Source organism: Chelonoidis abingdonii, chromosome 2 (genome assembly GCF_003597395.2).
Source record: "Chelonoidis abingdonii isolate Lonesome George chromosome 2, CheloAbing_2.0, whole genome shotgun sequence".
Taxonomy (NCBI): Eukaryota; Metazoa; Chordata; order Testudines; family Testudinidae; genus Chelonoidis; species Chelonoidis abingdonii.
In genome coordinates this window covers 115,483,564-115,555,652 of record NC_133770.1, presented here as the reverse complement: position 1 = coordinate 115,555,652, position 72,089 = coordinate 115,483,564, and the positions used below count along the sequence as shown (strand labels likewise).

At 41.3% G+C, this 72,089-nt stretch overlaps 1 protein-coding gene across 3 annotated transcripts; it reads right to left on the bottom strand.

Annotated features, from left to right (window-relative positions):
* Nucleotides 1-29,092: 29,092 nt before the first annotated feature.
* On the bottom strand, nt 29,093-68,846 carry INO80C (INO80 complex subunit C). 3 transcript variants are annotated; one of them, XM_032764069.2, is made up of 5 exons: nt 68,587-68,845; nt 43,060-43,170; nt 38,638-38,749; nt 36,687-36,754; nt 29,093-29,991 (listed from the first exon to the last, which is right to left on the bottom strand). In XM_032764069.2, exons 1-5 carry the CDS (start codon nt 68,758-68,760, stop codon nt 29,860-29,862), a joined length of 597 nt encoding a protein of 198 aa, XP_032619960.1. In that variant the 5' UTR covers nt 68,761-68,845; the 3' UTR covers nt 29,093-29,859. The 3 variants fall into 3 exon arrangements, with proteins under 3 accessions (XP_032619960.1, XP_074918730.1, XP_074918729.1); XM_075062629.1 differs by lacking the exon at nt 68,587-68,845 and adding an exon at nt 47,023-47,041; XM_075062628.1 differs by lacking the exon at nt 29,093-29,991 and adding an exon at nt 32,032-34,256 and having other exon boundaries at nt 68,587-68,846.
* Nucleotides 68,847-72,089: the final 3,243 nt, after the last annotated feature.

The window sequence follows — 72,089 nt, the reverse complement described above, 5'->3', positions numbered from 1 at the left end:
AAATGAAGACTCGGCACACCACTTCTGACAGGTTGCTGATCTCCTGCTTTACACTGAGGGGAACAAGCTCTCCCGTTGTTGGCGTAGTTAATCCACCTCCCCCAGAGGCATGCTGCCTCTAGCACTAGGCTGATACCTGAAGCCAGCTGAAGACTTTGCTGATCTGCTTGGTGCAGATATCTATGTAACGCTGAAAAACTTGTGCACTGCTTCTTTAAATATCTAAGAATTCTGCAAGCCTTGCTTTTCCACTGTCTTCCACCCTGTGTATTCAGTTACTCCTTTGCAGAAAGTGAAACATGAGTGTTGAAATCTATTAACTGTGTCTTACACCTGGTTCACACAGGTGTAGTTGGCTACGCAAGTGCAGAATTACAGAAAACTTTGCCTGAGTGCAAAGAACAGCAATTTTGTTCTAACTATTGCTGAAGCTTGTAACAGAAGAGGCGTGTGCACATTGCTTTGCAAGGGTGACTTTATGTTTGTTCTCGATTGTTCTCCAATATTTAAATTAAAGATTAGTCAGATACTTTCAATCTTGTTGTTTTTTTGTTAGTGGGGAAAAAATGCTCTGTTTTTTTGATTTCTTAAAGGTGACCTGGGGAAAAGAGGAAATGGGGATTGCACCCTACTTTGCTTCTTTCTGATGTATATGGGTAAAATATCACAGTCTCCTAGGTAAAGCAGTATCTTTCCTCTAAGGGATGGGTCTTGGTCTCTAGTAGGTTTTGCAATATGTAAGTATTTGTTTAAAACTTATTTTAATAATATCAGTGTGATGCTGATAAATTAGATGTTACATACACCTTGAATGACCCAGTGTTGTAAAAATTAATTGGAACTTACTGCAATTCTCATTCTGTTTCCTTTGTTGGCTTACACAGAATATAAGCAAACATTGTTTTCATGGTTTTGATTCTATATTGGAATTGTATGATTCTATATTTCATATCTACAATAAAATCTGATACTGCAGTGATGGGAACCATATAAACACCTAGATAGATGATAAAAATGTTGTTAGTGAGTCCTTCAGGGGGTGCTTTCTGAGAGAAGGCACTTAATCTAAAGAGCACAGGGTTGTTAACTTTTACTGTATAGCATATGTAATACTCTAGTTTATTATTCTGTTCTCCAGTGCTGGAGCTGAAGTGCTGTTTAAGTATTTTTTTCCCTAAATCCATGGAGTTCAAAACAAAATACCCCGGCCTCTGTCTCAGTTTCCTCTTCTGTAAGATGATATAGTAATACAGATATAACTCACCAAAAGTTTAGTGAGAACTAAGTGGTATGCAAAGTACACGAGGAGATATAAATGGAAAGCAATTATATATAATAAGTTACTTTTAAAATCAATAACTGATTCATTTCCTAGCACAGTTACAATGCTATTGTTGCAGAAACTGAATTTCACTTGCAACCTTACACTATTATTACAGCTGGCAATAACTAAGCACTCTAATTGCATTTATATGCACTGTGGAAATTTTCAGACAATGCATCAGGAAGCATTTTATAACAGAAATGTATCCTTACCAAAGGAATCTGTGTGTAAAATATTTGGGGCAACATCCAACTCTTATTAGTCTCACACTGAATCAAGACCATGAACAGGAAAAAATACACAGGCAAGCCAAATTAAAAAAATGAAATAAAATGAAAGTTGACTCCACAAAGGATAAAGACAATGCCTTTCTGTTTTTACAGCACCCAAAAGCATGCTTAGATGCCTTACATCACATATCAATACACATGGACGCTACCCAGTGGACATGAAAAACAGGCATATCAGACAGTAAGGAAAAGAACTGGGACAGTACAGCAGTGGCTGTAAGTCGACCTAACATAGGTCAGCTTAAGTTTATAGTGTAGACATGCCGTGAATAACTGCAACTTCCTTTCCCAGTTCTTTTCCTTACTGTTTGATATGCCTATTTTTCATGTCCACACTGCCCTTCTTCTGTCAGGGGTCCGCGTCCTCATCAGGGGCACTTCCACCCACGTAAGAGGGGCAGTGTGGGGGGCTGAGAGCGAGGGATCTCAGCTCTGTGTCCTGCTCCCTGCCGGTAGCCCAGCTGTCACCACCCCTTGGCTTTCTGATCCCCACTGGGAATAAGGCATCCACACCGGCTTCTCGGTTCTCCATTCCCCACTGGGAGAAGGGAAGTCAACTGGACTCAGGGCGTGGAGCTCCCCTCTGGGCACAGCCATGCTCCCAGTGGGGAACTGAGAGCCTGGACAGCAGCCAGGTGGTAGCGGGGACCCGGGACCCCAGGGGAGGCAGCAGGGCTACTGTCTGGGTGGGAACCTGGGTGGCAGCTGGCTTGGAGTGAAGAATGAGCAGCAGCCTGGCTGGGGAGCTGGAAGCTGGCTTTTTTGTCAATTTCATGGCTCCAGTGGAGTCATGAAATTGATGAGAATGGCAGCCAATAGATGTAAGTAATGGAGTGTCTACAAGGACACTGCATTGCCCTAACTACCTATGCTCTCATGGAGGTGATGGAGTTGTCTCAGTGTAGTAGGTCACTTACATTGGCAGGAGCAAGGCTGTAGTGTGTACATTGACATAATTAGGTCAACATAAGGCAATTTACATCGACTGAACGCTTTAGTGTAGTCCAGGTCTAAATTAAGATTTCTCAGAGAGGCAAGGTGGGTGAGGTAATACTTTTATTGGACCAACTGCTGTTGGTGAGAGACAAGCTTTCGAGCCACACAGAGTTCTTCTTCAGGTCTGAGGAAAGTACCCAGTGCCACAGCTGAATACATTACTGAACAGATAGTTTAGCCTAAGTAATTAGCACTTATTAAAAGGGACCAATCAAGGTGAAGTGGCTCATTAACACCCCTGTAGTCTCTCTCTAATATTCTGGGACCAAATGGCTACAACACTGTGTACAACATTAAGATTACTCATTCTAGGAGGTTGTATGTATCTAGCTGCCACATTTCATGGTAATTAGTTTAAAATGATGCCAATCAACTTTTTAGTCATCCAAAACACTCTCATATTTGCTTTTGCAATTATAGTCAGTGTTTTTTTAAACTGACTATAAAAGCACAGGTTTACTGCTTTCTGCACCCTGGGAGTGGAGAATGCCATTTCCGATATAGCCACAGCTTGAGGAAAAGCCAGCCCCTCTTTATACAAAAATCTGCAGTGCTGGCAAATTTTAAAGTCTTTGTTGCTCAGTACTTGGCTTCAGTTTTCAGAAATTCTGAAGTGCCAGCTTTTCTCTTAAAGCAGCTTATCCCCGAATTGCAGTAACTTCAAACCTTTTACTTACAGAATCTAGAAAGCCCCAGCTGAAGTTGCTGGAATAGTGATAGCTGCTACCGGTAATGGGAGGATTAATGGCAAAATCCTCCAGTGATGGAGATCATCACATTTACATTCCCTTTTGTTGTAGATCTCTATGCGTTTTTTTTAGGAATGATCTATTCTTATCAAATTATTTCACGTCCTAGAGTAAACCTGTGCAGATGCAGTTGTGACAGTGAGCTTTGCACTCTCCTTGTACATGATCTAGATTTAACTAATAGCTAACCTCCTCTCAGTAGTTGTACTTCCATGTGTTTTGTTATTTTGCACTGCTTTGTGCTGGTTAATTTATCCCTCCACTTGGCTTCAGAATCCTAAAACACCACCGTGCATTTTTTATTTGGTTAACTCAGTAGAAAAGATGCAGTGAACTCCAATTTAAATAGTAAAAGACCAAGCTATGCCATGTAGTGTGAAAGAATAGTGTGCCAATATATGGAAAGGTCAATATCACAGTTTGTTTCTCCTCTAAATTAAGAATATTAAAGTTTGGCTCACTAGCAAGCATAAGCTTGAAACCTCTGAGGCCTGGTCTACATTACACGTTTAAATCGATTTAAAGAGCGTTAAATCGATTTAACGCTGTACCCGTCCACACTACAACGCCCTTTATATCGATATAAAGGGCTCTTTAAATCAATTCTGTACTCCACCCCGACGAGAGGGTAGCCGCTAAATTCGATATTAACATATCGGATTACGGTTAGTGGGACAGAAATCGACGTTATTGCCTCCGGGCGGTATCCCACAGTGCACCACTGACCGCTCTGGACAGCAATTGAACTCGGATGCAGCAGGCAGGTAAACAGGAAAAGCCCGCGAACTTTTGAAATTCATTCCTGTTTGCCAGTGTGAGTCTGATCAGCATGGGTGGTGGTGCAGTCACATCCAAAAAGAGCTCCAGCATGGACGTAGGGTATACTAGATCTGATCGGTATGGGGAGACCAATCTTTTGTATCAGAGCTCGTTACAGAACACAAAATGGCAAAGCGTTTGAAAAAAACCTCCAGGATACACAGCGCGCGTGACAAGTGTAACTGGGAACCAGGACTCAAATGGACGCTCATGGATGGGGGGTACTGAGGACTCCAGCTATCCACAGTCCACAGCAGTCTCTGAAAGTATGTGCATTCTTGGCTTGAGCTCCCAATGTCTGTAGTTCAAACACAGTGTTTGGCGTGGTTCAGGACAGCTCCTCAGTTTCTTCCCCCCCCCCACCAGTGAAAGAAAAGGGAAGAAATCTTTCTTGACTACTTTCAATGTCACCTATGTGTACTGAATGCTGCTGGTAGACGCGATGCTGCAGCAGTGAAGAGCAGTATTCGTCCTCTCCCTCTCCCCCTCCCCGGTGGTAGACGGTGCAATAGGACTAGTAACCGTTCTCATGATATATTACATGTTGACTCGGGCCAACATTGCTGGTTACTCCAGTAGATGGGACAGAACAGCTACTACCAGCTTTCATTCATAGCACTGGGGGCTTCAGCCCCCTCCCTTTTTCCTGTGAAAAGAAAAGATTCTGTACTGCCTAGGACTGTCCATAGCGAGCATGCTGGGCTCCTTCCCCACCCATTTAATGTCCATGCCTGGACTATCATCGCGCGATAGGCTGCCTCCCCTCATTTTATGTCACTAAACACTCGTGTTCTTATTCCTGCATTCTTTATTACTTACATGCACAAAATTGGGCAGGACACTTGCCACGTGTATCCGAAGGTTGGGGGAGGATGGGAAGCAAGGGTGGGGTTGTTGCAGGGGCACCCCCTGTTGAATATGACACGGACGCGCTGTGCTCTGATACACTGCGTTTCTCTATACACTTGCCTTATTCTAGCATCTCTATTTTTAGACAACCATAGGCAAGGATTGACTCTAGTCCCAAGTGAGTCAATCTCATATTTGCTTTTGCATTGGCCCCAGCCGATTTCGCCAGGGGCACTAATGATAGCACCGGACATACAGAGGAGGAGAGATAACCATCATCTCATTACTTCAGTTTTCTCCCGGCAGAGACGGAAGAAAACCAGTTACATCCCTGCTATCTGTGCAAAAAGCAAGTGAAATGCTGCGTGTAGCGCTGGAGATTGCCTCTCTGCCGCGCATCCACGTACACATACGGTGTGCCGGAAAAAAAAAAGCTGCACGGCTCCATGGTTGCCGGCTACTGGCGCTGCCAGGCAATCCAGGGAAAACGGCGCGAAAGGATTAGTCAGCTGATGTTTTCCCAGAGGAAGAATGACTGACGAATTTACCCAGAACCACCCGCGAACAATAATGATTCAACCCAGAATTCAAGGCGGGGGAGACTGCAGAGACTATGGATAGCTACGGAAGCGCTACCCACAATTCAACACTTCAGAAATCAACGTTAGCCTCGGACCATGGACGCACAACGCCGAATTACTGTGCCTAGTGTGGCCGCATGAAATCAAATTTATAATATCAGTTTTATAAAACTGATTTTAGCTAATTCAGTATTATCCCGTAGTGTAGACGTGGCCTGACTAACAGATATGCTCAAACTCAGTTCACTCCTCTCCCCAGCCTTCTCTTACCCAATGCATACCCTGGAGAGCTGGTTATACTCTATATTAGGGGTGCCCAAACCATGGCTCGCAAGCTGCATGTGGCTTTTTTACCAGTAAAGTGTGGCTCACAGAATCCCCCATGACTCCCCAACCAATTCTCCACCTTCCAGATTTGGGCAGGGGAGAGCTCAGGACTTGTGCCTTGCGATGGAGTGGTGGAGTATGGGTTTCTGTCCAGTGGGGAGAGATATCAAAATATCTCATAGCCTGTGGTCAGAGCAGTGACTTTCAAACTTTCTAGACTACTGTATCCCTTTCAAGAGCCTGATTTGTCTTGAGTACCCCAAAGTTTCACCTCACTTAAAAATTACTTGCTTACCAAATCAGACATAAACATACAAGAGTGTCACAGCACACTATTACGGAAAAATTGCTGAGTTTCTCATTTTGACCACATAATTATAAAATAAATATATTGGAATATAAATATTGTACTTACATTTCAGTGTATAGTATATAGAACAGTATAAACAAGTCATTGTATGAAAGTTTAGTTTGTACTGACTTTGCTAAAGCTTTTTTATAAAACTAAGCAAAGACCACCTCTGGCTACATGTACTGCTTCTTGAGAAGCACTGCATTAGAGCACTCCCCTAAGCAGTAAGAGACCCCTCTTTAAAATCCTTTATTCCTCTGAGACAGAAGGGGGACTTGAACCAAGGTCTCCCATATCCCAGCCCTAAGCACACAGCTAGAAGAGTGGCATTGGTGGTGGTGGTAGTGGTACCACCTCCTCCTCATGTGGAAGTTTTGTATGGAGTTAAGCAGGCCCCTAGCTCATTCTCCTAAGCCACCTGACTTCAGGAGAGGGTTTCCAGCTGTGGATTCCAAGCAAAGATAGGCATATCTTTGCAGCCTAGATTTAGGCACCAAACTCGGTGAGGGGGTGGGGCTTAGGACACACTCCTATCAGCATCTCAAATTAGCTGGCTTAGGCAGCTCTACGCTTGTCATACTAGTTTTTGTGAATCACATTCTGAGGCACCTGTCTCTCTCCATGCGTTGCATAGAGAGTCTAGCTACCTAACTCGGTTTTGTGGATCCTATCATAATGCCTAAGTCCCTTTGTGGATCCAGGCCATTGTGCAATGAAATGTCTGTTGCATAGCCAGGGCTCAAAACAATTTAGCATATCCATGCAGCATCATTGTGTTTGATGCAACTATTTTGGCATGCCCATATTGTAAAACTATAACCATACCAGTGCACTGTGGTACTTCTTAAAAACCTAATCGTTAGTGCACAGGATTGGTACTGGGGAAAAGAACTTGTAAGTAGCTTACAGATACAAAGCCCTGTATTGTGGCATGGAGTTATGTTGACTGACAGAACTAGTGCACATTCAAAGATTCATTGCTGGTACATTGCACTGGTTCAGCCAGGTCTGAGCAACACTTGAAAAATGCTTACAATGGCTTGACTGTTGTACATGAACATAGCGCATCAAACAAATGTTGTAAGCTCAAGGCATTTCAGTTAATGCTTTTCTTTTCCCCTTGCTTTAACCTAATGTGGGCAGAGTACTAAATATTCTAAGGTTAAAGAAACAGGGTTTACTTACTAGTAACTGTAACTGAATACATTGTCTCTGTAGATCTCCATATTAGGAGCTATATTTTCCCTCTGAATCATGAAGCATGACATGTGTCACCTAAAGAGGGGATCTGCAGAGGCAATTTCATAAAGATCTTGAATTTCAGACCTTTAAGATTCTATATAGCAGACAAGCGGTGGCTGTTATGGGTATAAAGGAAACTCTAAAGATAGGAATTAAAACACCAAGATGAGATTCTATGCTGAACTTTTAAAAGGCACAGTAGAGAATTCACAGTCACGGAGGAGTGTAGAGTAAGATGGCTTTAAGTCACTTTTACAATCTCGGGCTGTGCTGGGACTTCAGGTGTAACTCTTGGAGCCTGTTTAGGTTACAGCTGCCTCTCTGGCATCACTGTGGGGCTGGCCCTTTAAATTTGGAAGAGAGGAGCAGTTGCAACCCTAAAGCATCCATATTGTAACTGGCTGCTGCTTCCTGGATCTCCTTCTCATCCAGCTGGTGAGTACTCTTAATTCTTGTTGAGTTATTTACTTACTCTTAACTTCCCTTTTGCTATGCTTGAGGAGCTGGTATATTTTGTGAGATGTTGTCTTTGCTATTTTATGCTTTGTTCACCTAAACCAAAGCCAGAGGCCACTGTCAGCCCATGCAATTGACAGAAGTTGAGGAGAGCAGCAGAGAGGAATCTGCTCTTAGAGCCCTTTGTCAGGACTAGGTTATGGGAATCTTTATGCAGCCTTTCAATGTGGGGAGGAGCACGAGGGGATTTGCACAACAGTGGATCCCCACAGCCCTTCCCCTGCCTCATCTTTTTCCTGTCTTACATGTATGAAAGTAGAGGGGGGCCCTTGTATAACTAAGCACTGTACTGCCCAAAGGGTGCACACTGCCTTCCGCTATCCAGTCCCTACCTTTCCACTCTTACGCAGCAGAACAAGGTTTGGGGAATCTCTACCCAGAAGAAGATACTGGATGTTGGTTTTCCTTGCAAATTCACAGTGAGTCTTCTAGTTATTGGGGCAACCGGTGCATGCCAGCTTCTACTGTCGTTTTCCTTCTATCTCAATTCCACTAATCAATGTTTGAGTTGAAGGTGCAGCATAGTGTTCTGAAGATTGATATAAAATACGTGAATGCCACCAGGAACCCCTCCATTTAGGAGAAATAGGTTATTGTGTGTCCTACTTCTTTTACAGTACATTTTTAAATGAATTTTTTAGATGTCTGTGGAATGGGAGGAGAGAAGGGAGGCCAAGAGATGGGGAAATGCTAGGTTCACTAGCCATTAGAAACAATGGCATAACAGGTAATATTAAGTCCATGTGATCATGAATCATTCACACAGTCAGGCTGGCTACCAACTACTGCATTTCAAATCACTAACCTCCAGTCTGTACCAGTGTGGGATGTGCTGTGGTTTGGCTCCAGTTTTTCACAGGGTGAAGGGGAAGTAAGTAAGCTTTAGAAAGTCAGGGAGGTGGTAACACAAGGGAGTCAGACAGTGGGCTTTGGAAAGTCTGCGCTTCAAATCCCAAGACCAGACAGCAGGAAGGGGGATTCCACTGGCCCGCCAGGTGGGCTGGCTTTCAAAGGCCACTCTCCAAGTATCATGGCCTATTTAAAATAGGCCCAGCTCCAACAATAACAGATTTTTTTCACTGTGCTCCAGGAGAGGGGACCCAGAACACAGTCTCTTTGAAGAGAGGAATGTAGCTTACAATCTGTGGGGAAAGAACTATATTTCAGTTAATTCAAACTCAGCAAACTGGATTTATATAGTGCCACATTTTAGTAATTCATCCATGTACACGTTGGTTGATGTTGGGACTGCTTGTAATCACATTCTTACAAACAATAATAAACAGAGGAAGATACAAAACCTTGGTGACCTTGGTTTTGGTTACCAGAACAGTTACCTAATTAAAAACATGTTTTAAACTGTAACTTCATTCCCCAGGGTTATACAATAGTGTAATGAGCTCCAACAGTAGGTAATTCAGAGTTGTCAAGTCTTGCAATTTTTATCATAAGCCTTGTGATTTTTGCAGTGTTTTACCACCTTGTCTGGCAGCTTTCTGGTAAATTTTTCCCTTTTACAAAATGGCTGTCATTTCCCATTCTTTTCAGTGAGACTGAATTACAGGCTGCTCTGAACCAAGACAGACAACTTTTCAATACAGCCTTTGCATGTGGAATTGAGACTGCTCCTGGTAAAGATAATCAGTATCTCCCATTGTTTTTAAGTGGGCTGAAGCCAGGTTTCTTTTAGGGAACATGACTGCCTGCTGGGGCATCTGGATGGGAAAATGGAGGAAGCCCAGCTAGAGCTCGTCAGAAAATGGTATTTTCTGAGAAAATTTTCAAAAGAAATTAAAAAAAAATGTTTTGATGTTTTCAGTTTTTGATTGTGACTGGAGAATTCCAAAAAGAGACAGAAATTCACTCAAACCTTTTTAAAGTTTATTTTCATTAAACATTTTTATTGACAAAAAAATGTTGACCAGTTCTAAAGACAGGAGCATGTGGGAAGCAGAAGGGAAAGCTACTACAATGCAGAGGAATATGGGGAGGCAGAAGTCAAACAATGTGTGTAGAATGGGGCAGACTGAGGGTGACAGAGAAACTTGGGGTGCAGGAAGCAAGATTTCAGGGGTTGTAGGAGTAATACAGGGTAGAAAGGTGGGAGACTGTAGAGGGTGCTGAGGAGAATATGAGAGGTACATGATAGTGATAGAAAACATGGGGGAAAGATAAACATAAGGGGACAGGAAACGGAGAGTCAATTCATTATTTCTTCCAATATCTCATGATTTTTTAATTCAATTGTGATTTATACTCCAACTCATGATTTTTGAATGCTTGGTGTTGACAGTAACGTTAATCTGCACCTTGCCACTCTAGCTTCAGGGTTAGTTCCACATTTTTACAGCTCTGGGCAGCAGTTCTCTGAGTTGGCTCTTGATCTGATTGTCAGTGCAGGGCTGTGGTATTGGCACTGATGGTGTCGGATGTGTTTTGGAGTAATTGTCAAGTCCTAGAAGCATAATGTTAATTGGAGTAGTTTGTTTGCTCAATGGAAAGTTAAACTGGGAGGCCCAGTTCCCAACTGGACCATGTGAGGAGCAGTTCATTGTGGTGTCCCTGGGCAGCCCAGTAGTATATGAGTATGAACGGAGAGTATAAAGTGAGTTGAAGGCAGGAATCCTGACATGGGAAATTAAAAAGAAAATGGAATGAATTGCAGGGGCGAATGCAAGTTTGAGGAGACAGCTAGGTCTGTCAACATGACTGAGAGGGAGACATTCCCTTTACTGGGTCAGAGAAGCCCAATCCAAAGAAGGTTCAAGGTAAATCAAGGTTAGGAATAGTTCCATACAGAAAGCATGTGCGCAAAGAAGTTAAGAAGCCCCAGGAGCTGTTTCAATCTTATTGCATATCTGTTCAGTTTCTCAAGAAAATGTTTCTGTGCCCGTATTTTCCTTCTGATCCTCCCTGCCATTCAGAATGCAACATAAACTTTTAATAGATCGTCATTATCGCCCACTGGAGTGTCTGTCCTCTTCCATCCCATTTCAAAGTCAAAATTTAACTGAAATGAGACAAGGCAGATGTTATAATGAGATTCTATAAATAGGGTGTAAAATGTCATCTTAACAGGCATAAATGTGACCTATTTAAAATACTGCTACAAAGAGAAATTGTAAAATACATAGCCTCATTACACACACACACGTCTCCTCCTAAGTGGTTTTATTCTTTTACAGTTATTTATTTAAGTTGTTTCCAGCATATGATTACATATTTTCTGGTTTGGGGCCAGTAAATGTATTTTGCTAATAGTTTTATTCATTTTACACTTTAAATTGCCATTGAATTTGTTGTACAGATAATGCACTCCATTAATAGTCTCCTTCCTTCAGAAGTTAGTTTTTAAAGAGTTTCATTATATAATCTATGGCCTGATACCCAGAAAAGGCATTCTTTTAACAGTTCCTCATTTGCAGTACAAGAGTTTTCCTGATACAGTATTAGAATGGCTATACCCTTTACCTGCCCTTCTGTCCCTTCAGATGACTACCTAAATCAGTAGCATAGGCAACCAGGGTTAAACTTCAGTTAAACAATCTCTTTTCAAAATATCAAAGGTTCTCAGATTGCTGGTTACCTGAGCAATGGTTTGGTGAGGTTACGTTTTGCAGTACTTGACACACCGCACTGCATATTTTTGCATCTGTTTTTGTCTCATTCTGATTGATTACATCATATTTTTATTATTGATGCACTGTAATGTGGAATACTTCTGAGAAAAAATCCTATCGAAAATATAAAAATGTTTTCATTGACTTTATAAAGATGAAAAAAACACCAATAAAAACATTGAGATTTTTTTAAAATTCCACTTAGGTTAATTTTTTAATTAAATATAGAAGTCAGTGTCAGTGCTGACTTCAGGATGGGAAATTACTACCTGTAATCAGCAAAAAAAAAAAAAAACTAGGAGTCTTTGAGGCACCTTAGAGACTAACAAATTTATTTGGGCATAAGCTTTCTAAATTTGTTAGTTTCTAAGGTGCCACAAGGACTCTTCGGTTTTTTTGCTGATATAGACTAACACGGCTACCACTGGCATCTGTTACCTGTAATGTCGATGATTACATATAGAGCTGTTAAAATACCAGATATATATGGTAGGTACATGCAAGTTCTCCTTAGCAACTAGTATGGTTTAAAGTTTGCTATATTTTTTTTAAATGCTCTTACTCTTCAGTTCTATGCAAATACCAAGCATTAGTGCAGAATTACGGTTAAGAATCCAAGCACTTGTCAAGAAATGTGGATTTAAGTTCTTATCCCTGATAATATGAGTTGAGATTTTTAAAGTTGACTAGAGGATTTAGAAACACCACTTACATTAATGGAAGTTGTGTATTTAAATCTCTCACTCAGCATTGAAAATACCAACATTGTTTCTCTATCGTTATAAATTATTTGTCAATGATTACAGTGTAAAACATAATGCAGTATTTCCCAAGCTGCAATCTGCACACCATGAGCAGTCTGCTCTGAGTTTTCATGACCTGGTAAAAGTGTGTGATCCTGTATGTGGCTTAGCTTCAGTGCAGCTTCACCATCAGTGAAATACAGGCTCTAATTTTACTAATGTAAACACATCCTAGGAGAATGTTTTTAAAATACATCAGCATAAGCAACAGAGAGCAGGAGAGCAGAAGACAAGGGAATAGGAGGTGTGATATCTGAGCAGCAGAGAGAGATCCTTCATCTGAAGACATTTGGCACTTGTTCCATCACCAGAACACAGAACAAATTTTCTTTGGTGGCTAGCTACTGAGGCGGGGGATCAATGTCCCAGAGAATAACCTTTACACACAGTAAAGGGCTACCTGTTTGGTCCTATGTCCAGTTTTGAGATTTACCAGTTGGGACAAAGTCAAAAGCCCTTTGTTGTTTCTGTCCATGATGACAAAAAATGGGAGATAAGTAAATGCAGTTGGTAGGTATGTGAAATATTGCTAGAAGAGACATCTAAGCAGGAAGTTCTCCAAACTCTTGTTGAGCCAGTCTGGCACTGTGACAATCAAATGACATGAACAAAGGGAGGTGACCACTGCCCTTGTGTGTATGACGAATGACTGTAAAAAATGACTAGCAATAATATGATAGAAAATTGAGTGAATTGAGCCATTCAACTGGCAGGTATTTGAATAAAATGTATAATGCTATATAGTAGTTGTGGGAATGGACAGTTTCTTCCTGAGCCTTCTGGTCTGAACCCTGATGCTAAGGCCCAAATCTTACAATGAGGACTAAAGAAACACATGCACTCAAAATAACTTGGTGTGAATGTGGTGAGAGAAAATGTAATGTAATGTCTTCTATACAGTCAAGATATCTGGTTAACATCTTTCTTTTTCCTTCAGGAAGGAACCCAACTGCTTTACAAGCTGGGTTCCGTGTATACACGTTCTTGTGCAAGAGACAAGGAGGGTCAAAAATGTCGTGGATCTGCCTCTCTCTTACCCTAGTGTTTTCCCACCATCTTCCTGAGAGCTCCAGTCAATGCCTTCATGATTTCTTCAGGCACTCCTACGCTTTGTAAAAACGAAAACAATCAGGAAACAGAAACCATACCATGTGACTCAGGTGGCCAATAACATAGCATGAATTTTGAGTTCTGAATGCCAAATATTTAAGGTAATAGAACAGTTCACAAGTAACTCATAATTTTCATAAAAATTATTTGCTGAATAATTACAAATAAAGACTGTAAAAATCACAATGTTTGTGACCAGAAAAAGGACCAAATATGACAAATTTATTCATCATGAATAGCTTGATTAGTTCTATCTACTTATTAGCAAATAGTTGCTTTGACTTCAGACTAGAATTGCAATGTTTGTCAGAAATTCAAATAAGTCATTTAAAGCTCACTCTCCATTGCAAGATTAAGGGTGGCTACTGGGCTTGAATTGAAGTGTGAGTCTCAGATATAATTGACATTCATGTCACCAGGCTAGTGGGAAATTCAGACAGCCCCCAAGTGCGGGAGGCAGTACGGCAGCTGAGGAGATGTTCAGAATGAAAGCTCTCATCGCGTCACAGCTACAGTCTGAGCAGGCTTTGGCTTTTGTATACTGATGACTCTGCAAGAGAAACAGAGGGGAGGAGGACGTGAACATAACATTCACTCCAAACTATGAATCATTTTTATCCTTAACCAAATAGCATTCAAGTTCTTGAGAGGAACAGAAGGGAGGAGACCATTACAGTTCATTACTAAGAACTTTCCTGCCAAAAGCATTAGGACCTTACCGTGCTTTCTTCTCTTGGAGACTTATTCTCATGATTGTATCTGACGCTATTAAGGGGGAGTAGCAGACCCGTGAGCCTCAAGCAAAAATTAAAAGTCATTCTAAATTCTTCCCCCCATTTGGGTACTTTGTGAATATTATACCTGAGGCCAGACAAGCAGAAGTGAGAATTCTGATTTTCTGTAAGTAGGGTGTGCTCTCTTGGGGGAAAGACTATCTTTTAGTAAAAGTTCAGACAGTACCTACAGCAAAGGACCTGATTCTGATTGATGACTCTAGTGCTAATGTAATAGAAATAAATAATTGTATATCTGTAATCAGTGTAACCTGAGAATCCATATAAAGAAGTATAATAAACAAGGGAAAATAATCGTATGTGATCAAGAGCTTCTATGCAGCTTACTCCCTCTAGCACTGGAGTATTTGTGACGTCCATCACATCAGTTATGCCCTTTGCAGACAACAGCTTGAACTGTGATGTTGTAACTACAAAATGTGAACAACAGAAAGCTCAGCTTTAAATGACTTCAAGGGTGTATTCAGTTTAAGTGGGTGCAAGATACATTGCTCAGTTTACATCCACATAGTAGCTTTTCTGTCATCACAGTCACATTTTTGCCTTCGCTTCTTCCTCACATATGTTTTTAGGAGTGTATCCTGGGCTGTTCTGGGCAGGCTGAGTGACAGCCTGGAAGCAGAGCAGACATGGTAAGAGCACGTGGAGCACTCTCCACTAAAAAGAAGTGAATGGCAAATGCAGACGTTTGTGTCCTTTTACACTGCTGAACCATGAGTAGGGCATAGTAGAGTTTGATGCTATATTCTATTTGAATACAACTCTTTACATGAAATTAGAGATGGCACAAGTCATAAACTCGGTTAGATTCTGGTTCTGACCTTTTGAACAGATAAGATCTGCATCTGATTTGCAAAAGTTCAGGGGGATGTTCAGATCCAGGCTTTTGATTTAGCTCACTGAAAAGAGGCAGTTTTTCAAATTTAGATCAGAGTTGGTTTTGGACTTCAACTGCCCCCCAAGTTGGAGGGTATTTAGATTCAGGGTTCTAGCTCAGGCCCATTATAGAGTTAGGTTCCATAGCTGATCTTACGCAAAATCTAAGGAAAGGGAAACTTCTAGATCTCAGGTTCCCGTTTAATATAGTTGATTGTGCTAAAACTTATATAAAAAGTCTATAAAAAGAAAGATCCCTTATAGTTTAGAGAATGATTGAGCCTGGAGGCCCAAGTGAGCAAAATAACATCAGAACAAAAGTTGGAAGGCTCCCCTGGATCAAACAGAATAAAATGTTTGTGTGTGTGTGTGGGGGGGGGGGTAACCATAAATCAACACGAGAGGAAAAAGACACTCAGTGAATGAAAATATAGGTCAAAAACATACAGACAGTGCACCAACTGTATTTGCTGGGAAAAGCAGCTTTAATAGCATTTAACACCACCATTGGTCCTACTGTTCCTCCCTCTTTCTCTGCTACTAAGAAAACTGTTGAAAAAGTCAAAGGACAATGTGTTGTAGATTCTACACTAACTTGCAATAGGTGGAACCACCTGTGCCTGTCTATGTCCAATGAAAATAATGTATTTCCACTCAGGAAGAATGTAACAGTGACTCAGAGCTTGGAGGGGAAATAGGATGGTGCTGAGGAGAGAACATAGTGTGTCTGGCTCTGACTCAAGCACTCAGCTGGTTGTGTGAGCTAATGACAGAAGACTGGTCTTTCCTGTGTGTGAGAACAGTGGGTGAGTTTTTCTCTGGAAATCTGTCTGTCTAGCGAATGTAAAGTCAAGCATCTGAATGTCCTGGGAAGTACAGCTGTGTGCACCACTGCTGAGTCTGTCATTGAATTGGCCTGCTGGTTTGGAAGGAAACCACCATTAACAAGAAAGTCTATTGCAAAATGTAGAAATCTGGTTTTTTAGCTGTTTCCCCTCAGGGGTCTATAGTTTCTTTCATTGACATTAATTAAGGTCTTGCTAGTAGAACATACACTCCAATAGGAAAATATTATAATGACTATAGTAAATAGGTGTGTATTGCAAACCTGAATGAGATTGTGTTTTCCCTACCATGTGCTTTCAGTAGCGCACACATTTCCTACAGGGTGAAATCCAGCTTTCTGCAAGGGGCCAACACAAGTCTGCCTGCATCACTGAAGTCATGTGTTGGGGATCAGCTGGCACAGCAGCCATGCAGGAAGGGGGCTACAAAATACAAATCACTCTGCTGTAGGGGAGATGCTCTGCACTTGAGCCAACATAAGCCCGAGCGGAAGGCAATGATGGGACAGGGCAGGGCGTATATAGTGACCCTGTATGCATCCAGTGACCCTATTTTTCCACCTAGCGTTAAGGTACTATCGTGCCACTCTAGCTTGAGCAGCTTTAATGGACTGTGCTGGCCCTAGGCTAGAGAGACTGGATTTTACAACCCTATCCCTCCCTCTCCTCTCCCAATTCTAGCTTACTGAGGGGTAAGCTCTTTCAGAATATATGAACAGTGTTGCCTCAGCCTCTCTTGCCCCTACAAAGCTCGGCTTGAATATTCCTGGTTTAAGATTGTTTCCCTGGTGGACTCCATAGGTGCAAAAATAATATAATCTGCCCATTCTAGAAGCAGAAAGAGAAATATACAATAAAATGAGATTTCTTTGTTCAAAATACATTAGTTGGAAACAAGTGCAGTAAATTATCTATAGAACACTACAATCGTACAGTCCTCCCTCCGAGACACTTGATATCATGATCCATCTGTTTTCATTTATTAGTTTACCAGCTGAGACTTTAACAAGGTTTTTCCATTGGGTGTACACCGCCCTTGGTGTCATTTTCCTAATGATGGGTGTGTCACTGAGCTCCTTGAGACGTGCAAAACAGCAGGTCATCTAGTGAAAAACTATGGGTCAGTTCTTTTCTGCTGGGAGCCTAAGAAGCCAGCATGAACTTGAAAAAATACACTGTAGATAAGCCAGAGTGTGGCGAGTCTGATCGTACAACTTGGTGTATTTCTATGTCCTTTTAGTAAAAGTGAAATTACTATATTTTATACTAGAGCTTCCCTCTAGATCCTGGTGTCCTGCAAACCTGGTAGTAATAAACAATAGAATAAAGTATATTTTAATTTAGTCAAATACTTCCATCAACACCCTCGTATGTCTATGTACAAATATTAAAAGACCAATTGACCAAATGACAATAATTATAAAAGTCCCGCTCACAGCTGGAAGCAATGGTAGTCAGAATAAAAGGACTGGATGAAAAGCAGGAAGACCACACCTGAGCCACTTAACTTTGTTAAACAATCATGGCCTACAAGTAATAAAATGAAATGCTTCTCTCCTTAGGTGGACTAAAAGTTAACCCAGAATACTCCACTTGGACAGCCCAATACTGCCTTCCCCTCACTAGGCATAAACAAAACAAAGCTCTGCACAAAAACAAAACAAAAAAACCCCCATATTAAATCATTATGGCCTCATGCTGAAATATTCTGATCAGATTTTTGTATGTTACAAAAAGTTCAAGAGCCTTTGGAAACAAAGTTTTGGTTAGGATCAGCATAAAGCTAGGTGATATTTACAAAACTTGGATTTCAAATACCTCCAAAGCTCAGGTGCATTCAGACCTGGGATTTTGATCTAAATCCATCTCTAGTCACAATACTGTGTGTGAATAATAGCTGTCATTTTCTATATGTTGCAATGTATAGGCTTGTGCCTCCCTTTTTGGAATCAATGGCAAAACATGCTTTGACATCTGTAGGTGTGGGATCAGCTCCTAGGATTGGTCCTGAATGATGCTGCCCAGTGAGTCTTATTCATGTAAATAGTCATCAGCATTCAGGAGTGGCCTAAATGAAGTTAAGAACTCAAGTGCGTTTGCAGGATTTAGTCCTAGAGTAGCTTCTATTGTGAGACTGGGTGGGATGTGGTGTACGATGGCATGATGAAATATAATATGGAGCGCAACATTTCCAGACAGAAACTGGAACAATCAGCCTTTGTAAAAATTGTCCCTTTTTCCTTTTTAAATGGCAAACTATAGCTTTTTAAAATGAGCTTCTAGGAGCAGAACCTAGAGTGGGTGGAGTCATTTAATAACACTTAGCACTTTTCATCAAAGGCTCTTCATGGTTTACAAAGCTGGGTAAATATCATTACCCCTGTTATATAGGGGCAAATTGAAACATAGCAGGGGTAAGGGGGAAAACGCCCCTTGATTTGAATGGTGCAGGACCAAACCCCCAGTGAATCACTCCCTAAGAATCAAACCCAAGCTCTCAGAGTAAATAAAACAAGAGAGCTATCAGTGGAACTCAGGTCTTACCAACCCAAAGCCAGTGTTCTATCTACTGCGCCATGTGGCTCACTCTCCACTTAAGCATATCTGGCACAATGCCACAGAGGTATGTATATTTTCTTAATGATGTGTTCCAAGATAGGATTTGATCATTGGTATATATGGGTATTGAGGGTTACTTCAGAGTCGCATTTCATGCAGAAAGTCACATAAATCCTGAGACAAAGCCATGGACACGTTCAGAATTTTCCTCACGGGTGGACAAAATCTGACTTCTCTTTACAACTTTTTGTTTGACTAAAGTCTGGCAAACCTCACTGAGTTAAATGCAAATTTTGCTTGAGTAAGTACTGCAGGCTCAGGCTATATCTCAGTCTGTTGGAGTTACACATGCTCACCTCCACTTGGGATCAGGCCTGTAGTTTGTAGGAGTTATTTAATCTCAGATTAGAGATTTGTTGACAACAGATATTGTCCAAAGCTATTTCAGTGATGCTGTTTTTACTGCTTGATTTTTATCAATTTATTGCAAAAGTGCTGTTTTTATCACTTGGTTTTATCAATAGTATGACACCCACAGCTGCAATATAAATATACCAGACAATGAAAGAAGGTGAAAGCTGTACTTATCTAAATTAGTCAGAGTAGGACACATACAGTAACTCACTTATAGCAAAACCATGAATTATCATGAACTTAACCTCTCATTGAAAGATAAATGTTTTAAAGCACAATCCCATCATTATGTATAAAGGAATTCTTTTTCAGCCATCATAAGACTTATATACTTTCTAAGAGGTGGGTCTAACTTGTGGTTAAATACTGCAGACGATAGTCTTGCTGATCTCAAAGATTAAAATGCAGATGTCTGGATTTTTCAAAACCTCATGAAACTTGTAAAAATATCAGATGTCTCCCCACCCAAATATCCGGATCAGTACATCAATGAAGCATCTACAAGTCACCTGCAGAGTTTTATTTTAATAGCCTGGCCTATAGAATAGCTCCTATCTGTTCATAGCATTGTTAAACTCTATGTTTTGGCAAGTTTAATCATGATTTATCTGCTAGATTTTATCTAACTACTGTACTTTTATTTATAGGGCATTTATAGATAGAGTTGCAGTTGTGCTTTTTTAATATGGTATTGTAAAGGGCTAGGTTCACAAAAGGATGCAGGTGCCTAAAAGCCATTTCGGGCACTTGAATCCCAGAATCAACCCCTACTGGGAAAAACCACTGCTCAGTTGCTGCCGAATCCTGTAGGCGCTTAAACTCACTTGACACCTACGTTTTTGCAGTAAAAGTTCCCTCTGCACTGCAGCTTCATTCTAGGCATCTGCATACCTTAGCATCAGGGTGCTGCACGAATGGGGGGAGGAGGGGAAACAGGTGCTCCTCTGCCTAACTTGCCTGTGGGGCCTGATCCAGTAGGTGAGCTCTGAGGTCATTTATCAGATGAGGCACCTATAGGTGAGCTCACATGAAATGGCTGGGGGAAGGGAGAGGAGGAGAATTTCCCTAATAACTTTAGGCCTGTGGGATAGGGTGTTCACCTGGGATGTGGGAGATCTCTGATTCAAGTTCCCCCTCCACCTGAGGGGGAGAAGGGAGTTGAACAAGGATCTGCCATCTCTCAAATGAGTGCCCTAACTACTGGGCTATGGGCTGTTTGTAGTGCAGCTCCCTCAGTCTCTCTGTTGAAGCTGTTCCACTGTGGATAAATAATTAAAGTCATTAAAGCAGTGGGATTGCACCTGGGTCTCCCACCTCTCAGGTGAGTGCTCTAACCCCCAGGCTTAGAGTCATTGTCATGCACATGCTGTCTCACTGATTCTTTCACTATTTATCCACAGTGGAACAGCGAGTCTGAGAGAGCCCCACATCAGCATATCCCATTCTTGCTAGTACTGCGATCATCTGTGTGCTGGCAAATCTATGTGCAGATCCCAACAGGTGGAGGGGGAGACTTAAACCAGGGACCCCCCCCCCCACAACCTAGCTGAGTACCCCATCCACTGGGCTAAAGGGTCTCCTTGCAAAAATGGCATAGGTGCCTAAGGCAAAAGGCGGCTTTGCAGCAGAGAATTCCACGCAGATGGCGGCGCCTCTCTCCAGCCCAGACTTATAGGCAGTGAAGTCTCTGAGGGAGGCAGGGTTTCGGATGCCTCCCTTGCCTTGGCATCTTCCATTGGCTAGTTTTGGTGGGGAGCTGCCCAGTGTGCTGACATTTGTGAAACCCATTCTTAGGAACCAATTTCTTCCCAGTCATTATATAGGGAACCTAGGTGCCTAAAAATTAGGTGAGGCAATGCTGAGTATCACCATGCTTAAATTCCTTTGTTAATCTAGCGCAAAGGGCCTTAAAGCTTCATTTTAACTGACTCAGCCAAAAAAAAGAATTTCAAAGCTAAACCTGTCACTCTGTGGGTTGGTCTACACTGAAAACGCTGTAGCTGCACCCAAGCTTTTCCCATCGGTGTAGTTAATCCACCTCCCTGAGCAGCAGGCATTCTCCCGGCAACATAGCACTGTCTACACACTGTGGTTAGGGCGGTATAACGACAGTGCTGAGGGGTGTGGATTTGTCACGCTCCTGGGCAACTTAGTTCTACTGATATAGGTCTGAAGCATAGACCTGGCCTAACTGCCACACTTTCATCCACGCCGCTGTTTCTAATTACTGAAGGAGTCTGAGATCAATGTGCGGTGATAGGTACCGTTTGTGCTACTATGTCTAGGTCTGGTCCAGATGATGGAAATTTGCACCGGCGGAATGACATTGGTGTAATTTCACCAGTGCAAACCCCTAATGCCAACTCATTGTGTTGTTAGGGTAAATTGCACCATTCAATGTATTTACATTAATGTTATACTGGGGCAAATTTCCCTAGTCTAGAGAAGCTCTGAGGGAAAAGAGATGGGTAAGACTTGGGGAAGGTGCCAGTGTATCTGATCATGAGAGGTGCTGAGCAAAGCCTGAAAGAGTTTTGTCTTCAGGTATTTTGTTTTTTGGTCAAGTTTCTCAAATAGTGAATATTTAGATTTGGGTAACTGAGGAAACAAAAATGTGTTTCCTTATGTTAAACTATTCAATATATGCATTTAACTGATCATGAACCATTTTGCTTTCTGTTAAAATTATTTTCTTTTAAGGTTCCCTTCAATGGCCCTTCTTACCAACGGACTGCCGTTGTTTATGCTCCTCCCTCCCCCTCCCCCATTGGCTTCACTAAGGTTTGAATTGCCATTTGCTGAAGACTAGCTGTGAGAGAAAAATTACCTCTTGAACCCTGCCAGGTAGCTATGCTATTTTCTTCCTAGCTTTCCTGCTTCCTTTTTTGTTTACTTATGCATGTCTTCTGTGGCTCTGTAATGATTTGCTTAAGTAGCTTGCATGCCTTTCTACATCCTTCAATTTCCTTGTTTGAATTAGGGTCTTTTGACTAGCACTCATTTTTTACTGAAATTCCCCATTTGTTAGGAGTTTAGTGTCACATGGGATGAGGTTGATTCTGATTATATTTTGGTGACTATTACTTAGTGACTCAGTTATAATTACTACTTGAGCTAACCCATATGTGTTTTTTAGGACTGAGTCTAGAATAGCTTCTCCTTTTGTGTGCTCTGAAACTGGCTTCCCCATGCAGACATAATTTTTAAGGTGTCAAGAAACTCCTTCTCTAACCCTTATCCTGAGGTGATATTTGACCAGTTGGTGTGTGGGTCTTTAAGGACACCCATTTTTACTGTTCTTCCTGAGACAAAACCAAAAACACAATTTTGGAGAAATGTATTTTAAACTTGGGAGTTTTAAGCCCTCATCTTTGATGATGACTAGTCCAGTTTATCTCACACTTAAAAATAATAATTTGTGTGACATTTCTAGACTCAGTTTTGGAAAAGTTGACAGGAGAGATGACAAAATTGGGTTGATAATGGCAAACTAAAAACAGATTTAGCTAGGGAGAGATTGTCACCATTCCAAAGACAAAGGTTTATGGCCTTGTCTACACTAGCATTTTGTTTCCCTTAAAAGTTCCCTCTTTTGCTACCACCTGTTCAGCTCCAACACTGGTAACAATAGTGGGAGCCCTAGTGGACACAAAGTGTTTTGTGGACACTGTTGTTTCAAACCTAATATTATGCAGACTTGTTCTAAATAGGGTTGGATGACACGGGCCATGATGATCCAAAACCCCATAAAGTTAATGACAGATTGTCCATAGTCTTCAATGGACCTTAGATAAGGTGCATGGCATTTAAATGGCAGGTGCCAAATGGAGTCTTCTCTAGGCTAATCACTGCTATTCTGGTGGCGCTGCAACAGTAAGGGCTTGTCTACACTGACATGCTAAATCGGTGCTGCTGAGATCGATGCAGTGCCATTGATTTAGTGGGTCTGGTGAAGAGGCGATAAGCTGACAATAGAGCGCTCTCCCATTGACTTCAGTACTCCATCTCCCTTTGAGCATATCCTAGCAACGTAGCATGTTGTAGACACTGCCTTAGGTGGATGTAAGCTACATTGCTCAGGGAGTGATTTTTTTCACACACCCTCCCCAAGCGACATAATTTACATCAACAGGTGTACATTGCTGCTTAAGAAATATCAAAAGCACACTACCAAAGGAATTTAATCTCTTGGAGGTAATCGTCCAAGGTTACAGAGTATATGGCTGCCAGTGTATGTTACCCAATTACTGTAAGAACTTAAAGGAGAGAGCTGGCCATATCCACTGCTTGCATCAGTGTGTGAGAGTTCACTGAAATCAGGGGAGTTGGACACACATATGCTAGACTAATTTGGCCCAACATTTCTACTACGAAACAACATTCTTCACTTTAATGCTGATAATACTTTATCTGTGGTCGCAAATCTGTGCACTAGAGGATTGTTCTCCCTTGTTTAATAAAAAGAAAAGTTTTACATTCAAGTAAAACTTGTTACATGGAAAAAATGGTCTGTCTCACATTCTTTGTGCAATACAGGTAGCCTGCACTGGTGAGAGAGTATTTTTGTTCCTTTCACTTGGTGGCATTTTGTGCAAAGTGAAGGTTAGTGAGTGCCAGGTATAGTACATTGAGGAAGACTTTTGAAATTCCCAGGACCAGCGCCTATTCTGTTAAATTGTCAAGTTTAACGGAGTCAAATAACTGAGTCCCTGCAGTCAAGTAACTGAGAGAAAAATCGACCCCAGAGGCGAGGCGCTGGCAACAGTAAGTTTAAAATATAAAAATCGTATTATCTAGTCCACTAGTATTACACTTTATATATAGTACTTATTGTTTTTCAGGGTAAGAAACAGGGAAAGTGATGTTCTATACTTAAAACCTGTGATCTCATAGTCATAAACTTTATTCAATTACACAAGCAATACTTACCAGTACTTTAAACACAGTTTATTAGTTATTATTAGGTATCTCAAGAGATTACTCCTATTGCATTCTGTAGACTGTGATTTACAATAGTGTAGTCATCTGAAACTACTGGATTTGTTAAGCTCCTCAGATAACAGACAACCAAGTCAAGCAATAAATGGTGATGCCAAGTGGACTTAAACAAAATGTTTTTTCTTACAAGAAAATGTATTACTGTATATTACATTCCACCTGCCTTTCAGCAGGCAAAGAAAAGTGGTTTGTAATCAGAACACACCAGCTAAAATGAAAAAAAAAAGAGGCATTTTTATGAATTCTTCTAGTATTTATGGGATCATCATCTTCTCTAAGTATTCTGTAGTAACTCAGATATTGCTTGGCTGGGTCTCTTTAAAAAGGACCTTACATGTGACCTTTTCAGAATCTAATTATCAAATCTGAACTTTTCTCCTTTCCACTATATCTCAGAAAGGAAAATTACATGCTAGTCTGCACATATGTAAGCCCCCCCCAAAAAAGTTACAGATTCTAAGCCTTGAAACCAGTTCATAAATTCTCAACTGATAAACTGTCTTCACTTTACTAATTCATTTCTCTTTAAGAGAATGGATTTCATGTGGGGTTTGAGCATTTATCTTCACAGAATAATTTATGAAACTTGTTTTAAAGTTGTGGCCTACTTGTTCACTGTTCCTTTAACAGCAAAGAAATGCAAATATTCCCCTTTGCAAACCTGGAGAAAAAGGCAGCTCCCCACCATATTCCTTTGTTTCTTCTAGATTCTGTGAATACCTTTAGGTGGGAGCTCCATGAGGATGCAGATTCCTCAATGGGAGAAAGTGAGGAACTGCTGGGCTCTGAGGGTGACTTCTTTCCATGGTATCCTTCAACATGGCCCTAAGGTGTAAAACTACATGAGTTACTACAAACAAAGATTATAATAAACTGAGCAGGTGAACCTGTCATAAGTAGATAGGTAAGGTAAGGGTTAAGTTTCTTTTACCTGGAAAGGGTAACCAAACACCTGACCAGAGGACCAATCAGAGAACTGGATTGTTTAAAGTCAGGGGCGGGAATTTGTATACTCGGGGTCTTTTTTGTTTTCTCGGCTGTGAGTAAACAAGGTTTCCTCCTAACTCTTCTTATTTCAATATATTATACCAAAAGTCTGTGAGTACAAGAGGAACCCCAAAGCAATTCGACTAATGAGGAGCTTTGGGTTGTACGAATAGATGTGGTGGCTGTGTCTTTTGTTGTTTCTCGGCAGTGAGTTAACAAGCTTTCTCTAACTGCATTTATCTCAAGTGTCTCCTACACATCTGTGAGTACAAAGGAACCCCAGCAATTCGCTATGAGAGCTTTGGGTTGTATTTACACGTATGTGGATTGGTTGGACTGGTTTAATCGGGCTATCTTTAATCAGACTGTTTCTTCATATTTTCTTATAAGCAAGAGCCTGTATTGAGTTTCTTAATGCAAGATTATTGTTTTATAATTTTCTTCTTTTTTATATAAACTTTTCTTTTAAAACGTGGGAGTTTCTTCCTAGGGAGCAAAGGAAGGAAAAGCCAGGCTGTGGGCTATTTTCCTATTGCTTTCAGGGAAAAGAGCAGGCTACGGGAAAGGAGAAAAGAATCACCTCTGTATCAGGTACCTGTCTCCCTCACGGGAAGCAGGCACGGGAAAGCAAAGACCAAGCTGTTGCATTTTGCATCTCATTGTCCTGAGGGTAGAGAACGCTTATCTCTTGGAAGCAGAAAAAACGGTTTCGTGATACCTCACAGGCTAGACCAAGAGGCAGCCTGGGAAGGAGGGGGAGAAGGGTTTCTCCCTGCTTTTAGCATCCAAGGGATTTGAATCCTGGTCCACCCAGGGAGGGTTGGGGACACCAGAGAGAGGAAAGGGGGGATCAGGCCCCATCAATTCCTGATCTGGTGGCAGCGAGACTATCCAAGCTGGTAGTGAGCTTGGGGGAGTTTCAGGTAAGCCCCCAGATTTTGGACGCTAAAGTCCAGGTCTGGGACAGGAGGCTATTACCACAGAACCACATCCCAAAGGTGTTTCCAGGACAACAGTGAGTGGACGCTTGGCAGAATGGGGGGGACTAGGCCATCTGAGATCTTTGAGTTTAGGTACAGAAGTCCTGGTCCTCTTTGGGGTGTTGAATTAAGGGGATCACCCTCCCCCCTCAAAGAAGAAAGCTTTGAAAGCTGAAACCAAATTCCCCCACATAGGGCCCAGTCCTGCAAACTGTTGGACATCCTAAATTCCGTGGGACTTGAGGTGCTAAGCACATCTGTGGATCAGGTCCTTATAGAGGCATAATTATGTAGGGGAAAACGGGGTACTACAATTGGTGGCTAAATCATTCATGACTATAACAGAGCTTATTAATAGAAACACATTTGAGACTAAAACAAATAGTGGTCTTATCAATGGGTGACAATGTATAGACAGTGATGTCTTTACATTTAATAGTTAACCCCTTCCAGATCATGAGCAGACAATGCCGCACATGGGGATGCATTAATAGTCAAAATCCGTTCTCTGAATAAGATGCTTGCTCCGAAAAAAGTTTGCCATTTCAAAATATCTTCCTTTCTATATTCTCATTACCATTGCAAGGAAATTTATAAGGTTATGTTCTTTTCAGTCTTCACCTCTCCTTAAGCTGCCCCAAAATAGATATTTAAAAAAACACTTCTCAATGGCATGTATTAGCTCTTGGTTTGTTTGACTTTCAATCTGTATGTAATTAATCCTGCTCTCACTGAAACCAGTGCCACAGTAGCAGGTCCATACACTATACACACAAAAAGACTGAGTGAGTGACAATCAGATGTTGGAAAAGAGCTATAGTTCAACTTTCTACCAATTCAAGTATATTTTGATTATTCCACATAGCAAACTGATTTTGTTCAGTATAAATGTCCCAAGTGAATTGCTTCCTATCGTGACTACTCCACAGCTTAATGAGTATAAGTGAGCCACCTGGGATGAAAAAAAAGGGAAGCAATAGCTACCAAGGAAGAGGGGAGAAGAAAAAGGGACCCCAACAGTCACTAAGAGATGGGCCAACAAATTTTGTTTTTTTTAAAATGCAGACCTGAACCTTATATGCTTCTAATAATTATGATCTCATTGAGCATGACGCAGACTCAGGTTTTCAAATGTGATATTTAATATATATACAGAAATAAATATATATACTGTACAGTAGAAACTTTTAAACAAATCTGGTTACACAGTGACACTATATGATCCCCTACAGTTTTGCCCCAACAGCGCTCCTGCTAGGGACTTTATTGAGTTCTGGGAAGCTCAATAGCTTGTCCCTTCCACCACCATAAATTGGTCCAATACATTTTATTGCCTCCCCCAGCTGGTCTCATATCCTGAGACCAACATGGCTATAACAAAACTGGGGAAAATGGTGGACTCTAAAAGCATTCCTATGTGGATATGTACCAAAAGAATTTTAGATGTATTTGTGGGAGCCAATGAATTGGGCAGAAATCCAATGTTCTGAGCTGCTGTCTGCTTAGTCAAAATACTGATCTTACAGCAATACCAGTAGTACTACAAGATTTCTTTTCATATCGAAGTTAAGCTTATCTTAAACACCTCTTCAGTACAAAAAGTAAGGAGAAAACATCCCTTTTAAAACACAATGCGAAGTGAATGTGGCCTTGCTGTTTACTGGCATCAAGCGAGATATACGGTCTTATTATTTTGTGTTCTGGGATATAGCTGGGACATTATCCAATATCCAAGGATTTGAGCGACCTGTTGTAAGTACGTCAAAAAGATTTTTTAATTGACTTTGTTTTGTAAGTATTGGATCATTAAAAAATGGGCTTTTAAATCCCAGATACAGCCTATAAATTTGAAATTTCCCATTAATTAACCTTCCTGTTTAGGGCTTGGAAGTAAGCCAATGTCGACAGTACTCTGTGTATACATCCCTGAGTAGAGAAACATCTATAATAATAATTAGCACTTCCATAGGGCTGTGCGTGCAAAACACAGTACAGACGTTCATTAATGGGAGATTAGACGCCCAGGTACCATTAGTCCCGTTTCACAAGTGAGGAAACGGACAGAAATGAAGCCATTTGCTCAAGGTAACATAGTGAGTCAGGGGCAGAGCTCTGCTACCATGAGCCCAAGCTCATTCCACAAGATCACAATAACTCCGTTCCTCCCTAAACAGGCCATTAAAATTCAATAAAAGACTATGGGACTAAGAACCAGTGGTGCGGTGAGACGGAGGAGACAGATCTGACAAGCTTGGGTGTAGGGGGACAACTGGGACTAGCTGAGCAGAGACTGGGAGAGGGAGCCAGAGGCAGGGGAGACCCAGACTAGCCAAGTAGCTTGGGGAGGGAGATTAGGGGAGAGAGAGAAAGAGTGTGTGTGTAACACACACACACACCCACCCACCCCCAAGGGAAGAGTGACTGGCTAGGAGCCAGGAGAGAGATGGAAGGGGGACTCACTGGGCACGTAGACGAGACAAGGAGCTGAGAGTGAGATGGGGGACTGGGGATAACTGAACAAAAGGACTTGTGAGGAGGAGAGAGACTGAGATTGGATGCCTGAAAGGATGAGACGAGGACTTCTGGGGCAAGGAGGCTGGGACAGGGAGCTAGGCATGGGGAAGAGATAGGACAGAGAGAGGTTGGGGAAAAGGCAGAGGGGATCATACTTCAGGCAGAACAGACTGTGCCCACTAGATCACACTCCCCTCTAAAACCTGCACTGGAATCCAAGATTCCCGAGTCTCATCATTCGTCTCCTTTGAACAAATATCTGTGAAATCAGTTGGCAATGCATCTAACACCCCTCTAATGCTGGTCCACAGAGCAGATGTCAACCCACTATTGCTATCAGTTACTCCACTAGTTCCTGCAACAGAAGTCAGTGTGGCGAATCAGACGATTCCAACCCTGTTGATGAACCATGGGGGGTGTTTCTATGATGCTAATGAAGGAATGTCTGTTCTTTCAGTTTTTTTTTAAATAGGAAATTTCATATAAAAAATACATTGAAAAGAACATTACTAGGGTTGCAAAGTCAAGTACTCAAAAGTTAAGAAAATACCAGAATTTATGCAATTTTAATTCACCCCTTTTCCTTATTCATTAGGATTGAGTCTTGTATTATAGTTTGTGTGTATAATTTTAATTCCACTGACAGTCCTCTTGATTACCTGAAATATCCCAAGTTATTCGGTATCTGTTTCCCCACCCAGCCCCCTGCCCCATATTAGGATAATTAAATTTGCAATATAAATATTAGCATATTAGCACTTGAATAGACATTTTCATTTTCAATACGCTTAATGGACATTAACCAACTAATCCCCACAACAGTATTCAGAGAAGTATTTTACCGGAGGGGGCAAACTGAAGCAAAGAGTTTGACTTCTCCATATGCAAGGCAGGTTTAGAACTCAGGAGTTCTTGGTCACTAACCCTGGGCCCAGATCACTCATTCTTCTAAACCAAATATCAGTGCACTTAACAATAGCAAGGATGAAATCCTGGCCTCACTGAAGTAAACGGCAAAACTCAGACTGATTTCTGTAGGGCCAGGACTGCACCCTAAACATTCAGGATCTTTTGTTGACTACAACAGGATTCTTAAGTCAGCAAGCTAACAAATATACAGACGTAGCAAAATTAAAACGAAATATTCTTTCGAATGCACATTTCAATCCAGCCACTTTCAGACATAAATATGAATATTAATTTGTAACACTCCCCCCTCCCCCAAATCATCTCAATGCCACAAGCAGAGTTTTATTTAAAACATTGAATGTTATTCCAATCCGTGGCTGGTCACTCAAAGGCATTTTGCAAGTCTTAGGGAACTATACTTGTTGCTTTTCTTAATGCCAGGTAACCTGTAACAACGTCTGAAGGAAGCATCCGAATGTAAGCAAATTCTTCAATGCTACTGAATCTCAGCTTGCTCTGTGGATCTGTATAATTTGCCTGGAAAAGAAACAATGGCAGAGATACCATCCAGAGAGAAATCTCAGTAAAAATGTCAAAACAAAACATTTGAGTCCATAATAATGTGTGTAACAACTGAGACATTTATAAGATTCATAGATTCATAGACTCTAGGACTGGAAGGGACCTCAAGAGGTCATCGAGTCCAGTCCCTTGCCCTCATGGCAGGACCAAATACTGTCTAGACCATCCCTGATAGACATTTATCTAACCTACTCTTAAATATCTCCAGAGATGGAGATTCCACAACCTCCCTAGGCAATTTATTCCAGTGTTTAACTACCCTGACAGTTAGGAACTTTTTCCTAATGTCCAACCTAAATCTCCCTTGCTGCAGTTTAAGCCCATTGCTTCTTGTTACCATGTAACAAGAAGTAGTTTCCTCTTTCTTCCCTCACATGTTAAAGCTTTTACGAGAACTAAACAGCTCCCTGAAAAAGCTTTTACATCAAAAATGCATTAAACACAATAGGGCTAAAATAGCTTCACATACAAATCTATACAGCAGAAAAAATCCTACCACAGCTCTCTAACATCACCCTAGGAACTGTGTATCTGGTACAGTCCTTTACAAGGTAGTTCTCCAAAGAATGGGGTTGGTGCCAATATATTACCAACAAAGAGGATGAATCATGGGTGGTCTAATAGCTTTGGCTTGATTTCCCTGCTTGTGTTGGATTGTTCGTAGCTTTAGTTTTCTTTAAAATGGCAAAGATTTTTGTAAAGAAAAAGCTTTTGGATCTGTGACTGAACTGATAAGAAATCTGAACTCAGTGTTTTGCATTACTCCAGATTGCTGCTTTCAGCACCATAATGTAGCTGAGTGACGCAAGGAACATTGGTCTAGCTCAGGGGTGGGCAAACTACAGCCCGGGAGCTGCTTTCGGCCTGTCAGACGTTTTTATCCAGCCCTTGAGCTCCCGCCAGGGAGCAGGGTCAGGAGCTTGCTCCGCTCTGTTTGGTGCTCCCCAGCCCCCGATTTACAATTCCCTTGACGAGCACCATCTTCTGGCATGCAGAGCCACACTGCACAGGCGCGGCTTCACCATGCTGTTTCTGAGATTGGAAACACCGCCTTTCCCTGCCTTCCATACACATCGTGACCAATTTCCTCCCGGTCTTCTATGGCCCCACCCTCGAGAGCCTCGAAACCACCCAGGGGCCGCACCTATCCTAGCCAGGGTGCCTCTGCCCATGGCAGTGCCTGGTATGGCCACCTTGGTGTCACTGCCAGCAGGGCCCTTAAGAGTCCCCTGTAGACCCCCCGCTGTGCCACACCCCATGAGTCCCCTCTGCGCCCACCTTGGTAACATCCCTTATAGAGCCCCCCATTCTACACCCCATAGAGTCCCCCTCCCCCACCGGGCATTCATGGCCTGCCATACAATTTCCATACTCAGATGCGGCCCTCAGGCCAAAAAGTCTGCCCAACCCTAGTCTAGCTTGTATCCTCCACTTCTGCTACATTTGGATTAGGGCTTCTTAGGTGAAGTTCCAGCTCCACCCCATCATCCCTCCCTCCCTGTTGCCCTAGAAAGTTTGAGCATATGTTAGCTATCAGGCTCAGCACATTGGGTAGAATGAAGAGAAAAGCTAATCTCCATGGTATTGTTCTCTCTGTCCTAGGCCCATCTGAAATAACTGTTGATTCTGTTCGTATTATCTTATGTTGTACCTGCCAGTAATCTGAGCCCTTCCTTCTTTGCTCTCCCTGACAAGAGATCTGGGATGGTGGAAGGCTCAGGCAGTGGAAGCTTGCTTTCCTTAAGAAGCATTCTACTAAAGAAGCCAGGGGACAGGAAGAACTGCAGAAGAGCACAGGCTCTGTAGGTCCCCCCGGATTCAGGGTGTAGTGTTGAACCCCCTGCCAGGTCCATGGTGGGAGGGAAATGTTCCCCATGGTGAAAAAATCTGGAGGGCACTCAAGTGAAAACTCAGTACTTGGCTATAAGGTAGTCAACTGCCAGGGCTGGTAATAGTTATATAGCAGAGTATATTGAGGACTATTGCCATATAGCATTTTATTTTTTTATTTTTTATTTTTTTACAATGCCACAAAACATTAACTTAACATGGAAAATATTTTAGCTTTCAGAAAATAGCAAATGTAGGACTTAATGAAGGGCCAATATTATCCCTGATGTAGTCAGAGTTATTCTGGGTATATATTTGTAGGTACATCAAAGTTCTATGAGTTTGGCTCAAGGTGTGTAAGAAAATCTAAGCAAACGTTGATTTTTAACGGACAATAGCAATAAGTTTTTTGGCTAAATCATATCTACTTATTTATTGCATTTCATTAAATGTTTGTTAAAAAATTGTGACCCTGAGAGGATCCTCTATCAGTCTTACACTTCACACTGGAGGTCAAGATATTACTATATAGTAGATGTAATTACCATCTAGTGCTTTTCAGATAAATTATGTTAGAAGCAATCTGAGTAAAACTTTTTCAAATATTTCTGCAATAATTAAACCAGATAAAAAGCAGAGCAATCCAATTTTGCATGGAAAAAGCCCTCCACATTTTGTAAACTAAGTCAAAGGCCACAGATACTTTATCATGTTTTGAAGTATGTAATTATCTTAGTCTGTTTCTACAGCACCAAAGCTGATCCATTTTCAGAAAAGGCAGAAGTTCAAGCATTTGAGTAATTTTTTCTGTTAGATTAGATTACTTTGTTCTATATGTTAATATGACCAAAGACCTACCTTCTAAGTTTTAACAGAAGAGCTTATGTGTCTAAAAATGCAAATGCAATCCATAAATAGAATTATTTTTGAACTTTTAGCATTTGCTGAATTAAAATTATAAATTGGCTGCCTTATTAGACCATTAAGGGATATAATTCCTTCGAAAGAGACAAGAATCAACAGAATTCAGTTGTGGTGTTTAACATAACTGCTTATGTACTGATGGGAAAGTTTTAATACACTCCTCATTTTATATAAGACAGACCATTTAATACTTCCTTGCATGAGTAATGCCAAAGAATTTATTGCAAATAGCATTTCTTGGGGAATCCTGCACTCCTCACAGGAAATGTTCTCACACAAATGCTATCAGATTTCTCAGAGACACCAGGGGGACATTTTTTGGACTAGACTTCTAAAATATTCCCTTACGTACTGTATCTTCCCATTAGGAAGTGATTTTAAGAATAAAGGTCGTACTTCTTATGAACCAATTCTGACTCAGCAATTTAAAGGACACATCAGTTGTTAAACAGGATATTTTTATCAGTCAAGAGAAACCTTCCAGCCATAGCAAAATAGGAAACCTGTCCGAAGATGAACTCAGAAGACGAAAAATTGAAAAAGCCAAAAGAGAAACGAAAAAAAGCAGCGCTGAATGCAGTCAGAGAAAGAATATTTGGATCATGCTAGAGTAGTTACATTTACATAGCTCATTGACAGTGGGGGAAAAAAGAAGGGAAGAGCCTGCTGAAGTCTGTAGGAAACCTACAGGCTTCCCCAGGCTAAATTTGGTCTCCTCCGGCTAATTAAAAGCCAAATTCTGACACATCTTTATGCAGCAGTGGGAAATAGTAGTGAGTACATGGATTAGAGAGGCTAACTGACCAATTCTGAAGAGGGTCAAGGCTAGTGTGGAAGGGAATTATAGAGCTGCTTTGGCGGGTGGAAGTGGAAAAGGCTTATGCAATTAAGTTCCCTCAGCAGCCCTACCCTGTGCTAGGCCAAGGTTACTTGGATAACTGCAACCCAAATAACCCCAATTAAGGCTACTGTTAACACCTGCAAAGCAATTGTAAGGGGAGGGGATGGGAAAAAGATAAAGGGGAATGAAGATACTAGTTGCATCCTCTTTTTTCTGCTAAAATCTGTTTGGGAGGGTGAGGTAACAATAATACAAACAACCCCCGATTTGTCTATTTCATCCACCTGTTGCGCCCTGTCTTTCCTATAGAATGAGAGACTTCTGGATTACTTGTTTATGTGGCACTTAGTACAACTGAACCCTGATCATTTCTGGGGGATCCTGGGTACTACCATAATATAGATAATACTCTAGTTGAAAAACAAACTGGCTGGAGGGGAGTGGTTTTATTGGGTGGGCGAGCTATGTCCCAAATGACAGGGGAGAAAGGCATGTGTTTGAATCAGTGGTCCGATCGACCCTCTAGATTTAGGAGTTGCCAGCTGAGATCCAAGTGGCAGGTATCACTCAGATGAAGGATCCCATGTGAGACATATTGTCTCCTCTGATGTCATCCACCAACTGCCTTTATATAAAATCAAAAAAATGATGTTAAAAGAAAATTAACATTGCAAAGTAAAGCTCTCAAAAGTTAGGAAATGCCCAAGTTAATATTGTTCATACAAGCTTAATTCCAGCTCCCTTGTAACTAAAGATTGTATCATAATGCATACACACATGATCACGTTCTATTTTTATCTCAGCATTCCTGCTGCATTCAGTGCCCAGAATAGATGGGGCTCACTTCATGAGCAACTATTCAATGCTTTGTTTTCTCCTCATTGTTCAATGTGTGGCCCTCCATCTTGTTTACCGCACACTACTCTAACCCTGTTCTGAACACAGAATTATTAATTTCCCCATGCACTCACCACTACAGTGTCTGAGTGATTCACAAACAATGAATTTATGTTCACAACATCTTTGTGAGGTAGCGAAGTATTACTAGCCTAGCTTTAGGGATGGAAAACTGAGGCACAGATATTAAGATCAAAAGTGTCCATCAATTTTGGGTTCCCAGTTTGAGATGCCCAGGACCTGATTTTTCAGAGTATTTAGTATTATATGGCACTTTCCATGTTCAAAGCAAAATTTCTGTTGATTTCAGTTGCAGTTTTTCTGCACTCAGCTCAGCAATTCCGAAAATCAGACCCTACATGTTTAAAGTTGGGTACCCAGAAATTGACAAAACACACAGTTAATTTAAAAATATAATTTAAGTGACTTGACTAATATCACATAGGAAATCTGTAGCAGAAGCAAAAGTAAAATCCAGTTCCCCAGGACTGCATGCAACTGCATTAACTATGTTCAGGGCAGATGGAGAATTTAGCTGCCAAATTCTAACAAGTCTCTACTGAACATATGTGAACTGACGTTTTTTAAAGTCTTATAATTTGGCCAAATGAGGGTGTGTTTTTCATAACAGCAGCAAAAGGTATATCCCTGACACAAAGACTACCACACTGCCAAATTTCAAGTTACTACTCCAAATCAGGGGCATTAGAGCTTCTCAATGAAACAGGTGTAAGAATTTTTTTGAAAGTGAGCCAAACAACATATTTTTCCCTAATCTTATTTTCTGCAACTGTTGAATCATTTTTCCAAATAAGACTAAGAATAATGAGCTGGAGACAGACATTGGACATAGAAAGTTTTAATCTGAATAGTGAAGTTTGGAAAAATTATAAGCAACTGAAAACAGGGTCCTTTCCTGTAATGGGAAATGTGAGCTACCAGCTCCACCTATAGTGAGTTTGGGTGGAGGTACCCAGACTCTACCCCTGGGGAAAGGCAGGGTAGGGGGACTTGTGCAGCTATCTCAAGGGGCAGGACCTTTAATCTGCTTTGGCTCTTTACCAGGGAGTCCACCTAGGTTTTGGGAGCTATGTGATACAGAGGCAGTTTAGCTCAAGGTTTGGCTTTAAATCAGAGTTGGGCAAACTACAGCCCGCGGTACCGTCCTGCCGGGCCCCGAAGCTCCTAGCCTGGGATGCTCGGCCCAAGCCTCTCCCCTGTTGTCCCCCATCACCTGCAGCCTCAGCTCGCTCATTCCGCCGCCAGTGCAATGCTCTGGGCGGCAGGGCTGTGAGCTCCTGGGGCAGCGCAGCTGCAGACCCCAGCCTAGTTCGGTGCTCTGAGCTGTGTGGTGGTGGTGGTAGCGTGGCCCGGCTCCACCCAGGTGGCGCTGCTGTAGCACCACCAGCCACTGGTGCTCCAGGCAGCACAGTAAGGGGGCACAGAACAGGGGGGATTGGATAGAGGGCAGGGTAGTTTGGGGTGCTGGTCAGGAGGCAGGAGTGTAGATAGGGGTTGGGGGGAAACAGGGGGTTGAATGGGGGCAGGGGTCACGGGGGGGCAGTTAGAAGGACTGGTTGGATGGGGCAGCAGGGGACAGGGAGAAGGACTGGTTGGATGGGGCAGGGGTCCTGTGGGGGGCCCATCAGGAATGAGAGGAGGGGTTGGATGGGGCAGCCAGGAGACAGAGAGCGGATGTGTGTGGATGGGGCAGGGATCTAAGGGGGCAGATAGGAGATGGAGGCCGGGTCACAACCCCCTCCCCTAACCAGCCCTCCATAGAATTTATGAAACCCAATGCGGCCCTCAGGCCAAAAAGTTTGCCTGCCTCGTCTCTAAATCAATGGGATTGTTTAAGTACGTTGCTGAAGTGGGACCTACCTGAATACACAGGGGGGGATAGCTCAGTGATTTGAGCATTGGCCTGCTAAACCCAGAGTTGTGAGCTCAATCCTTGAGGGAGCATTAGCAATCTGGGGCAAAATCAGTACTTGGTCCTGCTAGTGAAGGCAGGGGGCTGGACTCAATGACCTTTCAAGTTCCCTTTCAGTTCTATGAGATAAGTATATCTCCAATTATTTTATTATTTATTTTTTCTAATTTTGGGTTGTGAGAAATGAGATGCCAATTTAGATAAGTTTTTAAAAAAAATACTTACAGGAAGTCCTGAAATATCAGAGTATTTCTTGGCTGGTTTAAAGGAAGGAGGAGCTTCGATATTAAAGTCTAAAAGTATGTCAAAGAGAGAAAGGAAGATATTAACTTCTTCAGTCTATCTTTTCAGGGTCACATTTGTGTTTTTTTAAAATAAAAATAACAGAGTTGAAAAGATAAACAATTGTTGAAAAACAATTATTTTACTAAACGAAATTTCTATAATTAGCTGAAAACATTTAGCTTGCTTTCTTTATACACTAAGTATCAGAGGGGTAGCCGTGTTAGTCTGGATCTGTAAAAGCAGCAAAGAATCCTGTGGCACCTTATAGACTAACAGACGTATTGGAGCATGAGCTTTCGTGGGCGGATACCCACTTCATCGGATGCATGTAGTGGACTCTTTGCTGCTTTTATCCACTAAGGCCTTCATCCTGTTTGCCTTACTGACAGGGGTAAGGTGAGCAGGATTGACCCCTCAAGGAAGAAAAATGCAAGAGAGCTATTTGTACTGCATTACAAACACCATGGATTCATGTAAGTCTTAATGACTATTTCCTCTACAGTTGGAAATATTATATCTGCAAGAATAGTCACTATGCCTGCTGTACGTTAAGACCACCAAACATTGCTCAAGACTGAAGCTTTGAAATACTGTAATCCAGAAAAGCAAACTAATCTTTTAAATCAGATAAATCTTTAAGCATGTGCCACTTTAAGCCTGGCCAATGACCTAGAAAACTGTCTGAATACTTAAATGAAATGATAGAAATTGCTATTTTTTGGTGTCCCTCAGACAGTAATAGCATTGCTCTTGTATGCAAACATTTATTCAGACACATCTCGGTATGTTTCATTAGTTTAAAAAAACAAAACCGTAACTTGACATGTATAAAAATAACTTGTATGTATAAAAATATCTTGTACATGGCTAGCTTCTTTCCCTCCACACGCATCTGATTCAGATTTTATGGATCATCATGTGCACTATAAGGCAATAATTCAAAAGATATTAATGCCATAGGCAGCTGTTTTAAAATATATAATTACATTTCTTTTTCTTTTTTTTTTAAATGTGGACATTTACTTTTACAAATAGAATGTAGTTGAAAATAGCAACATCAGCAGATTGTCAGTTATAATAGCCAAGAACACACAGTAGTCTGCATTTTTCTATAATAGTAGTCTCAAACTCTTTTAAAAATGGCAAGTTATTTTTGGATAAAACACTACCAAAAAGGTCTCAGAGGCTGGATCAACTAACTTGGGCTTGCGCTACAGATCTAAAAACAGCAGTGTAGACATTCCTTTTCAGGCTGGAGCCCAGGCTTTGAGACCCACCCCTCTTGTGGAGTTTCAAAGTCCAGACTCCAATCTAAGCAGGAATATCTACACTGTTATTTTCAGCCCCATGGCGCAAGCCCGAGTCAGTTGACCAGGCTCTAAGGCTTGTTGCCAAAGAGGTTTCTTTGCAGTGTAGATATACTCTGACAGGCTAACAAATAAAATATTAAAAAATGCAAGCATACTCAATTCCTGTGGTGCTTTTTGATTTCTTACAGCCTGCCCAGATAAAAACGGAGGGGTAAATTCTGCCTCTTATTATTGTTGAGCAATTCTTTACTCCATGAGTAGATTAAGGCAGACATGGGGCTACTCACTGAGTACCACTCAACATGAATAAAGGTGACAGAATCTTGACCTGAGTAAGCAACTCAGGACTTGGTTCTAGTAGATTTATTTTCCTCTCAAACAGGCACAAACTTTCTAACACCACTCCCAATTACACGCTCGTCTCCATTTGGTTGTGGGGTCAAGCTGTTCTTAAATATATCACTGAAATTTGTTCCATCAGAATACTGCATGCATAGATAAAATTTAGGTTCATTTTAAAGAAAATAATTTGTGTGGATTTTATTATTTATAAATACATGTAAAGCATCTAAGTAGCTTACAACTAGGATCATTGAGTTGCCATGGCAGTGCCCTTTCAGAAGCAAGAATTTGTTTTAGGTTCTTCCAAGTTCTGTTCTTCTTGCCAGCTGCTGCTCCACCAATGCCAGAGTGCTAGAATTAAAACAGTGTTTAAGAAAAAATAAAGATGACTATTTCAAAATATGACAGACATTTTTATTTCACAGCCTTTGCGGTATGCCTCATCTTGTCATGAACCATTTATCATGCTCACTTATTTCATCAATAGTCTAACACACTGTACACTTTAATTTCAGTTGCAAGAAAAACAAAGATTTTTTGAACTGTGTCAAAACTACTGTGTTTGGGATTAACAGAAGGAAATTAAAATCTTCTTTTTACATGGAAATAGAAAATCAGTCTGGTTAGGGTTAGTCTGAGATTACAGGATTCAGCACTTGTATGCACTTCCCATCATATTAAAACATTTACAATAGGGTTGTATCTAAATTGTGATTACATGTCTAAATTCTCTTCTGCATGGCATATACAAAATTACAGGTGCAGCTGTGCCTCCAATAAGTGAAAAGTGGTTGTGCAAAAATACAACTGATCCTGTAAAATGTAATCAATGCTATAAGAAGCCTTGTGGAAATCTTATTTTTCTTTCAAATGCAACAAGACAGCAGAATAGAAAAGGAGTAATAGAATGTTGTACTGGAAAGATTATTTTGTGTTTTGAAAGCTATACTAAAGGAAGCCTTGCTATAGTTATTATAACAGTCATCAGAAGCGATTGCTGTGGAGTAATTTATTTATGTCCCTCAAGAGGAAGAAGAGATATACAACATACCGTACTACTTCTAAATGATGAAAGGACTCAGCTTCTCAGTTTTACTTAAAAAAGAACATTTTCTTATAGCCAGAAGTGTTCTCTCTGTTAATAATTACTACCTACCACATCAGCCTTATCAAAACTCTCTCAAAGTTCTGTAAATATATTTTGGCTGTATTTTTATAAATTGGTGTGTAAAGTGCTTAAGAATGGGAGGAGGTGGGAATGGTAAAGTAGATGAATTGGATTCACTGTGAAAAGATTTTTCCATGGAGGTGACTGTAAGATACTGTATTCGGGGAGGATGCGCATGAACTAGTGACGCATCAACTTTTTTTTGGCAATGAATATCCAAAACGGAAAGTAGATGGAACATTTAGCTCTATGAGAAACACCCTGGTAACCTAGATAGCACTGAAAGAGAGACTATTGACAAATACCACAGTCATTTCTATCCCAACACATTTGTAATTCAGATTAATTACATGGATTTTTCCCCTACCTCATCACGTTATTTGGCCTATTGCTGGCACTTATGACGTGATCCAAAGCCAGTGGCAAGACTCAGCCAAACTGGAAATATACTACACTGTTATTAAATATTACACTGTGAAGAATATTTGGTTTTGCTTTAATAAAAGGAAGAAAACTCAGAAATTATAATTTTTTTCATGGTATATTTTGCTTTTAAATCCACTAAAGCAAGATTTAAATATCTGGATTTAAGGCCTGATGTTGCAAGGTGCTCTGCATCTTCTGGCATCTGAACAAATCAAGGGATTGAAAATGGGACTGAGAGCGTTTTCAAATGTTTAAAAATACCAACGGGGATGGGTGGTATAACAATGACACTTGCTGATTATACTTTACTTAAATAGCCAGAAAGTGCTATAAATTGGATTTACATAAGCACGATGAGCACAATTTCAGTGCTATATGCTTGAGGACCTGATCCTGCCTGTGAATCTATACAGATGGATCCTTACTCCTGCATGGGGTGCCTTAGAAATTGACAGGGTTTTCTTCCTATGCCTACCCACAGAGACCCAAACGCAGGATTTGGGCCTAATGTACTTGTGTATTTCTTGTAAAAGGTAATTGGACTGATAGCTTTATTGACAGGAAAGATACAGTAGCGGCAGAGGTAGTACAAGGCTCTCTGTACTGTTCTATGAATGTGCCTCCAATCTGTTCTGGAGGGATCACCTCTAGGAATTTGAAAGAGTGATACAGAAAAGTATTCTCTATCCTGGATCTTCCTGCTGAAACTGCCAATAACTAAACTGATATGAATTTGTGTCTGCTAGGACTTGGAGAGAGTCTCATTTTACATGATAGCAATCATATAGCAACAACTCTCAAGTGCAAATGAACTCAGCTGCATGTGAGCTGGGGACTTACGGGAGAAAGGCTCTAGATCCCATTATCAACCTTTGATCTATTCAGTTGCCAGCAGGTGCACCTTGCAGCATCAGGCCTTAAATCCAGATATTTTGGGATTAACAATTAACAGGCAACTTCTTCCTTCCTGCTTTTTACTTTTAAATTTGCAACCAAAAATTCTCTCTTGTGCAGCGAACTAACACTTTCTCAGTTTTTGGCATACTTTTAAAAGTTAAGTTATTTGACTTTATTTTCTTCGCAATTAGATTGTTAAAATAAAATTATTTTAAAAAAGTCAGCAGAATTGTTAATCGCGGCTCATGGAAATGTGGGTTCAGAATAAGCTCCTAGAATTTCTCTCTGATTAATTTTTGTGTCAAGTGTGAGACAATTTTGTGGTAGTTTTCAGTATAATTTTACAACTAATTCTGCAACAGTGGTACTAGATTCTGTACACACCTCAGATTTCATGCCTGTGTATATCAGCAGTTTCAATTCAGATGCGGTGAAATTCACCTGAGACATGGAGGGCCAGCATAATGCATCTGCACTACCCAAATCCTGTACTCAAACTATATGGAGAGGCTCTGGGCGTGTGAGTGGCTTCTGCATAAACCATGCAATCCAAAGAGGCTGGTGCTTAGAGGAGAGTTCAGAGGAGCAAAGGAAGTAGTGGTCTAAATGCAGAGCCTGAGACTCCGGGGCAAATTTCACACCCCCCGTCGACCCCCTGCTCAGCAAACTACACAAAGCCTGAGCATTCAGGCTTTATTCTGTGGGATGGGTGCATCTGATTCATACAGAATTAAATTACAGGGAATCAAATCTTTCTTTTTGAGCCATGGCTTAGGACTAGCACTCTGAAAAGGTTACTGGTCCAAAGAACATTTGGTAGAGTCTGCCAACAGGGTCTGAGCCCCGGCAAGTAGCAAGATAGCAGATATTAAAACAAAAACGAACAAAAACCCTACCACAATGACATTAGCAATCATCATATTGCTATGCCTCTATCCACAATTTAATTCTGATGTTATTTTAGCAGCCTGTACTTCACAAATTGCTAGAGTTTCTACCACTTGAAAGCTGGAATGCCAAGATTTTAGAAAGCAGTATTTGTTTCTAGCTCCAAGTGAGAGAATGGCCTCTAACATTATGTTGGAAATTAAATTATTGAGGGGGAACATAATGGCAATGACTAATGACATGATTTATTTTTAGTCCCTGTAGGCGGGTGGGACTCACCCCTGCGGTGCCTTCTGCTGGTCTCTTCTGTGAATTAGCTCTGCCAGCCTTGGAGCGCCTGGATCCCGGATGACCCTTTCTTTGGGTGATGCCCCGCCCCACCCCACCTCACCTTACCTCACCTCAGTTGTAGGCTACTGCCAGTCACCAACTAGCCCCCATTCCCTGGAGCAGACTGCAGTATAAGTCATTCATCAATGGCAAAGAGGGTTTGTGCCTGCTGCTATCCTCTGCCCTTGGGCTCCCTCCTGCAATCCCAATACCTATTCAGCCTTATACTAAGCCTGCAATCCGGGGGATTTCCAGACCGGAGCTCCCCAGCTCCTCTGGCCTTCCCCCAGCCCTACTCCACCTCAGGTACGATCCCCTGCAGCCAGGCCTCTGCCTCTCAAAGGCTAGAGAGTCTCCTGAGCTCCTGGTTCACAGCCTTTTTATAGGGCCAGCTGCGGCCTGATTGGGGCATGGCCCAGCTGTGGCTACTTCCCCAAGCAGCCCATGCTTCCCCTACCATAGCCCTGGCTAAGGGCTGTTTTAAGCCCTTCAGGGCAGGAGTGGGTGACCACCCCACTACAGTCCCATTATTTTGCAACCTGACTGGGCTTAGGAACAAATGCCTCATGCACTTGAATGGACTGGATTTCAGATTTTCAATCGTATAAATTGTTCATTTCTAGCCTTGGTGGCTTGCGAGATACCAGACCATAAAACCATTACAGGTACCTTGATCTAGCAGCAGTGCTTTTTTGGACTTGGGTCAGGACTGAATATAAGTGTTGCCTCCGGACTAGTGTCATTTTCATGTTCTGTAATTTAATGCACACTTCAGCCATATCCTGGCATGGATTTTGAAGCTGAATTTCTTTAAAATTGATGGTATGATATGGACCCTTGATATGGATCCTAATCTTACTTTGTTAGTAGGAATATTAGCAATGTAGTAATATAGAAGCTTAGTTATTATTTCATTTAAAGTTTGAGAATTTCTAATTGTTAAAATACTCACAATGAAGTTTGGAGCCTTAAATGGCAACGGTTTGATGGCGGCTTCCATTGGCCCGGTATTGGGATCCACAGTCATAAATTTATTCTCATTCATGGTCTCTGCACCTACACTCTGCAGAACAAACACACTCTCATTGCTTATTTGTTAATCAGAATATATTTAAAAGAAAGTGAACAAGATTGTTTGTTTGTTTTTTAAATCTTGACAGTGCCCTGTTAAGTTTCTATTCACTCTGTATCACAAGTGACTGAAATATAGCAAATAATAAATGCACAAAAATTCCTAGGTGAAATTCTGACCATACTGAAAATCAGTGGGAATTTTGCTACTAGCTTTAATGGTCCCAGCATTTCACTCCCTAACTCTTCTTTCTTGAAGACCAAAAGGACTAGGAAAAAAGCTAACAGCACTTACAGAACAGGCTGATAAGTATTTCCATATCCTGCCCATATGCTGATTGTCCTCAGATTATAAAAACTCTTTCCACAGAAGACGTACATTGCAAGACATTCCATGTTGATACATGTTCTTTTAGATGGTATGCAAGGTTCATTAGTGTTCGTGAATTACACAAACACATCTAGAAAATGAGAATATATCTATCTCAGGCTATGATCCAGCAAATCTTTATGCATGTAATTACTAAGGGCTTATTTGCATGCTTAGACAACCACATGCATTAGCAATTACAAGCTTACGACCTAACTCTGCAAGTGGCACACTTATTTGGGAAAATATCACTGTGTCAGTGATGGATTTTTTTTTTCTTTTCTTTCTCTGCTTCTTATGTGGCATCTCATTTCCTGAAGGTTTGCAACATGGTAGCCCATTCTGTACAACGATCTGCTAATCTCTTTGTGGATGAACAATCCCTTTTATCCACCCAGGATACCACATCATTCGTCCAAGATCTTTTTTTTCGCCTTATGTTTTTCTGCCATCAACTTGCTCTTCCACTGCCCATAAACATGCATTGCCAGCTGAACCTCTTAAAATGTACCATGCAAATCAAATACTACTTTTCTTAAGATTTTGACTACTGTTTTTTGAGCTCCAAGCATGTCCCGTGCTTTTTTGTTGGTTACTCAGTCAATCCATGATATCTTCAGAATTTTTTTTGTAACAGCATATATCAAAGGATTGTAATATCTTTATTACTGATTGTTCGAATGTCTGTATCTTCCACAGCTGTAATATGACACAGACCCAATGTAAGTTTTTAAGAGTTAGGAACCTGCGTCTTTAGTCTATTTAACTACTCAGTCAAACAGATTCATGAAAGAAAAATCTGAGCATGTTGAGTAAAAATGCATTCAACAAGTAACACTGAAATTAAATATTCTGTCAAATATTTAAATGAAATTAAAAATTCAACAGTTATGACATTTTATTTTTCAAAATTACACAACATCTCAGTTGATGAACCTGTACAACTGGATATATTATCATTACAATGTCAATCCTACATCCATTAAAGTCCATGGCCTAAACCCAGTTCTGCCCCCACTAAGGACAGTGCAAGTAGAACCACTAATAGACTAGAACTCTGTCATTGGAGAGGAATTAATCCAGAAACAGAAGAGAAAAGCACAAGCTTTTGTGTGTATTTATGGTGCAGTGAAGAGAATGAGTCTCACTCCTCTCAGTCCTTAATTGGTAATACTAGTGAGTTGCTAGGTCTAAACCTCTCTTTCCTACTTTGACCAAAAACAATGCCATATTCTTACACATATTTATACTCTCAGCACATAATTTTAGAAGCTAGTTTTTCAGGTTTAAGGAGCATGCATTACTCTAGAGTTTTTCTTCAGAAAGCTGGGACTGAAGATACAAAATGATTTTTGATTAATAAATAATATCCTGCAACAGCATCTTTTATCTGTCTTTTTGTATCACTGCAAAGTCTTTAACTGAAGGAGTCAGCACTCTTAACAAACCCGTTTTCTTTCAATTTTGCATGTTTTTGTTAGTGGATTATAGTTAGAGCTGCATAAATAATTGATGTTTCAGTTGCTGCCATATCTGAAAAATCTCAAAAAAATTGTTTTAGGTCAAGTGAATTTGGAGCATTTAACTATGTTTAAAAATAAAATCAAAGGAAACAGAAACAAAGTCATTTTGAAGACTATAATCAAAACATAATAAGCACTGGTCCACTATTTAAAGTCAAAGCAATTAAAAATATCACTGGTCTACAATTTTTGAGAAGTCATCTGCTTCAGAGATAAAATGTGGTATTTATTATGTATTTTGATGTGCTGAATTCAAATATGACAATTAAAACAACTGATTGGCTACTGTTTCTAAGATATTTAAGTTTTTACATTTTATGTCTATGTATATTGTGTAGATAGTAGAGTTTTAATCATAAATTGTAAACCTAGGTCTTTTCATGTGTTTATGGTTGCTTTACATGATAATATTTCACCTGTCCTGTTTATGTAACACTTTAAAAATCAGCAAAAGGGTTATATAAATAAAATTTATTATGAAACAAAAGGCAAAAAACTATTATGTACATAGTTTAGTCCTATTCAGTGTCTACTTGGCGCTTCTTGGCTTGTCTCTTGTATTCATTAAATGGAGCATCTCTTGTCACTGTCCAGCAATAGTCTGCAAGCATTGATGGGCTCCATTTGCCCTGATAGCGTTTCTCCATTGTTGCAATGTCCTGGTGAAATCGCTCGCCGTGCTCGTCGCTCACTGCTCCGCAGTTCGGTGGAAAAAAATCTAGATGAGAGTGCAAAAAATGTATCTTTAGTGACATGTTGCAACCAAGGCTTTTGTATGCCTTGAGGAGGTTTTCCACCAACAACCTGTAGTTGTCTGCCTTGTTGTTTCCGAGAAAATTTATTGCCACTAACAGGAAGGCTTTCCATGCCATCTTTTCCTTGCCACGCAGTGCATGGTCAAATGCATCATCTCGAAGAAGTTCACGAATCTGAGGACCAACAAAGACACCTTCCTTTATCTTAGCTTCACTTAACCTTGGAAATTTTCCACGGAGGTACTTGAAAGCTGCTTGTTTTTTGTCAATGGCCTTGACAAAGTTCTTCATCAGACCCAGCTTGATGTGTAAGGGTGGTAACAAAATCTTCCTTGATTCAACAAGTGGTGGATGCTGAACACTTTTCCTCCCAGGCTCCAATGACTGTCGGAGTGGCCAATCTTTCTTGATGTAGTGGGAATCTCTTGCATGACTATCCCATTCGCAGAGAAAACAGCAGTACTTTGTGTATCCAGTCTGCAGACCAAGCAAGAGAGCAACAACCTTCAAATCGCCACAAAGCTGCCACTGATGTTGGTCATAGTTTATGCACCTCAAAAGTTGTTTCATGTTGTCATAGGTTTCCTTCATATGGACTGCATGACCAACTGGAATTGATGGCAAAACATTGCCATTATGCAGCAAAACAGCTTTAAGACTCGTCTTCGATGAATCAATGAACAGTCTCCACTCATCTGGATTGTGAACGATGTTGAGGGCTGCCATCACACCATCGATGTTGTTGCAGGCTACAAGATCACCTTCCATGAAGAAGAATGGGACATGATCCTTTTGACGGTCACGGAACATGGAAACCCTAACATCACCTGCCAGGAGATTCCACTGCTGTAGTCTGGAGCCCAACAGCTAGACTAGAGCCAATCAACAATTTTAAGCATCATTTTCATTCTCAGTGACCCGGAATTAGTAAAGTTTGACTACATTTATTTCAGAAGCATTTTGGCTGTAGAGCCGTGTATTCAGAGGACATCAGATGGAGGAAAGAGAGTATTATTACAAACATAAGCTCTGATTCTGCAACCAGATCTATGCAGAGTCCCATTGGATTCAGTGGGGCTCTCTACATGGACACGGGGGTTCACCTGCTTGAATTCAATTGCAGAATCAGGGAATTGGGCCCAATATTACAAACACTATCGGGTCTAGTGGTTGACATAAATGGGATTTTCACTCACAGTTGCAAATACAACACCCAGCTTTTGCAAGATCAAACTCTTAAGAAATTACAGGTTCTTAGTATAAGACTAACTAATGCTATAGCAAGCTAGACTGAGAATGATGATCAAAACCTAAAGTCCTGGTAACTGTGAGATAAAAACATGCTTGCAAGACATGACCGTCTCATACAATGAACAGTCATCACTGCTTGTATTAATACTTTAACTTACAGTAGTACTGAGATGGAAGAGGGGTGTTTAATTTAATGTTCTTGTATTTTTGGAAGAATGTAAAAGAGTTTCATTGAAACACTGTTTCGAGAATAGGTTCAGTTCTTAGAAAAATTATCTACACTGCTATCTCCTGAGTTCCTCTAACTAGAAAGCCTTTCAGCTCCCTTTTCAGTATAAATTCTGAATTAAAATCCTCAACATTTTAACTACGAAGTCAAATATTTTCAACAATTCTAAAAATTGTTTCAAAATGTGCTTCAAAATACCAGTGGTTTAAATCACAAACATCACTTATTGTTTCAGACTATTTTTTTAAGTTTCAAGAGGCGAAATAAACATTCAAATTAATTTCAACTAATATGATCCTGTTTTTCTATTATAATACCCATGCAACTTGAAATTGAATAGTATAATGATAAACAAGAACAAACCACTGCTAAGAACCTGAAAGACCTCAAAGGATAATTAGTGCTCAGTAAAGGTATCCTCTCCCATTCTAACATTAGTGAAACAAATCTCCCAGTGGTATAGCTCTGCTTGGATTTAGAGTTTGGGGCAGTAAAGAAATTAATTGCTCACTTTTCTAATGTTAGTAAAACCAGAATTAAGAGTGGACTTGGTTCTCATAAAGCTCCTTTCAGTCTCAGTTTTATTAAATAGTCAGGTTTTCAGCAGCACAATGAGGAAGTATATATCTCAAAGAGAGATATCCTGCTCAATGTGTGCTGCGAACCCTATATCACTCAGTGGCTAAATTCCTGCTAAATTCATACCTCCTCCCCAGTTTACTTCACTATCCAGCATTTGGATTATAATAACCTAAAAATAGCAAGTACTTTGTCATAAATATAATAAAAAATATTGTAATAGGTTGACAGTGTTTGCCTGAAACAACCTATATTAGCAGCAGATGTTAATCCTGCTGGGAAAGGATTAGGTAGGTTTTTCTGATTTGGGGCCCAGTTCAGCAGAACATTTAAGCACATGCTTAAATCCATCCCTATTTGGTGGGACTTAATTATGGTTTGAGTGCTTTGATGAATAGGGATGGACTGCTGCCCAGTCAGGGAGATAAATAACTACCCCTCTTGGATGAGAGGTAAGAGTCTGGAGGAAGAGGGCCTCTGGCTTAGGCAGAGCACTCGCAACAAATGGGCCACAGAAGCAGACGAGTCTGGGGAGCAGATCTGAGCTGAGTTTTGCTACCTTAATGTTGGTTTCTTTGTTAATAAAGCCAAACCCCAGGAATGAGTTTAGTTTGGATTCTAGATAACATCTGGATTGTACTCGTAGAGCAGGCTGGGAAAGCTGCCTACTTGCACATTAGTTTCAGTCCCAGGTTTTGATAGATTTATTCATTTTTCTACATATTTTGTTCCAGATTCCCTGCCTCTGATGTATTTTATTTCACATCTCATCCCCAAAGATTTCTTCATCCATCTGGTTTAATTTTGGGAAAGGACAGCAGAAACTTATAGAACATGGAAGCAGAACTCTTTGTTTTGGCTGTTTTGAGGTGGAATCAGCAATGTGGGTTTTGGGGGGGACTGAGTTCCAAGTCTAATTAGTTTGCTGTGAAACTGCTTGTCTGCATTTTAAGTATTTCTTCAGTGAAACTACATAATTCTCTAGCTTTTAAAAAGGGGATGAAAATTCCATATTGGAATAACTGATTTATGCTGACGATGTCATTTCCCAATCCATTTGGACTACATTTAGTTTGTGTACCGTATTTTATAATATGGTTTCAACTTTATTGTAGTATTTTGTGAAAAAAATATATAAAGGTGTAGGGTTTTTTGTTTTTTACAGCAACAGCTATCAGACCCTACAATGCTGGCACCCTACTGCTGACACAAGGAAATTGGTGATATGGATTGGAAAGAAACTGCATGTATACACTATTGTAGGTAATTTATCTGATCTTATGCCCCCTTCTGCTGGCTGTTCCAAACGGTACTTCAAAAACTACAATTCCAAATGGAAGTACTTGACGATAAAAATTCCAAATCGAAGTTTTGTTTGTGAAACTGTGACTTGATATTAAACTGTAAGAAAAAGAAAGATGGGAACTGTTTATGAAGTAAAAAATAACATTTTTAGCCAATTTTTACCATAGATCTTACGTTGAGTACTTCAGTTATAAAGAATCTTCTATACAGTATTTTTGTTTTCATAATAGTTTTTACTGTGTAATACTTTTAGTATTATGGTTTTGCCTCACGTAGACAACCAGTGTGAACAGTAAAGGAGCTTTCATGCTTGATCAGGCCCTAGAAATCAATAGCAAAATTGCCACCGACTTCAGTGAGCACATGATTGGGCCTGCAGAGGGCAGACTCGTCTCTGACCTCTGTATTATGAAGGGCTGATAATCTGTCTTTGGTTATTACTGTATACGGTATAGCTGTAGTCATGTCAGTCCCAGGATATTAGAGAGACAAGGTGGGTGAGGTAATATCTTTTATTGGACCAACTTCTGTTGGCAAGAGAGAGAAACCACCCTATGGCTTGAAAGCTTGTCTCTCTCATCAACAGAAGTTGGTCCAATAAAAGATATTACCTCACCCACCTTGTCTCTTTGGTTATTACAGTAGTCTTTAGATAGCTGACTCCCAATACTTCTCTTTCAATCAGGAAATTCTGCATTGGAATTCTTGACTCAATATTGTCCACTTCCTGTGAGCCATATGATTATCTATAGCATCTTTGGAGTACAGGTTAAACTTCAAAGCTGTGATACTCAAGAGCAGCTCTAGGTATTTTGCTGCCCCAAGCACAGCAGGCAGGCTGTCTTGGGCGGCTTGCCTGCGGGAGGTCCGCCGAAGCCGTGGGCCCAGCAGACCCTCCGCAGGCATGCTGCTGAAGGCAACCTGCCTGCCGCCCTCGTGGCAAGCGGCAGAGCGTCCCCCATGGCTTGCCAACCCAGGCACGTGCTTGGCGTGCTGGTGCCTGAAGCCGCCTCTGGTGATACTCAACTTGTCACATCTTTACAGGATTGCATGACATCTTGATTAGAGTATAATGATGTAGCAACTGGCCAGGGAGCAACATGGTATTTAAAAACTGAGGAATGGGTTAAATTTGTATTTTCACTGGTAGCAAATTAAGGTAACTGAAAAATGCATATTGAAATACACTAAAGAATGTCACTGGGTGATAGCAACAACAATAGCAGCGGACTTCTCAAAACAGGGAGAAGACTTTGAATGTCAGATATTTCCCCAAATACCAACTAATACTAATCATACTGTAACATTTATTAAGCTGTTTTAATATATTAGCTCTCACTTTATAACGAGCTTGCTACAGGTTTTTTTACTTTCTGAATACTTTTAATTCCTTTAACGCTGAGTGGTGAAGTGTCTGCAGATACTGAAAAGTTGAGCACCAATTCTCCAGAAGAGGAAAATTAGCACTATAGATCACTGGAGATGATGTGGGGGTGAATCTGTCACAATTAGATGGGCTTTATTCTTACATAAAATGATAGCTTTGCAATATTGCTGGTAGGAAAATTTAGAATAGTGGATTCCCCAAAACAAATGCACTGAAGTCTCAGTAACAGCATCAGGATGGGATAACAGCACTCCCTCCTGAGTGTCAAGATTAACACCAGATATTCATTTTTGTGACAGAAAAGGGGATAACTATAAAGATTTATTCAGTAGCATGGGGTCCTGGTCCATTACTAGGGCTCTTAGGTACTATAGTAATACAAATAATAAATAATAAATGCACAGACAGCACAAGTCTTCCCGACCTGGTTGAATGTTACTGGTTCTTGGGTTCAGTAGAAAACATTTCTCCTTCCTTCCTATTGGAAAAGGAAACTTGATGCAATTCCCCCAACCTTTTCTTTTTCAGACTTCTGGCATATATTGTCTTTTTAAGAGCACTCCCCTTTCAAGAGGATCAAAGGCTTCCACGTGCTTATTTTGGATGAGGAAAAGAACCAAGAACCAGAGATCTTGGCTTGAGACTGTTCACATACCAGGAGAAAATATTGCATTTATACAGCAAGTTTTATTCTGAAGGATGGGTACTAAGTACATGGCCGAACAATATTCTTATAAACTACAACCAGCCAGTAGTATGGGCAATATGCTCATGCATACAGTACAAATGAGGAGTAAATCCATTTAAGTTAATGGAGTTTCACTGTTGCCACCTCAGCATAAATAAGATGGAGAATCAGGGCTCACACTGCCTGATCATACTCCCATTGATTGACATTAAAGGCAAAAATTTCACTGGAAATAGAACTGTGCCCCAAAAACTCACAACAAAAAATAATACTCTTGCTTAATTACAAGCTATTTTCTTCAAACACAGCCGTGCACAAGTTAGAAAGGAAAGATGAAGGGGTATAAACAAAGAGACAAACTAGATTAGTTTTCTAAGTGACCTATAACTGAAAAGAAGTTTGGCCAATTTCCTCCATATTTTCTATAAACAATCTCCCTTGCCCTCAGAGAAATATGGCAATATTCAAGCCAAACCATTTTTCCAAGCCAAAGTTACCGGGAGGCTGAAATATTGAAGTGGATGCTTCATTTATGGAGGAAAAAAGCTTAACATATTTTTCATTGATGATGCCTGCATATATTTATAAAACCCTTGAAAAAGAATGGAAAAAAATCTGTCCTTCCCCTTCCACCAAACAGCTGAATGGCTCAGCTAAATATGAAGTGTTATTCTATGCAAATTAACTCAGAAAAAGGTGACTGGAGTTTAGAAGTAATTTAGCTTGCTGTAAAAAGCATTTTCTTGTTTGGACCATGGCATGAAAAATAGTTAAACTGCAATCTAAATAAATAAAGTGAAAAAAAAGTTACCCACTGTGAGAAAATGATCTGTACTGTATTCCTTCAAACTTTTCTGTTTTGAAATGGCTTGAAACATCTCATATTCCATCTGCCTGAGAAAGACTGACTAAAATTTTACTCATCCACTAAAAGACTGAACTGTCACAAAGTGATGGATAGCTTTTCTATGCTCTCTGTAGAGCATCTGAACACCATAGACTCCAAGTGCTCTTGATTAAAGGGCAACATATTCATTTAGTGTCCCATCACTGACTGAGCTTCAAATCACTACCATTCAACTACACTTGAGCTTTCAGTCACAAAATACTTGACCAACATGTATACAAGACTAAATTACTTTAGTCACTTAGATGGAGGTATAAAAGCTCTATTAAACTGCATAAGGGTTTGAATTTAAAATTAAAAATGCAGACAAAGAGACAATAAGATTTTAATTACATTTCTAGTTCTCAGTCTCTCAAAACCTAAAGGCAAAAGAGCCAGCAATTTCATGACACAAGAAATCCTTTTTCACTGATACAGCTTATTTGAAAAAAGAAAAAACTTGAATTTACTTTTTTTTAAATTATTAAACTTTCAAACACAGAAATAGACTGACAAGCTTTAATAAAAGCTTTCGTTTCTTCTCAATAGATTTCAGATGTCAAACGTATTTTTCCATTTAAAAACTTTCAAGCATTATGCTGAACAAAGTTCTTATAACCTACAAATATATTAAGAAAACACCATTTTCTAGAAGGGAAAAGCCTCAATAAAATGTAATTGTGAAGCAACTGTGGATAGCTTCCCACAATGCCAGGAAAGCTTGATTCAATTTGCATTTGTCACAAACCTCCCTTCAGCTTAAATGACTGCAAAAGATCTCTCACTTTTAGATTTCATTTGGTGGGTTGGGACTATTTCTTGTTGATAACATTTGACAGTTTTCTTTATTACGAAAATTGTAACTCAGAGGCAAATGCAGCAGCTGAACAGCATAGTAAAGAAGCTCTGCAGTTAGGAAACTTGGGACTTATAGAATGAAAAAAGTAGTGTATGTCATAACATACATTACCAGGAGTCAGACTGAGCCCAGTAAACAGAGAATAGTTAGGGGTCTTTGAAGAAAACATAATTTCTCCTGAACTGTTACATTTTAAAAATAAAAGCATAAAGGAGTCATCTTAGTAATTAAAAATTATTCAATTAATAAATTAGGACAGAATATATCTGACTGTTTCTGTGAACAAAAGACAACCTTCATTGTTCTAGTCTAATCAAGAACTTAGAGGCTAAATTCCATAATAAAACTGTTTAAATCTATCATTTTACATATTGCAGTTCTTTTAAGGAAACAAGGTACTGGAAGAAACGGAGGATCACAAATTGTTGATGTGCCCTCAACGTCATAATATTTCTCAGAGGGGATATCAAATAATGGATTGCAATCAAGGAAAGAGAAGAGAGAGAACACTAATATAGTCCATCTGCCCACTAAAAAGCTTTATGTAAGATAGCAGTAGAGAGATAAGGAAAGAGAAAGCAGAAGAGCATTGATTGTTAGGACTGGCTAGAAAACAAAACAAAAAAAATCAATGTCATGAAAATCTGAGGTTTTGACATATCTTTAGTTCCAATGCAGAATGAAAATGAGACCTGTGTCGAAATTTTTCATGAAGAGAGCGCGCCACCTCAAAGTAGCCAATAGCCAGGTGACTAGGGCACTTACCTGGAATGCGAGTGTCCCTGCTCCAAATTAGGTAGAGAGCCCTAATCACCTATTTGGATATTCTCAGATGGTGCTTATTCTCTCTCTCTCCCCTCTCCCCGCCCACCAGCTTTCCTCCTGGACCTAAGAAACCTTCCCAACAAATATTTGGTCAAAACAGAGATTCTTTCCCCAAAACATTTGTGTTTCAACTAAATCATATTTTTTAACGGAAAAAGAGTTGTTAATTTTTTCAACTCGTTCTCTTGATTATACCCTTCCTGAAATCAGCAACCAATTAGTCTCCAGTACTAACTGCTCTATATGTCTTAACAAATTCCTATGAGAACACATGGACCCACGGACCTTGAGCTAGTGTCCAAACTTAACCTCTTCCATGATTTTAGCTGAACTAGTAATTCAATTACAAAAGAATAACATGATTCACAGGCCCTTTCCTGCCTTACCTGTTTTTAAGGCTTTCCTGCTGTCCTAGCTGCCTTTTCACTCTAGCAAGATAGATACTCCCACCCCTTTCCTGTCCAGTTGGGAGCTAACTGTACCCCCTGCAGCATGAACCAATGGTAACTGCAGTGAGTTTTAGCATTATATCCTAAGGCAGAGGTGGGCAAACTACAGCCTGTGGGACCCTCCTGCCTGGCCCCATAGCTCCTGCCCCAGGAGGCTCGCCCCAGCCCCTCCCCTGCGGTTCCCCTCCCCTGCAGCCTCAGCTCACTCCACCGCTGGTGCAATGCTCTGGGCAGCGGGGCTGTCAGCTCCTGGGGCAGCGCAGCTGCAGAGCCTGGCCTGACCCAGTGCTCTGTGCTGTGCGGTGGCGTGGCTGGCTCCAGCCAGGTGGTGTGGCTGTAGTGCCGCCAGCCACCGGCGCTCTAGGCAGTGCGGTAAGGGGACAGGGAGCAGGGCAAGGGAGTTCAGGGTGGTAGTTAGGGGTCGGGGCAGTCAGAGGGCAGGGAACAGGGGAGTTGAATGGGGACAGAGGTCCCGGGGGAGCAGTCAGAAATGAGAGGGGGGTTGGATGGGACAGCGGGGGGCAGTCAGGGGAAGTCAGGGAACAGGGGAGTTGGAGGGGGCAGGTGTCCTGGGGGGGCGTCAGGGGGCGAGAAGCAGGAGGGGTCGGATAGGGGCAGGGCCGGGCCATGCTTGGCTGTTTGGGGAGGCACAACCTTTGCTAACCGGCCCGCCATACAATTCTGGAAACCCGATGTGGCCCTCATGCCAAAAAGTTTGCCTGCCCCTGTCCTAGGGTAATTTAGCGTATGTCTACATTGCAAAAAAACCCCACAAACAAACAAACAAAAAAGAACGGCAATGAGTCTCAGAACCTGGATCAACTAACACGGGCTTGTGCTATGGGGCTAAAAATATCAGCGTAGATGTTCCCGCTCAGGCTGGAGTTCAGGTTCTGAAACCCAGTGAGGGGGGTGGCTCTCAGAGCCTGAGCTCTAGCCCAAGCTATTTTTAGCCCTGTAGCATGGGCCTGAGTCACTTGACCTAGCCTCTGAAACTCAATATTGCAGTGAATTCTTTGCCGTTTAAAAGTACCTTAAGCAGTAGATTCCATCATTCTTGTACAGGAACAAACTCTGCAACACCCATAAGATGCCCAAAACATCCTCCAACATCCTCCACCACCCCAAAATCAATTGTGACATATGAAGCATTTCATTCTTAAAGCAATTTACAGAAAAACAAAACAAAACAAAACAAACAAAAACAGTGCTGCCCTTGAGTTCCACATCACATACTAATTCTTCTGACTGACAAGTAACACAAGCTTCAAAAGAGCTTGCTAAAGGTGCACCACATTAGGAATGAATAACCCCACCAGATACCCAAAAGATACTTGTAAGAGGACAATAAAATGAACTACACATCCATTTTTATATTTTCTAATTGTTGGGCTAGAGATTATGTAAAGAAAGCTCATGTTATTGGGAGGAAGAGTCTTTTTGTACATTCACCAAATATTGTAACCTCCCCTCCCTCACCTTGTAAACTCACAAACCCAAAGAGGAAAGTAGGCCTTAAACTGGGAGGCTTCTCTTCTCTGAGTAGCATGGAGACTGTACTCAGCAAACCTGTGGGTGCAATACCTTCAGGAGACCTACATTTTCCAGGATAACGAGTAAGTTGCTAAGAGAACAGAAACAGACACCAGGCAAATTCTAGTTTAGAAGAGAACCGAGCCACACGAGCATCTGTTGTGAACTACTTTGCTCCCTTTATACAATCAAATGCCACTTTGAGGTGTGTTTTCTGGTATCTCCAGGATATGCTGCTTTAATGAGATGTAACGCTTGAGTAGCAATAAAATGCACCTCAATATTTTTGGTTGAGTTTGAAGAATTGCCACATATCCTGAAGACAGCTAGACAGTTCTGTTTTTTTAATATATTTTGCATCCTGATTGCCTCTTTTGCAGGACATAAAATAAAAGATAGCTGTGAAAAGACTGGCTGTTCCATTGCATCAGAATTAATGAAGTAGTTGTACCAGTTTCAAGAGTGCAGGTGAGAAAAAACCAAGGGATTTTGTGAGAGGTTTTATGGGTTCTGGTAAGAAAGCTCCCACAATAAAATATTTAGCATGGCAATTTTTTTTAAAAAAGTGAGGATATGCTCAGATTGTGAATTAGAGCATTTACAGCTATAAAGACTATGGAGCTAGAAAGCCCCCAAACTGGGACCTTTTAAAAAATGTTGTCGTTCGTAGCTGTTGTATACTATATAAAAATATTGGCAACTTCAAAGTCTGTTCTTTTTTATGTAATACAGTACACTACTTTGGGGATTGAGACCAATTTTGAGTTTAAAAAAACAGAATTGGTAAATCCCAAATTGATTTGATGTGGCAGAAATATGAATCAGCCAACTCCTTTTGCGAATACATAGTTATTAAGCTTATGGCATGCAGTGATAAAGGACACTGTACCACCTGACATTGTATAACCTGGATCCACGCAGGCCAGACTTACCTGGAGGAGGGGAGAATTGGGTCATGGCTCACTACCAAGTGCAAATCAATTCACCACTGCCCTCCTTTTTAAAGAGTGGATAGGAGGAGTCTGGGTAAAGGGGACAGAAGGGCAGGCAATCGTGGATGCAGCAAATGAAGTTTGACAGGAGTGTATATCACCTTGTCTTTCAACTTCAACGCAGACTCCCCATCAGGATGTTTAATTTACCTGAGGGTAATTAATTTACAATTGAAAGCTAAACTAACAGCTTATCTTCATTTATTCAGTCCAGAACTATCAACTGAAGACACACCTTGGTAGACTCAGAACATTTCTAACTCTAACTTTAAAAGATGAGCTAAATTTGGGGCCTGAACATTTTGAGTGTCTAGATATCTAATTAAAAGCAGCAGAGAATCCTGTGGCACCTTATAGACTAACAGACGTTTTGGAGCGTGAGCTTTCGTGGGTGAATACCCACTTCGTCAGACGCAGGTAGTGGAAATTTCCAGGGGCAGGTATATCATATGCTAGCAAGCAAGCTAGAGATAACGAGTTAGTTCAGTCAGGGAGGGTCGAGGTCCAGTTTATGCAGTTAGAGTGTGAAACCCAAGGGAGGAAACTTGGTTTTTAATTGGCAACCATTCACAGAGTCTTTGTTGAGGTCCAAGAATGATAGTGTAAATTTGCAAATGAACTGAACTCAGCCGTTTTCTTTGAAGTCTGGTCCTGATTTCTTTTGCTGCCAGGATAGCACCATTAAGGTCTGCATTGTGTGGCCAGGGAGGCTTGAAGTGCTCTCTGCTACAGGTTTTGTATATGCCATTCCTGAGTATCTGATTGTGTCCATTTATCCTTTTTTCCGTAGTGATTGTTCCAGTTGGCGATGTACATAGCAAGGGGATTGCGCATATTGATGGCGTATATTACTTGGGTGGACGTGCAGGTGAATGAAACCAGTGTATTTTGTATGGCTGAATCTGGTTAGGTCCTATGATGGGTGCTGGTGTAGATATGTGGGCAGATGGCATCTGAGGTTTGTTGCATGGATCTGGTTCTAGCTAGAGTTACTATGGAGGTGTGGCGTTCTCTGAGCATAGTTGTCATGGTTGGCAGGTTGTTGTGGCAAGGATATGCCTGCCCACCACGATCCGTGAAAAGTGGGGAATCATATGTCCAGAGGGTGTAGATCCTAATGATGCCGTTGGAGGGATTTTACGCTGGGGCTGTAAGTGATTGGCCAAGTGAGTCCTGTTGGTTTCTCTTCTTGGTTTGTCTGCAGTAGGCGAGGCTTCTGGTTACACGTCTGGCTCTGTTGACTGTTTCCTAATTTCTCGTGCTGGGTATGTATTTGAGAATCTTGGTGGAGATTTTGTAGTGTTTGGTATTCAAACCTCTGGCCACACAATAGCAGACCAAGGTGGCTATCCTCGCAGAAAAACAACTTCAAGGACCAGACTTCAAAAGAACTGCTGAGCTTCAGTTCATTTGCAAATTGACACTATCAGCGGTGGACTCACAAAGACTGTGCATGGCTGCCAATTACAAGAACCAGTTTATCGCTCTTGGTTTTCACAACTCTACTGCTAAGAACAGGACCCTCACCCTCCCTGACGACTAACTCGTTATCTTAGCTTGCTGCTAGCATATATATTACCTCCCCTAGGAATTTCTCACTTACCTGCGTCTGACGACAGTGGGTATGCCACACGAAAGCTCACGCTCCAAAACGTCTGTTAGTCTATAAGGTGCCACAGGATTCTCTGCTGCTTTTACAGATCCAGACTAACACGGCTACCCCTCTGATACTAGATATCTAATTGTTTTCATCCCATCCCAGTTTGTTCATTTTTAGTTTATTGTGCTGTGAGGACACTATCCAACTCACGACAGTTAGAAGCAGTTACGGCAATACATATAGAAGCTGTTACATAATTTTAAAACATGTTGGTTTCTAACAATAAGGATATTACTGTTTGGCCTGAGCAGTTTGATATAAACTGTACGACCACCATGCAGTGTATTAATTACTGTGCTAGTCTCCGCAGGCACTTTCAGAGAGCTGTTTGAGGACCTGGTCCCTCTTCTGTCATTTCTCTCCTTCCAAAACTATGTTAACTTCTTCCCATGGTTTCACTTCCTGAAAGAAAGGGAAACTCTGAATAAGCGGTTTCCCCAACTGTTCAGTAGTGTCAGAGATATGTGATTAGCACCCTGATGGCCCCATAGTTAGTGCCATAAGCAGACAATCATTATCAAGGCAGGAAATCTACAAAATTTATCTAATCTGAAGTTGTCCCACATTTAAAAATTTATCCCTCAGAACTGCAGATATTTTTTAAGTGATGACATTTAAACAAAACAAGATTTTTACATAGTTCATGCATCAGGACGGTGTGCATGTGGGAGCTTGGGGAATTCTATGCATACTATATTCTCTCTGTTTGATGAAAACTGCTGAAATATGATGCACATATAAGAGACCAAACAGACTTCTCCCACCCCAATTAATATGAAGGCATAGATACATAGGATTTGCAATACTGAAAGAAACCAATGATTCAGCTAGTTTGGGATCCTGTCTCTGGCCTATAATGCCTCAGAGGAAGATTTAAAAAGATCCACAAAATGTTTCCCATCCATTGTACAAGACTAAGGCAATGGGGAGAAAATTTCTTCCTGAATGCAGCTGACAGTTTATGCCCTGAAGCATGAGGAGAGAAAGCCTTTATAAAAATGTTCATAGCAATGTAACTACAGATATTTGGTCTTCCTAAAATGATAGACTATGTGGACCTTTCTGCCACTGCTTACTTATCCATTATTCAGAAAAACAATTTATTTTAGCTGTTCTAAATTTCTATTTAACAGAATGTTTCCTTTTTATTATGGGACGACAGAAATGGGAGTGACTAACTGGCCTCCAGTATATTATTAGCTTATAATTTTGTCACCGTTTTTTAAAAACTCTGTCCGTTATACTCAGTTTATTATTAGTTTTTCCTTATAATTGTCCAATAATTCTCTATCTCCAGAGAACAAAAAGAGAGCCACTCCTGCAGATAATTTCGCACCTGTAAATATACATGGATTGTAATCACAAAATGAATAGCCCAATGGACAAGTTAAACTACAAAATTAAATTTTCTATTAAATTCTGTACCCAACATTAACATGTTTATATAATGTCTATCACTTTTCTGAAGCAAAAACTGAAATGCTATCCAGTGCAAGCTTGCAACATGTACTGTAGTGTGTTTAGAAGAGCAGTTCAGATGTATAAAGCTACAGTATCTAGATAAATAGTCATGTTCTTCCTAATTGAGTCTTGTTTACCTTGACCATTTTAAACAGCTAATTTGATTCTAACATGACCATTTTTACAAGCGTCACATCTTAGGTGAGCTATCTTGCTAATGTGTGAAGTGTCTGAATCAAATTTTCTATACTGTATCACTATCATATCTCCTCTTACACTTCTATTTCAAAATCAAATAATCCTAGTACAGTATTATTATCTCCTTCTGACAGAAACATCCAATCATTCTCTGTCCTTTTCTGAGTCTCTTGTATTTTTGTTATACATCATGAAATGAAGTGCAGCAGTTGCTAGATCCTGCATAGATTTTTAAAATATGTTGCATGCCCATTAGCTAAAGTAAATTATTTTAAACCTTATGCTGGGAGAAGGGGAGGAGAAAGAGGGTGAAAAATCTGACACCAATTTACTGAGATCCATAGTAAAATCAATACACATGTGTCATGATGTAGAAAGAAGGGTGGGAGCACATCTGTATTTACTCTGAATCTCAAATCAAATCACACTGGGGGCAGGGGAGTAGCATTTCTCTGGGATTGGCATAGGTTGATTTGGAAATACACATACTTTTGTGATTACAGATACTCTAAATCCTTCAATATGTGACAAACGTCAAGCAAATTCAATTTTTAGACCTCCCAGCCGTAATAGTCTCCCTTTTAAAATTATGAGTTTTAAAAATTATTCTCCTTTTATAAAGCTGAATTAAAACATATATATTATTATCTTGGCCAGATGATATTATAAACATTACTGATAAGTGTTTGTTAATTGTGTGTTATAAACATAATCTTCCTTTCACCAAGGATGTGGAGGGATGCTGGTTCTTTAAGAAACTGGATGGATTATACGTCAACAAATATCTAAGAACAGTCCTGGTTCTCATTTCTGGACCCCTAGGAAATAAAGTTAGTCTTTGAGAGAGCAATAAAAACTTGCTGGTATTTAATACTCATATTTAATATTTAGCTGTTCACTGTCTGCTTTGTTGCAATGCCTAACTTTGCAAGGCGTTCCAGGGCCTTGACTTGACTAGAATTTAAAGGTGTGATGGTAGAGTATGTTAGCTAGCTCAATCTAACTAATATTGTCTAAAACTCTAGCTAAAACAAGGTAATTTGTGTTAAACTAGTTGAGTTAAAGCCCAGTGAAAGTCTGAGCTTTACTTCAAAAAGTCCTTGAGGCTTTTGGTACTAATGAGGTGATGCATCTCCTCCATACTTCCTTCCTTATGGACAGATGTGAATGTGATTCAATTTGAGAGAGGGAAATTGAATTCCTCATCCCAGCAGCCCATAGCAGTAACTAGCTAACCAATATCCCCAATATCGCCACTACATCCAGCAAGACAGATACTTAAATTGACTTAAGTAAATTTGAGTTAACATCCCATGGGAACACTTCATAGCTTCCAAAAGGTATTGCTTCAGGCTGCCTGCAGATTTAGGGCTTGTCTACATTTGAAACAATACAGTGGCACAGCTGCAGCTACGCCATTGTAGCGCTTCAGTGTAGAAATTCCCTGCAATGAGATGGTAGCTAGGTCAGCAGGAGAATTCTTCCATTGACCTAGTGCTATCTACACAGGGACTTAGGTCAGCTTAACTATGTAGTTCAGGGGTGGGGATTTTTCGTATCCTACTGACACAGCGGGGTTGATCTAGCTTATTAGCATAGACCAGGCCTGACACAGACATTGGCTCATCAGTTACATTAAATGCACATTTTTACAGTTATCTTAGCAACCTTCAGGGCAGAAAATGAATGTTTAGGCTTTGGAGCATAATGATATGACAGGTTTTTTTTAAATCAACAACTACATAATTATTTACACACTCACATGATTGTATTATTTCTGGCTCCCTAATCACTATCATGGCAATGGATTGTTCAGAAACATACTTTGTCTTCTGTAAGTTTTGTTGTGGCCAAAATAATAGTTCTCCTCTATAGTTGGAAATTTAAAATAAAAAACAACAATGTTACACTAACTAGAATAAGTTTGGAAACCTTCACTTTTTTTAGTTCATTTAATTTAAATGAGTGATTAATTTTTAGTTGCCTAGTGGGAACTCATTACTATGCAGCATGCTGTAAGGCAGGGATGGACAACCTACCGGCCCATGGGCCACATTCAGACTGCGAGACTGTCCTGCCTAGCCCCCGAACTTCTGGCCTGGGAGGCTTGCCCCTGGCCCCTCTCCCGCTGTTCCCTCTCGCCCGCAGCCTCAGCTCACTCGCTCTGCTGCTGGCGCAATGCTCTGGGCGGCAGGGCTGTGAGCTTCTGGGGCAGTGCTCTGTGCTGCGTGGTGGCGGCAGCATGGCCCGGCTGCCGTGCCACCAGCCACTGGTGCTCTAGGCAGCACAGTAAGGGGGCAGGGAGCAGGGAGGGTTAGATAGAGGGCAGTGGAGTTCGGGGTGGTGGTCAGTGGGGTGAGGGTGTGGATGGTGGTTGGGGGGGAAACAGGGGTCCTAGGGGGAAGTCAGGAAGGAAGGGGGGTTGGAAGGGGTGGCGGAAGTCCGGGGACAGTCAGGGGATAGGGAGCGAGGGTGTGTGGATGGGGCAGGGGCCCAGAGGGGCCGTCAGGGAACGGGGGGTTGGGGCAGGAGTCCTGGGGGGGGAAGGAGGTGAGGGCCAGGCCATGAACCCCTCCCCTAACCAGCCCTCCATACAATTTACGAAACCCGATGCAGCCCTCAGGCCAAAAAGTTTGCCTGCCCCTGCTGTAAGGGGTACTCAACCAGAATACGAAAGCTATGGTGGCACTCACTACTTCTGTAGTTAAGGATAGTTCAACTTTTCCTCTATAATCTTATTTTTCAGGGAATTAAAGTTAGCTTGAACACGAAATTTTTTAAAACAAAATTACATTAAAATTTATTTGATAGTTTCCTATTTACAGTGAGGGCATTTTTATGACTTTGAGAAAATAGCATTTATTTATTATTATATTTGGTAAATGGTTTAGGGTCCAATTCTGTTCCACTGAAGTTAGAGGGAAAGCGGTCACAGTGGAACAGGCTCTTGGTACATAATGGTAATTCATATATATACGTATTTGTAAAGGCTCTGATATTGAGGTTTAGAAAATGACTGTCTATCAGATACCTAACTTCATGATCATCTTTGTTCAGTCATGTTTTAACATGAACAATATTTTGTGTTTATCTTGGGGTTTAATCTCTTTGTTTGATTGTTTGAGTGAGACAACCCTGTAGTAAGGGAATTATATTGTTGTTTTGACTTGTATATGTTTTAATACTATTGTAGGACTCCTAGTGACTTTTGTTACAGGCACTTGACATATTAAATAAAAAAGCGTTTATTACATGACTAATTATACAAAAACAAGGAGGTTCCCATTAACTACATTCACTGTTTGAGACAAACATCATATCAAGTCATTTATGTAACCAATTCTTAAATGCCATTGAAACATTGGAGAACACTGTTTGCAAAATGCAAGATTAAAATAAACTGTAACAAGACTTACAACAACATGAAAAATAGGAAGAGAAACTACATATGCTGATGCAGAGAGAAAAAAGTGCAGGAAAGCTCTGCCATGAAATGTTATGAAGGGTTTTCTATGTATCCAAAGCATAGGACAAACTGTGGTATCATTTTCAAAGCAAAGCATTTATTTAAAACCCACCTTATTGTATGTTACTATGCCTAGAGCAGCCTTGGAACTAATGGTGCACCACAACCCTTCCATCTGATATTTAGTACTTAAATAGCACTTCCCTTCTTCTGTCAATCATGTGCAAATGTCTTCTGACAAACCTACAGATAATGTTTTCCCTATCCCTCAAGTACCTGCACAGTCACATTTTGCCTTTTAGCTTGTTAGCTCTGCAAGGCAGGCATTCTGTTCTTTGTTTTCTGATTAGCAAATACATCCTGCTGTACAACGCAGCGTATACTTTTGTGTACATCAGACTTAGAAGTCTATCCCCCAGACTTAGGGGCCTAAGTCCCATTTTTAGGTGCAACTGTGATCCAAAAAACTCCTATTTGGCAGCCACCCAACCCTGCAGGTGACTAAATTCACTCAGCACCTAAGCTTTTTCAGTAAAAGTTCCCTAGTCACCTATGTTTCTGCTTCTGAGCATGTACACTGCTGCCTCACTCTGGATGTCCAGATGCTTACCTCCCACTTAATCCCCAGCACAACTCCACCTAAATCATGTGCAGGGTCTAATCCACTACGCATACTCAAAGGCTGCCTAACTCCACACAAGATGGCCAAGGAAGGAAGCCCTCCCTTATAACCTTTAGCCCAGTGGTTAGAGAACTCATCGGAGATGTGGGAGACCCCAGTTCAAATCCCCTGCTCTACCTGATAAGCATGGATTTGAACATTGATCTATTGTCTCTCAGGTTAGGGAGACCTCCTCCTATAGGCCGTTTTGTGTGCAGTTAGGCAGGCACCTAAATTGCCTAGCTCCAGGAGAGGGTTCCTGGCTGCAGATTGCAAACAGAGCTAAGCACCTACCTGCACTCCACACTTAGGTGCCAAATTCTGTGAAAGTATGTGGCTTAAGATACACCCCTCTAAGTAGCATCTCCACTTGGTTGGCTTAGGTTGCTCCATGCCTAGCACACTAGCTTTTGTGGATCTCATTCCAAGGTGCTTATTTGTCCCCAGGCATTGTATGAAGCCCAGACACCTAACTCAGGCTTTGTGAATCCCAGTAATTTTCCAGATGCCTAAAACTTAGGTGTTGCAACACGTAAGTATCTTTATGTATCCAGGCCACTGCACTTAAAAAAGACACCAGCTGCTCAGAGCACACTAGGGCTCCCACTGGTTCTGATGGAGCTGAAACAACTGGAGCAACAGTGGAAATCCTTTTAGCAAAAAAAACAAACAACAAAAAAAATCCTTTTGTAGACAATCCCTAAACAAATGGTGCTATATCAATCAATAATAAAAGCAACGGTTTTCTACTGATTTCCATCACTACTTCATATGCACATTAATCCTCAATATTGAAAATACTGAACTCCATTAAGATTGAAGTATTTCAATGGAACAACAGTATGGGAGGAATAATTGTGTAAGACTAATAAAAGTGATGTAATCAAATTGCAATCACGCTCTCTTGTAAATTCATTTTTAATTCTGCATTTGGTAAATACAGGCATTATTTCAAAAGGGCTGTGTCTCTTATTGCAGACATGACTGAAGAGCATTATGTGCTGTGGCCTTCCAAAACAAACATGACTTAACACCTTTCACAAACAGTGAACAATATTTTGCTGTTCACGTTTGTGAGACATAGATGAATTAAAGGTAAGTTCTCAATGTATACACTAGGTTATGGGGTTGGGGAAATATAGTCCAAGTCCAGTAAAGAGCTGCATTGATACATAGCAAGAAACCTAGTCCTCCTTTCAGGATGCACAAGAGCATACAAATCTACTTTCCCATTAACCAATTATTTAACCAGGTGAAGTTGATAAAAAATTTTATAAACAAAACTTGATTTGCTCTCACTGCTTTCCTTACTCCCTTTTTGGTTTGAAATCTATATTTCAACCATAACAACATTCTTCCCAGTTCAAGCACTGTAGAAGCTACTGCTCTAAAACACGCAAAGGGAAAATAAGTCTTGTGGGGCACCACAAAAACAGTTTTTGTTGAACTTCATGGAGACTGACCCACAGATGTAGGAAAAAGTGAAGACTAAGCACTACATGTGAAATACATCTACGGTGACAAGGACCAAGCACAAGGTCCTGTGCATCAATAATTATTTACACAATTCGCAAAAGTGTGCTAGGTGCTTTAAAAAGATATAAGGCGGCACTTCCCTACCCTAAGAGCTGGCAATCTAGAGCCCCAACCTTGAAGACTTTTACATAAGTATGTAATGTGTGTATTATTGACTATAATTTGCTGATTTAAACTAAGGAATGTCAACTATTTTCCTTCATCTGTTTTATAGTGTCTATTTCTATAATATGAAAAAAATTTCCATATTGAGACATATGACTAGTGATATGCTTAGCATGCAAAGTTTTAAAAAATAAGGTCAAAGAGGTTAACTGGGAAGTGAAGGGTATGAAGAGTACTAAGCATTCAGACAAAATTTGTTTTAAAACTGGATTGTATAGAAGGTGTAGCTACATATCAGACTGTTGGGACAGGTGAATTTAATTCAGTTAAGTTTTTAAAAAGTCCCACAATTACCAGCTAGTCAGCAAGCAACTTATTCATAAAAAGTACAGAAAGATTTACAATGTTTGTGGATAAACTAGTCGCTGACTGGTTGAGCTACTTAATCAGAGGGATACTCATGAAATAGAGTGAGAGTTGGTTCATGACTGGCTGCATTATGATTAGATTAGAGACTGGATTTATTAAGTGTTTAGTCTTGTCATAATCAGTTTATGCATGAATACTTTGGTAGCTGCGTAACTAAAAATTGTAGGAATTTATGGGGTATGGGTAGAAAAAATTATTGCTGAAGAACATGCCATATGATGAGTGTTTCTAACTCTCTAAAATATACAGACCACCTTTATTTCCGTTTTAAAAGCCCTGCATCAAGGTGTCTCTTCTTCTGTCTAAGGTACAAAGAATGTGGCATTCTCCACAGCTAGTCAACACCATGTGGGTGTTTGATGGCCAGACGACCAGGAGATTGACAGCAGATTTTCTTCATTCCAGGGGGTTAAGCATGCTTTTGGCAGAGCCTAAGATCCTGAGCTCAGTTATGATTTTTTGGAACAAACTCTGCACCATTGAAGTCAATAGCACACTTTTATATATAGAACTTCATATGCTGTGTAGAGAAATTACTTCATCCACCAGCGCAATGCAGCCACCTCAAGGGAGGAATGTAAAAGGAGTTTAGCACAAAATACTACAACTCAATTTAGGGCAGGAAATGAAGGATTCTTTCACTTTACTAGCAGCTGTCTATTGATACAAAATATATCTCAAACATACAAATAGATTGTGTCTTATAAACAAGTTATCAACATATGAAATACACATTTAGTCCTTACCATCCTTGAACATCCAGATTGCTAGCCACAACAGCTGTTGAAAATGGTTGTCAAATGTGATAATGGTTGGCAATCATTTTTAACATTGTTTTAGCTAACAGCCAGTGTTACAAATAATGGCGGGCCGAATAATTCTCTAGTTATTGATACTACCACAGAAGGGGAAAGGAAGATCTGTAAATGCCACAAGGATGGTGATCTTCAGGTTACAGGGTGAGAGGATTTGCTGGGAATTCAGAGATATCCCCATTGATCTCACGGCTTTTGTGAAAATAAGCAACCTTATTGTCAGTATTGCTCACTCAGAAGCTGTGATACCACTAGAGCTAATCAAAGAAGTGTGAAAGTAGATACTTTTCTATGAAAAATAAGGACCAACTTTTATCGTGGAAACTTTTCCTGTTTTTTGACTAGGTCTAGACACTTTTACGTCTCCTGAAAAAGGAATAGAAATCATTGAGGATATACACTATATACACACAAAGCTTACAGAGACTCAACTTTTCAACATTCACACGTAAAGACTTGTATGCTCCATTGGCCTTACTCCTCATTTGGTAGGCCTAGCTCAAGAGATGCATGATGCTATACCACTATGTAATAGGCATCTTCACTGCAGAGTTAACTCCTCTGTGCTAGTTTAACTCAAGTGAGAGCAGCCTACACTGTGAAATAACACTCAAGATGCAAAAAGCAATTTTATTAGCAACTGATGAGCGTGCTAATTCAACATGTATCCCAACAGGCTACCTTGAGTTAAAAGCACCATCATACTTGAGTTAAGAGATTTGTATGTGGTGGGACTCAAGGAAGGGCCCATTATTTGAATTATATTGGGCTGAAAACAAGTCCTTGAGCATAGTACAGGATTCTGGGTTTGCAGCAATCATGCTTAAACCTAACTTCTCCAAAGCAGGGTCTGACTGGAAGTTCTAATATGATTACAACACCTTTTAGTGACCTAGATACATATAAATTGGTTTTAAACATGCCTTTATTGCAACTGTGTGAGGTTACATCCCTTAAGCTATGGCTACACTAGAGTTAACCTAGGTGATTGGGATCTGGCTTAGCCTAGCTCAGGTGTGACCATTTCCATTGCAAAGTCCTATTTGCATTACTGTGTCCCCCATTTCTGCACTCACCCGTGTATACTGGGGGCTAGATCCCTTGATTTTTTTGTGCTGAGATGCTCTAGGGCTGTATGACACTAGGTCTCAAAGTGCTTTACCAAGGAGGCCAGTGTCATTATCCCCAATTCAAAAAAGGGGAAAAGGTGCCACGCTTACCCCAGAGGCAGGAACAGAACTAGCTCTAGAGTCCTGATCCAGTGCTCCGCCCGCGAGGCCACGCAGCCTTATGGGGCTAAAGGGCACCAGTGGGGTGGGAGGCGCGTCAGCCCACTGGAAGAGCCAGGCTGGGGAATGGGGTCCGCTGGGGGCGGGGGGAATGACCTCCCGCACATGCGCACTTCTCCCTCCCTCCACCCCAGTCCCGCTGCACATGCGCACTCACTGCTAGCTGGGGGCCGCTCGGAGCCGCCGACACCTTCTTCTTCTTGCTGGGGCCGCTGCCGTTGCCCGGGCTCGCCGGACGCTTCTTGCTGCGGGCCGCTGCCCCTGGCACCAGACTGGACATCCCCGCGCCTCCACTAGTCGGCTTCAGCTTCCCGCCCCTCCACGCGGGCATGCGCAGTGCGGCCGCCGGGCTGCGGGCCGGTTTCGCTCCCTTGCGACTTTGCAGCCGGCGGCTCCAGAGCCCAATTTAGCCGCTGCGCATGCGCGGCTTCCTCCTGCCCTTTGCGCGGTACCTGGGGGCTGGGCAGGCGCAGCAGCACGTGCGGTTGGAATGTTGGTAGCCTCCTTCCTTCACATCCCAGGGTCTCCGGGGCGCCCAGGTTTTCGTTTTAGAGGCGATCTGGGACTAGCCTGTGATGGGGACGGGACCAGAGGTCTGGGGGAGGAAATGCAAGGCCCTGGGAGTCCTTTGACATGTACCTGGTGGTGGCCTCTGGGCAGGTCTACACTTAAAATGCTGCTGAAGCACTTCGGAGAAGCAGCTACTTTGTGGACAAGAGAGCATCTCCCATCAGTGTCGTCAATCCACCTCCATGAGCAGCAGTAGCTATGTCTGTGGGAGAGGCCCTTCCCTCAACATAGTGCTGTCTGCACTGGGGGATAGGTTGGTGTAACTGTCTCAGTCAGGGTGTGGATTTTTCACACCCCTGAGTGACCTAATTATACTGATGTAAATTTAGACCTGGCCTTGGTATTTCAATCCTAGTCCAGGAGGACTGTTTTTAGGGGTAGCAGGTATCACAAAATATGCCCAGTCCTGTGTTCACCTAGCAGAAGCAAATACTAAATTGGTGTATCATGGGCCAGATTCTATACAAACAGCTGCATAACCTGGAATTGCACTGGAAGTAAAGGAAAATAAAATCTGGCTCCAACTGTGATTTAAAACCTTATCTGCAGAGGAGTTGCAGCTGTATTGGTCCCAGGGTATCGGAGAGATAAGATGGGTGGGCAGGGCAGGCTCCAGGCCCCAGCACGCCAAGTGCGTGCTTGGGGCGGCATGCCACAGGGGGCGCTCTGCAGGTTACCCGGAGGACAGCAGGCGGCTCTGGTGGACCTCCCGCAGGCATCCCTGCAGAGGGTCTGCTGGTCCCGCTGCTCGGGTGGAGCATCCGCAGGCACACCTGTGGGAGGTCCACCGCGGGACCAGCGGACTCTCTGCAGGGAGGCCTGTGGGAGGTTCACCGGAGCCATGGGACCGGCGAGCGGCAGAGCGCCCCCCGCGGCATGCCGCCGTGCGTGGGGCGGCGAAATGGCTAGAGCGGCCCTGGGTGAGGTAATATTCATTGGGCCAACTTCTGTTGGTGGAAGAGACAAACTTTCTCCTCTTCAGCTCATACATGGGTAAGCTAGGAAGCTTGTCTCTTTCATCACAGAAGTTGGCCCATTAGCAGATATTACCTCATCACCCACCTTGTCTCATTTAAAAACCCTGAAATTCTTTAGGATTAATTTCTAGTTAATCTAGTATGAAATGGCTGTACAGGAAATGTGTTCCTTGTCAAAACTTTAAATGAAAAGAGCAATAAGATTAGGTTAAAAATCTTTTGTTTGCAAACTTGAGGAAGCAGAATGATCTAGTCAGGACTTAATCTGATCAAAGTCATGCTGTTTTGGCTACCAGGTACTGCCAGCTTCTTTTCCACAATTTCTCTGTTTTAAGTGAAAGCCTTCTGTTATGATTGTAAAGAAAGCTTTCAAAATCTGATCCAGGTATAACTGATGCAGCAATATCTGTCTTCGTTTCCAGGGACACTGAAACAAGCTCTAGAATGTTCGAGTTGCCCCATTCAGCGCAATAGGTGGTTAATTAAGGGCTTGTCTAGATTACTAATTTGCATATCAGTGCAATAAGACCAATGTAAATTTACCTAACCTTGACAAGACCTCGGGTGGCCCCCAGTGATGATTTAATTTGAGTGGCTGGGTGGTTTTGTGATTAAGAGCACTCTAAAGGGCTTATCTACATTGGCAATTTACAGCACTGTGTGAAAAAACACTCCTGAGTGCAGCAAGTTTCAGCGCTATAAAGCACCAGTGTAGACAGTGCACCAGTTTTGGGAGCCATGCCTCTCATGGAGGTGATCAGCTTTCCCAGTGCTGCGACCACACAAGCCACATTAAAGTGCTGCTGCTCTACATTCATGGGACTACATTCATGGGACTGTGTGATGAGCTCGCCCCAGCCCTGCGGTGCAAAGACATGAGAATGAGAGCAGCCCTATTGTTGGAGACACATGTCCAGACTGCTACTGGTCGGTCGCTAACCAGTTCAGAGTGGGAAAGTTGATCGAGTCGTGTTGATGGAAGTGTGCAGGACCATTAATTGCATCCTGCCCCCGAAAGACTGTGGCTCTGGGTAACGTGCGTGACATTGTGGATTGCTTTGCACAAATGAGCTTCCCTAACTGTGGAGGGGCGATAGATGGCATGTACATTCCAATTCTGGCACCAGACCACCTAGCCCCCGAGTACATTAATCGCAAGGGGTATTTCTCAATGGTTCTCCAGGAGCTTGTGGATAACCGTGGGCGTTTCACAGACATTAACGTGGGCTGGTCTGGAAAGGTGCATGATGCATGCATCTTTTGGAACACTGCCTGTTCAAGAAGCTGCAAGCAGGGAATTCCTTCCCGGACCAGAAGATCACTGTAGGGGAAGTCAAAATGCCCATTGTGATCCTCGGAGACCCTGCCTACCCCTTAATACTGTGGCTTATGAAGCCATACACGGGGCAACTTTACAGCAGCATGGAGCTCTTCAAAAACAGGCTGAGCAAGTACAGAATGACTATGGAGTGTGTATTTCACCATTTAAAAACCCGCTGGCGATGCCTCTATAGGAAGCTAGACCTGGCCGATGACAATATTCCTATGCTTATAGCTGTGTGCTGTACACTTCATAATAATTGTGAAGGGAAGGGTGAAAGCTTCACTCAGGGCTGGACCACAGAGGCTCAGTGCCTAGCTGCTGAGTTTGAACAGCCAGAGACCAGGGCTATTAGAAGGGCACAGGGCGGGGCCATAAGGATCAGGGATGCCTGAAGGCAGCAATTTGAAGCTGAAAGCTGCTAATATTTGTCGCTATGCTCGGGACTGGAGTGCTTGTAATGCTAGGAGGTGATTTGTGCACATGTAAGAAGGGGGCTTAACATTATGTTGCTTTGCAGTGCTCTTTTTGCTTTCACTTAATAGAATAAAAATTGCTTTCACACAATTTTAAAAGACAATTGGAGGAGAGAGTCAAACGAAAAAATACATCAGCAGAGATGGGGACGGGAGAAGGGAAGGTCTCAAGAGGAAGAGGGGTCCTGGGATGGCTACAGATTTGTGTATGTCCAGGGATCATATCCAGCCTTCTCCTTTGGAGTACAGTTTTGTGGGTGCTGTACTTCAGCAGGGCCAAACTGCAGAGGGATGGGTGTTGAGTGCAGTGGGAGTC

Excerpts from the sequence above, each read along its gene's own strand:
- INO80C (XM_032764069.2), bottom strand. The coding sequence starts at position 68,760 with ATGCCCGCGTGGAGGGGCGGGAAGCTGAAGCCGACTAGTGGAGGCGCG. Across the intron at positions 38,750-43,059 it reads TTAAGGCTCCAAACTTCATT|CACTCTGGCATTGGTGGAGC; the intron begins GTGAGTATTTTA and ends TTTTAATTCTAG. Across the intron at positions 29,992-36,686 it reads CTGATATTTCAGGACTTCCT|GCAAATTATACAGATCCACA; the intron begins GTAAGTATTTTT and ends TTTCTTTTCCAG.